We start from the raw sequence: 71,599 nt of genomic DNA on the forward strand, positions 1-71,599 counted from the left end.
AAACTACACAGTAATGAAAATTCCCAAATTTGTAGTTGATTAGGCAGAAATGTGAGTAGCCTGGGCACCCCACTTGCAACTGGCATCAGAGGTGATGATAGTCTTGTGTCACTGAACCTTGAACCTGTGGGGTCTGCATGCATTCTGGGTGCTTAGTGTGAGGCTGAATTGAATTGCAGGACACATCATTGGAGAATTGGTTATTGATGGAAGATAAAAACCCTTTATCTCATATGAGAAAACCTGGTTGGTGTGAAGCAGAATTAATTGAATGTATGCTACCTGCCTATCTTAGGTGGTTAGGAAATTTGAGAAAATTACGTTCACTTCCCTCTCTGCCTAAAGCCTCACATGCCTTAAGAAGCCACATTTACTGTTTTTCTTCTCTGTTTTCACAGAGCACAGCCTGAGGCAGTGTACCCCATCCCAGGAGCAGTGGAGGTACAGGCCTGTGAACCTACCCTAAGTGGGCTATTTGTCCGATGTCTAAAAAGCTAAAAAGAGTGACACCAGGTTGCAATGAAAGAAAAATATAAGCAAATATGAATATTTCAGGGGAAACATTAAAAGGAGGTGGGCAGCTAATGCTCTAAGACCAGAACTCCCTAGTGGCTTACATTCAAGGTGATTTAAAGAAAAGAAGTGAAAAAACAAGTCATGATTAGGGGTTTCAATGTTGGGCCATGAGAATTTCTCAGTTATTATATGTTTTTATGAACTTTTAAGTCTGATTTATTTCTCCCCTGGCATCATCCTGTTTGTAGGTTATTGGTTATTAGAGTCCAGGGTCTTCTAGCTTGCAGACAACACAAAGTTCCACAACCAGTTTTGGAATTGTGTTGATGGTGTCACTTTAAGAGCAGAAAACAGATTTATCCATCTTGTGTTTGGCACGCTACATCCTTCTCTTATCTTGAGCAATATATCTCCTGTAACCTGTTTTGCTGACAAGTTTCCACTTTTATAGTCACAACTACCAGGTTGTTTTTCTTCTTCATTTTATTCTTTAAAAAATGTTATTATATTAATTAATTAATTAATTTTATGGAAAGGGGAAGGGATGGAGAATGGGGGGGGAGACATTGATGTGAAAGAGAAACAATAGTTGGATGACTCTTGTGTGTACCTTGACAGGGGACCAAACCTGCAACGCAGGCATGTGCCCTGACCTTCCATCAAAGCAGCCATGGCTTTTTGCTCTGTGGGACAATGCCCAACCAACTGAGCCACACCAGTTACATTTACATTTATTTTTCAATTAGAAATTATGACATCCAGCAGTGAAAACAAAGAATATTTTTCTATCTTTTAGATGTCTCTAGCTCAGCTGATAATCAAATTAAGAAATGGATTAATGAGATAATCTACAAAGTCTATTATACTGATGAATATTCTGAAGTGATAAAACTAGAGGCCCAAAGAAGTATTGGGTAGTTAAAACTTATATGCTATTCTAAAGATAAAGAACAAAAAGCACTTCCGGTCAAGATGGAGGTGTAGGTAGACACGCTTTGCCTCCTTGCACGACCATAAGAAAGATCACAACTAACCTCAAAACAAAAAAATAGCCAGAACTGCCAGAAAAATTGAACTGCATGGAAGTCCAACAACCAAGGACTGAAAGAAGCTATATTGATCTAGATGGGTAGGAGGGGCAGAGATGGGGAGCCAGGGCAGAGAGGACACAGTGTGGCAGTGGCAGTGAAGCTTCAGCTGGGGGAAGGAGTAGTCTCACGTCCACATGTGATGGATGAAAACTGGGAGAGATATCTTGTGAGCTAGCAATCCTCAGCCCAGGCCCGACCTCACAGGCCTGGGTTCCATCGCATGGAACACTAAAGTCTCATTACTGCTGTCTGTAAAAACCAAAGAAGGCTGGGGTAGCAGAATGAACTGCTGGTTTACCACAAGAGTCTGGAAAGTATGCAAATGTACATGTAGGGGACCACTCCTTGTGGTTTTGGGAATTATAGCCCAAGCTGTGAGCCAGACCCACCCAGGAAGGCCTCTGAGTCTTAGTAGAAAACCAGAAGGCTGTGCAGCAGGTGGGACCAAAGGCCATTCAGACGGTTCCCATAGGAATTGGATTTAAAGAATGCAGTGTATGCTTTAGAGCTTGGTCTGCTTTTCTTATCTCGTAGTTAACTACAAACAATCTGTAGCTAAAAATGTATGAAGTCATGTACCTAATGTTCACATGGCATCAAGATTTTTAGCAGACCCTGACACAGATTGGTCACTGTGTTCTCTATATTGATATCTGTAATCCGCAACTGTCACTGTAACTCAAGCATCTGAAAGCTTATTGATGATTCCTAAATCTTCACCTTGTATCTCCTGAATCCCCTCCTCAATAAAAGGCATGGGAGACAGAAGTTCTGTTTTCTTCTCCTCTAAAGAGATTAGCCACCTCCCATCTCTCCAGACAAAATACAGTGTCCTGGATAAATTTGTTCTGCTGTGGTCATGAAACCTCTGCTGGACAGGAAGTTTCCAACTGATCCGGGGAGCTGGAGGCATCTCGGCCTCACCAAGCCACTCTGGGAACCGCGACCAGGGCGGCGGCAGGAGGGGCGACAGTAGGTGAAGTGACTGGAAAAGGGTGAATGCCAGGCAAGCCTCCAGAAGTCAGACAATAGCAACATGTCCCCTCTTTTACCCCTTACCCACACATAGAGTCACAAAGTATTGAAGAGGGTTGCCCCACCCTGGCAAATACCCAAGGCTCTGCTTCATACAACTATACAGGTGTGCTAAGGCAGCAAGTCAAGGCAGCTCCATGCAGTACACAGAAACAAACACAGGGAAGTTGCCAAATTAAGGACATATGAAATATGGCCCAAATGAAGGAACAGAACAGAACCCCAGAAAAAGAACTAAGTGAAGTGGACATAGTCAATCTAACAGATACAGAGTTCAAAACACTGCTGATTAGGATGCTCAGAGATCTCATTGAACATGGCAAAAGCATAAGGGAAGAAAAGAGGCTATATTAAGTGAAATAAAGAGAGTCCACAGGAAATAAACAATAAAGGTAAGGAAACCAGAATTCAAACCAATGATTTGGAACATAAAGAAGAAATAAACATTCAACCAGAACAAAATGAGGAAAGAATAAATTTAAAAACATGTGGAGGATTTAAGAAAGACTCTGGCACATCTCCAGAAAGAACAAGAAATTGAAAACTTATTTGAAAAAATAATTAAGAAAACTTGCCTAATTTGGTGAAGGAAATAGACATATAAGTCCAGGAAGCACAGAGAGTCCCAAACAAGTTGAACCCAAAGAGGACCACACAAAGACATAGTACAATTAAAATGCCACAGGTTAAAGATAAAAAGAGAATCTAAAAAGCGGCAAGAGAAAAATGGTTACTTACAATAGAGTTTCCATTAGGCTATCAGTTGATTTTTCAAAAGAAATGTTGCAGGCGAAAAGCGACTGGCAAGAAGTATTCAAAGTGATGGAAGCAAGGACCTACAACCAAGGTTACTCTAACCAACCAAGTTATCATTTGGAATTGAAGGGCAGATAAAGTGTTTCCCAGACAAGGCAAAGCTGAAGGAGATCAAACCACCACACCCTTATTATATGAAATGTTAGAGAGACTTATTTAAGAAAAGGAAGATGAAAACTGTGAACATTAAAATGACAACAAAACTACAACTATCAACAGGTTAATCTAAACAAACAAACTAATCAAACAATTAGAACAAAAATGAAATTACAGATATGGAGATCTCTTGGAGGGTTATCTACTGGAAAGGGAAAAGGGGAGAATAGTGGGAAATGGTAAGGGATTAAGAAACATAATTGGGAGATACAAAGTGGAGAAGTGGATGCTAAGAATAGTAAAGTAAGTGGAGAAGCCAGAGAATTTATATGCATGACCCATGGACATGAACTAAGGGGTGTGATTGCTGGAATAAAGAGGGGTACAGAGCAGAGCGAAGCAAAGGGGGAAAATTGGGACAACTCTAATAGCATAATCAATAAAAATACTTAAATAAGGAACAAAGAGCATTGTGGTTTGAGGCTTCAAAGTGCAAAAAACTCATTTCCATGGAGATTCCAAAGCAAATGAATGATAAATAAGTATTTGCTTGGCATTTACATGTGAATGATCCTACTTGAGCTTGTCCTCCACCTAAATATTTTCTAGGCAGTTAAGAGGAAAGTTCAAAGGGTTTCTTTCTGAGCCTTCTGTTTATAAATAACAAGATCAGAATCAATATCCTAAAAGGCAGGTCTTGGGCAGCAACTCTGTTTTCCTTCACAACAGAGCAAAGGCTCTCAGGCTGGTTTAACAAGTCTAAATGAAAGCTGAATTCTTCTCTACTTAGTCATTCAGTTTAAGTTATTGAGAACCTAAATTATTAGCAAACAATATAACATACTGAAATATTACTGTTCTGTCAATTGAAGTGTATCAACTTTTGACTTATTACAGAAAATTTAAAAGGTATATTTTAATCTGCTAATAAAAATGTCCCCTGCTTTAGTGTTCACAGCTTCCCTCTCATGGGGGGTCTTAGTTCCTTGAAAGTATGATATCATTCACAGCTACTCAGAAAAGACTAGGAGTCCTGTCACCCTGGATCATGTCTCAGATTAGTGTATATGCTACCATTATTTACTGCTTAATCAGTTCTTCCAAACTGTGTTTGGAAAGGAGAAACCTAGAAATGCCTCACCATTGCCTATGAAAGTACACTCCACGAGATCTGAGCGCCGTTGCTATTTTTCTAAAGCTCCTCTCGGCCACTTGCTGAGACACCGCACCGCGAAAATGCCTCGAATTGTGACTAAGGGGGGCATGTGGAGGAATACCGAGGATGAAATTCTGAAAGCAGCTGTTATGAAATATGGGAAAAATCAGTGGTCTAGGGTTGCTTCATTGCTGCCTAGGAAATCAGCAAAGCAGTGCAAAGCCAGATGGTGTGAGTGGCTGGATCCAAGCATCAAGAAAACAGAATGGTCCAGAGAAGAAGAGGAAAAACTCTTGCATTTGGCCAAGTTAATGTCAACGCAGTGGCGGACCATTGCTCCAATCATTGGAAGAACAGCTGCCCAGTGCTTAGAACGCTATGAATTTCTTCTGGATAAAGCATCCCAAAGAGACAACGAAGAGGAAACAGACGATCCACGGAAACTTAAACCTGGAGAAATAGCTTCAAATCCAGAAACAAAGCCAGCACGTCCTGATCCAATGGATATGGATGAGGATGAACTTGAGATGCTTTCTGAAGCTAGAGCCCAGCTGGCTAATACTCAGGGAAAGAAGGCCAAGAGGAAAGCGAGAGAGAAACAGTTGGAGGAGGCAAGGCGTCTTGCTGCCCTCCAAAAGAGAAGAGAACTTTGGGCAGCTGGCATAGAAATTCAGAAGAAAAGAAGAAAGAAGAGAGGGGTTGATTATAATGCTGAAATCCCATTTGAAAAAAAGCCTGCTCTTGGTTTCTATGATACGTCTGAGGAGAACTACCAGGCTCTTGATGCAGATTTCAGGAAGTTAAGACGACAGGATCTTGATGGCGAGCTAAGATCTGAGAAAGAAGGACGAGATCGGAAAAAAGACAAGCAGCGTTTGAAAAGGAAAGAAAGATCGGGTTTACCATCAGCTATTCTTCAAACTAGTGGTGTTTCTAAATTTACTAAAAAGAGAAGTAAACTAGTACTTCCTGCCCCTCAGATTTCAGATGCAGAACTGCAGGAAGTTGTGAAGGTAGGCAAAGCGAGTGAAATTGCACGTCAGACTGCTGAGGAGTCGGGCATAACCAATTCTGCTTCCAGTACTCTTCTGTCTGGAGAGGACTGGGAGGCAGCCTTGGGCCCGGGGAGAGTGTAAGGGCAATAAAATCCACCTTTCTGGTGTCCCCCCAGGAGTCAGACGATGTGAGGGAGCCCACACTGCACCTCCAACTTAGAACCCCACTGCCCTCTGGAGCTGTTCACTACCCATATCAATCAATCATTCTTTTCTCCAGCCTTTACCGAAAACCCTGGCTGGTTTGGCTCAGTGGATTGAGCGTCGGCCTGTGAGCTAAGTGTCGCTCGTTCAATCTTCCAGTCAGGGCACATCAGAGAAGGAAAACTCTGACTCCAAAAATCCTCCGCTGCCTTGCGGCATAACTCTTCAGGGGAAAGGCTAAGGGAGTAAACCCCGACAGAAAATCCGGAGCCGGAGTCCCTAAGGCGGTTTGACGTTGTAGTCAACACCGGCAACTCCTGCGGCGCACCTGAACCCAAGCTGTATTGACTCCGTCTTTCCCTTGGACCCTTCAGCTGCGAAGAGAGGGGGGGTCTGCTGCATGGGCAACAGCAGACCCTCCATATCACCCTGCCCAGGCTCTGTAGCTTCAGCTTCACTGGAGAGGACACTCCAGCGACATCGCAAGATGTCGATTCAACACGGGAGGAGACAGATACCGTGTCACTCCCGAGTCGGACTGCACAACCATTCTCGGCGGTGCAGATAGACTCTTAAGAAGCTACACCATCGTCTCTCGAGACGGACGGCTGCCGACGAATCAGTTCTTCATTGTATTTTTACATGTCCCTAATTTTAATTAGTATTTTCTGAGCTTGTTGTTGCCTGAAAGTCTCCAGTCCCATTCCTATTTTAGAGAAATTGGGACCAGGATGTCTGCTCAGTTTTGATATCATTCAAGTAATTTTATGTTTAACTTCATTTATTTTGAAAATGTGTACAGCATGAATGCTCAAGAAAGGTCCTCATGTCACTTACAACAACAACTGGATTTATAAGGGTCACTGCAATCAGGATAACTTTGTGGTATTGCTGTATTTTCTTTGTCAATAAGAAATATTGTGTATAGCTCTCCAGGAGACATTTTGATTGTTCATTATTCATGTGCAGATTCTGTAAATGTGCAATGAACTCAGACTATTGATATAAACCCACCAGGCTCTGTATGAGGCTCTGGGCAAACAGAAGTGGTGAATAAGACAAATTGGACATTATTTCTGATGTCCAAATATTTACCTGACAACTAATAGTTAAAAGGCACTTTAGGAAGCCTTAAGATTTTTAATCCCAGCCAAATTATTGACCTCAATGTGCTCCTTCAGAACTTTTCTAAATATCTTTCACTACTCTCTTTCTCCTTACTCCCCACATTAAATTCTTCAGAGAATTCTTGGACTCAGTGCTCAGAACAAATGCAGAAACTGACACTTTTTTCTCACCCATCCGACCATTCCCACCTGTCCCCTGGATGACTGCACTTGTGTTCTCACTGAACCCCCTGCCTGCAACCCAGCAGCCTCACAAGTCCTGGCTATGGTGGAGGCTATACACTAGTAATATTTTCCCTCCCACATTCTAAATTATTTTTGACTGGGCTAATCATCAACTGAACAGAGACATATTAGGAGAGAAACTAAAGTTTTTAATATATGATCATGGAGAATACACATAAGCATAAAAACTCCAATGACTGTGAGGCAACATTGGGTGTATAAAGCATTTTTGACAAAGAAGAAAAAAAACAAAAATTGGGTCTTATTTTTCAGAAGTCAGAATGAGCACTTTACAGGTATTTTATAAGAGTAGACTCTACATAGCAAGATAATTTTTTCTAGTTAACTCAGAATCAGTGGGACACAGGTGGTGTCTAGCCAACCAATACCTTCCGGAAGCCCTTTTATTTACCATATATAATCAAAGTAGCCTAAAGTGAACACCCTAATGTTTCTCTTAAAGTACATTTTCTGTCTGAAACTTTTGGTAAGCATGTGTGGAGAGTCAGTTATTTCTGAGTTTTGTTTCTGAATAAATGGCTTAACACTAAGTTTCTAAAACCAAAATGTCAGGGTGGCAAGATATAGGTTTCCTTCCACAAACAGATACTCACACCCCCCAGTGGCTCCCCAGTTCACTGAGAGGAAAGCCAAGGTTCTGGCCAATGGCTTCTTTATTTTGCCTCCATCTACTCTCACCTTCTGATCTCTTTGCTCCAATAAGTTCACATCCTCTTTGCTAAACCAACATTTTTGAATTGAAAAAAAAATCACCCCATGTATGCCTTATTTTATTCTAACATACTGTCACGCATTATAGTTGCTGCTGTTGTTTGGATTATAGCGTGACTCCCCCACCAGCATGTCAGGTCTCTGAGAACTGAGATTTTGTCTGTTTTTTTTTTTTTTTTCATTAGTGATTAGAAGAGTGTCAGGGAGATGGTGAGCACAGGGTGAGTCTTCCATGATAAATGTGTAAAAAGTTTGCGAATATGATAATGGTTTAAGGGGTAAAATATGGATGGAGCGTTATGATCTCACATAACTAGAATTCTGACTTAGATGAAGGACCAGATAAAACTTTATAAAGGGAAGCATCTAATAGAGAATGAGCCCAGGCAGACATGGAGCTCATGAGGGGGCAGGAAAGAGAGGTCCAGGCAGAGGACTCGGCATGTGCAAAGGCCAGGGGGCAGGGGAGTTGAGGGAAGTCAGTGAATTTTACTGACTCATTCTGGCGATTAAGTGAGCTAATATCCCTGAGGCACCCAGTGCACAGCCAGTGCTAATACATGACCAGTGTTGTCATTATTGACCCACGTGGGAGCCCATTGAGTGTCTTCCCCCTTGGAAACAGCAGTAGTAGAGAAACAATGTGCTCCCCTCCCGACCACACAAGCAATTCATGATATTAAGCCTTGATTACAGCCTGACTGATATATAAGTGACAGACAATAAAAAACATACAGTATAGAGAGTTTTAAATCTGATGAGTGTTGGCATGTGTACACACTGCATGTGAATCCATTTCACACAAAAGTTTCTCACCTGCGTTTGTAATTCCTTCCTCTGTTCCCCACCCAACCACCAGAGTATTCAGGCAATTACTCATTTTCTTTCTTTCTCGACAGGTAAGAGTGCATTTTCTGAAATTTTCTATAAATGAAATCATGTAATATATTCTCTCTTTAATCTGGCTTCTTTAATTCAGCATAATTATTTTATGAGGTAAAATTTACATAATAATATTAATCATTTTAAAGTGAACAATTCAGTGTTAGTGTAGTCACAATATTGTGCAGCCACCATGTCTACCTAGTAGTAAAATATTTTACTCACTAATAAAACACTGTACCCATTACCTCGTACAGTAGCTTAGGAAAGCACCAACCTTAATCTCTCTCCTCCTTGTTTGTGTCTCACACACCCTGTCTCATAGCCTCTACAAGCTTGTGCATCTTCTGCTACCACTTGTCCCAATGTCAGGAAAATAATCTGAGTTTTCAAAACATTATCTTTATTCCCAACCCTGTGTCTTACCCTCATGTCCATCCTATTCTGGGAGAATGGCTCCCCCACCTCACTACACGAGTTCCACTGTGTCCTCCCTCACCAAGTAGGTCAGACCCTCACTAATATTATTCAACTTCATTCTGAATCTCCAGAAATAAAAACCCTCCTGTATGGCAACTTTAGGTCCCCCTGAATCCATACAATGCCCAAAACCCTAACACCTCCCAGGCTTTGTAATTTCTCATCCTGACCCTGAGAAGACCCCATTCCTCCATGACTTCGCTCTGTGTTCACCTCTGCTTGCACACAATCCACCTGTGGCCAGGTCCCCAAGGATCTCAATCAAATATGCCAGAGGCCACAGGGAGCAGGAAAGGAATAGAACCAGAGAAGAGATTTAATTCCCATTCCCCAATTCTGGTTGCAGGCTCTCTAAAGACAGGCATGTGGAATTTGTAAAAACAATGAAGAGAACACTAAATGAGGACAGTGACGTCTGCCCTGAGCTGCAGGTCACAGAGGGCTTGAAAGAGGCTCCTTCAGTGCAGGCCTGCGGGTGGCTGACGTAACAGACCTGCATGATTACTAGAGGACTTGAGTTTTATGACAGAATATCTTTCATAATCTCCATGATCTTGTTCTTGAAGATGCAGCAACCATAGATGTGGAATGAGAACACTGTGGATGGTTAGGACACTGTGGAAATGTGACCTTTTGTGCTGGCATGTCTTTGCAGATTTGAGCCAAGTCTACTTAGAGGCAACCTGGGGCCCAGGAGGGTCTGGGAAGTCAGGTCATCTCCTGCTGTGGATGTTAGGTCAGAGAAGATACAAGAGAATACTAAATCTTAAAAAAAAAATTATCAAGATATGAAAAACTTGGAAGAATTATACAGATATTAAAGATGGACACTTTGAGTGTGATGGCATGATCAGCTAGTTACTGGAGGTTATGTAAAGTAAAGCACACATTACCAAATTTTAAATCCGAAAGTAAGACTTCATTAAAGGCTATGCAATAGGGCAGTGAGACAGAACTCATGAATCAAAAATGCTGGAGCGGTTTTAAGCACAGGAGGAGGAATTATAGGCAACGTCTTTGTTAATTGACTTTACGCAAAAGAACAGCAAAAGTTTCATAAAACCCAGATGGTAGATGTTTTTACATTTTGGCTGTAAAGTCCCCAGCCAAAGTACACTTTTCTACTCTTCCTCCTAGACTAGGACACAGGAACACCAGGAAGATTATAATTCAAAATAATGGGCCCTCTATCTGAGACAGGTAGTCTTTGTATCTAACGCTGGCAAGAAGCTTTCAAAAAGCCTTATGTATGTTTCAAAGACCAGATAAAGAAACTTCAATTACCAAATTGCAAATATATTTGTAATGGAATGGTCTAAAAAATAGATGTCAGAGTCCTATATGCAGAAAGAACCTGTCTAAAGATTTCTGACTCTGAGGGAACATGAAGGCCCCTACCTAGGTCATAACAAAACTGCTTCCTTTAAGGTGCAGGGAACCACAGCTAAATCTCTTTCAGCCACAACCCAGTTTGCATCTCCATCAGTTCCTGCTGACATTGACCACATAGTTGGCTCTCATGCAGGTTTTTCTATAAAATATAAGATGGGAGTTCTAACTACCTCTTGAGGTTAGGAAGCTTCACCCTCACACTTCACCTGTAGTCTCCCTTCTTTTGGGTGATGTCCTTTCCTCCAAGAAATACCAAGAAAACCATCAGATCAAACAGCTTCATAGAGGGACAGAATATCATTAATTCTTTAGGCATGAGTCTGAACTAAGACATTTGAACCAAAGCCTTGTTTGTATTGCCAATGATTCCAATTATATTCTATTGATAAAGGTAGCCAAGTCATGCTGAACTTATGCAAATAAGTGTACTGCCATGAAAATAAGAATACTCAAGAAAAGTTTATAATTTATGGAAAGAAGTCAAATGGAGATAAAGAGATCAGGGGTACTACCCACATAGGTTTCTTTAACTTATTCTCATTGTCAGCAACAGTGTCCAGGTGCCCTCCACATGACCTCTAAAAAAAGAACAGAATTTGATTTTCAGCCAGCTCATCACATACTCCCCCAGGTCATCACCTGCATCCACTAAGAGGGACTCGGTGTCCCTGCACTGTAAAGATCTGAGATCAACCAATGGTGGATTCTGGTGCAAAACGTAACCTTAGGTCAACAACAATGACAATATCAACTTTTATTATTGAGCGTCCATTGACTCAGTACAAATCTTCTAATGATTTTCCATTTTGAGAACAAATCTACTTAAAAAACGCAGAAGATTTATCCAGAGTTTAATAACAGATTAGAAAAGGAAGGTCATTTATATTTTACACCCAGATTGAGGGGCTCATTTTTACAGAAATTATAGGGTTGGTGACATCACACTGAGAATCCCCCCATCCTTTCTCCTGACAGGGTCTATGGTGAAGGTTCTGTAGCCACAGGACGGCTTCGCCTCTTTTTATTTTTATTTTTTTAAAGTATATTTTATTGATTATGTTGTTATAGTAGTTCCAATTTTTCCCCCTTTGCTCCCCTCTGCCCAGTACCCCCCTTCTCTCAATGGGTCGTGCATATAAGTTCTTCGGCTTCACACTTTCCTATATTATTCTTAACTTCCCCCTGTCTATTTTGTACCAACCAATTATGCTTCTTAATTCCTGCACCATTTCCCCATTTCTCCCCCTTCCCCTCCCGGCTGATAACCCTCCAAATGATCCCCATACCTATGATTCTGTTCCTATTCTGGTTTGTTTAGTTGGATTTTGTTTTTATTTTTTAGATTCAATTGTTCATAGTTGTGAGTTTGTTGTCATTTTAGTGTTCATAGTTTTGACCTTTTTTTTCTTTAGTAAGTCCCTTTGACATTTTATATAATAATGTCTTGGTGATGATGAACTCCCTTAGCTTCACCTTGTCTGGGAAGTGCTTAATCTGCCCTCCATTCCAAATGATAGCTTTGCTGGATAGAGTAATCCTGGTTGCAGGTTGCCTTTCATCACATTGAATACTGCTTGCCAGTCCCTTCCTGCCTGCAAAGCATCCTCTGAGAAATCAGCTGATAGTCCTATAGGCAGCCCCCTGTAGGCAACTCTCCGCCTCTCTCTCGCTGCCCCCAGGACTCTATCTTTATCTTTCACCTTTGGCGTCTCAATCATGATGCGTCCTGGTGTGGTCCCCTCTGGGTCCAGCTCTCATGGAACCCTCTGTGCTTCCTGGAACTGTATATCCATCTCCTCGCAATATTTGGAAAGTTTTCCTCATTTTTTTCAATTCTTGTTTCCTCATTCTGCACTGGTTGACTGCTTTTTTCTTCCTTATGTTCCAAATCATTGATTTGAACCCTGGTTTCCTTCCCTTCACCATTGGTTTTGTGCAGATTTTCCTTCGATTCACTTAGCATAGTCTTCACTTCTTCTCTTATGTGTTTGCCGTACTCACACCTATCTGTCAAGCCTGTGAACACCTTTATCACTAGTATTTTGAATTCTGCATCTGTTAGGTTGTCTGTCTCCTCATATGTGAGGCTGTCTACCTCCTTGTCACTTAGTTCTCCCACTGGAACCTTGATCTGTTCCCCCTTTTGGGCAATATTTTTCTGTCTCCTCATTTTGACAGGCTCCTGTGTTTGTTTGCCTCTGTGTCCCAGGTAGAGCTGTCGCTCCTGTTATGTTGTAAGGGGCGGAGCCTTAGTGATTTGTCAGTACAGGGTGACCTGTTTCACCACGTTTTGGCGCTGTATGTGGGGGAGGGGACTTAGAGAGAACAATGCTGCCTGCTCAGCACTTGCCCCTTTTCCAGGCACCTCTCCCACTTCCACACCAAACTGACACCTCTCCAGCTGCTGCCCTGGCCGTGGTTCCCAGAGTCGGTGGGTCTGCGGATGATCTAGGACTGTGGGGTCCCTTTAAACAAGTGGACTCTGCTGAGATAGGCAGTTTCTGCCTCCACCCCAAACCCCACTGGTCTGCACAGTCAGAAGCAATGAGGCTTGATTTTCCCTGGTGCTGGGACTGTGGGCTGCGTGGTCTGGTGAGGAGCTGGGAACGCTACCCAGGTGTCCCTCCTGACTTTTTAAAACATGTGACTGCGCTTTCTGCCAGCCTGCCGCTGCCACCCCTGCTGCTGCTGCTGCCACCACCACACCGCATATTCTCTGTCCCAGCTCCACTCTTCCTACCTGTCTGGATGAGTATTTCTTCTTTATATCTTTGTATGCGGGATTTCCATGCAGTTTAATTTTCTGGAACTTCTGGTTGTTTCTAGTTTTGAGGTAGTTGTACTTCTTAGTTGTGGAAGGAGACGCACCGTGTCTGTCTATGCTTCCATCTTGGCTGGAAGTCCCATATCTGGGAGAATGGCTCCCCTCCCTTTACCTCACCAGCTGCAGTGGCTCCTCCCTCAACCCTTAGGTCAGCCCCTGACTCAGACAGCTCAGCCCCACCCTGAGCTTTCTTAACAGCACCCTCCTGTGTGACCCTTGTAGGTTTTCTTTAATCCATACAGTGCCTGACAACCCAATCCCACGTCTTATACTTTCTCATCCTGACTCCGAGCAGACCTTACCTCTTTTTGCCCACCCTGCATGAGCACCTCTCTTATCCTCAATCCACAACAGAACAATTCTTCAAGGATTTCAGCCTAAAACCTCACAGGACCCAGGAGTATTTTTGAAAAATAGAACCAGAAAATACATTTACTTCCCATTTCCCAAGTTCTGGTTTAGCCTCTCTAAGGATAAGCATGTGGATTTAGTAAACACAACAGAGAAATCAAAGATCAGAGTAAATGATATCAGACCTGACTTCCAGGTCACAGGAGACACAAAACAGGGTCCCACAGTGCAGGCCTGTGGGGGCTTATGTGACAGGGACCTTCATGTTTACTAGAGTTTCTGAGTTTCATGACAGAATAGTTGTCAAATCCCTGTAAACCTGCTCCGTGACGGTGACTGAGGTGCAGTAGCAGGAGAGCACTGTTGACGGTGTGGCCGCTGCAGAGGGGCAGCGTCACAGCTGCACTTGCTACCAGACTCAGGACCAAGGCCACCTCCAGGCAACCTGGTCCCCAGAAAGATCTGGGCAGTCAAATGATCTCTTTCTGTGTATAAAAGTTCTGAAGGGGGCAGGAAACTGGAAACATTTATTTGGAAAATTTCAGACAGATTTTTAAAAAATGGTCAATTTGAAAATATGGTAAGGATGGACACAGTGAGGAAGATGACAGAGTCACCTAATTACAAGCAGGTGATGGCTGAATGAAACATGCATCACACACATTTAAAGAAGCCAAAAAGACTTTGTGAAAGACCACGCATTCATGCAGTGAGCCGGAACACAAAATCCCTGAAACAGAAGGCTGTGGAGATTTTAAGAATAGAAGAAAGAATGAAAGGCATCTCTGTTTCCTAATTGGCTTTACAGAAAAGTAAAACTTTTCATAAATCTTCACAGGAGGTCTTTCTATCTCATTGTATTAAAGGTCCTCACCCAAGTTCGGCTTCTACCCTCCCACAGAGACTGAGACACAGAGACACCAGGAAGGTTACAGTTTAAGGGATGGGCACAGGCCCTTGTGACAGATTCTCATTGAATCATATCACTGGCAAGAATATTTTATGGGGACTCACTTGCATTTCAAACTGGCAAAAACAAGAATCTGCAATTACATTTCTGAACAAAATGCTCTAAAACCATGGAGGTCGGAGGCATGTGGTCCGGAAGAAGCTGTCAACAGGTTAGTGACTCTGAGGGAACATTAAGGCCTCTGACTCATAACAAAACAGTTTTCTCCACAGTGGAAGGAAACACAACTACATCTCTTTCAGCCAAGACCCAGGTTGCATCTACATCTATTCCTGCCATTTATAAAGAGGTGCAAAATGACTGAGACTCCCTGAACACAGCCAGGATCTGATCTCCCAGAAGCCTATGCTTCTGGAGTTTTCCATTCAGACATTATATTTTCCTCCACGGTCACCTTTCCTTTCAGTAAATGTAATCCTTCAGGGAGGAGTGTATTCCTGATCCTACAAAATTGCTGGTGCCACCTGATTCAGCCTGATTAGTTACCTAAGTGCAGAGGAACAGACTTTCACCACATAGTTTGCTCTGGTGAAGGGTATCTATAAGACATAAGATGGAAGTTTGAATAGTCACCTGAGGTTAGAAAGCTTCACACTCACATGGCACCTGCAGTCTCTCTAACTTTGGTGATGTCCTCTCCTGCAAGAGGTACCCACACACCCTTCAAGGTCAGCTGTGCTTCATAAAAGTTGGGGTTATTTCTGATTTGATGGGCATGGCTCTGAACTAGGACATTTGAGCTGAGCCTTGGCTTTATTATCAGCGTTGAATTATATCTTATTAACAAAAGGAACAGAAATTTCCTAAACTTACAAAAATAATTTATTGGCATATAAGTAAGAATGCTCAAGAGACTTTAGAAATCTATTGAAAGACATAAGAGAGGAAGACAAGATCAGTGTTGCTACCCACATGGTGTCCTCCTGTCCATCACCCTTGTCTGCAACAGTGTCCAGGTCCCCTCACCATGTGTGTCTGAAGAAGGGACAGAGCTCACATTCTGTGCGCGCAACCACTGCTTGTCTGCTGAAGGACACAATGTCACTTCCACTGTAAACATGGTACACATGAGACCACACCAAGGTAAGGGTTGATCTGAAATGTGACCTTAAGTCATCAATAATGACAATGTCGGCTCATATTGTTGAGTATTTGTTGACTCAATGCATGTCTTTTAATAACTATTCACCTCCAGAACAAATCTATTATAATAATGCAAAAAAAATTTATTAAGTTTTAACAACACGGAGGCGGATATCCGCCTCAGTAAAATTCACCCGAAGCTCAAAGGGCCAACTATTAACCTTTTTGATGGGGTGGGAGCCCTGACACAGGTATATCCCAGTGTCTTCCCTCTTGACAGGGTCAATGGTGAGGCTTCTGTTGTTCTCAGACAGCTTCATTCTCCCCGTGAGTTTTAGATTCTTGCCATTGAAGAACCAATCCGTGGAGAGTGCATTTGTGTGGCAGTGAAAGATTACAGCATCTTTATTCCCTGTGACGGTGGTGTCCTTGGCTATGAGGCTGGCAAATACCAGAGGCTCTGTGGAGAAACAGAGGATGTGATTGATGGAGAATGGGCTTGAGACATAGAGCCATGCTGCTTCCTCAGAGATTCAGCCAATCACAGTCCACAGTGAACTCTGTAAATGTCACAGAGTATCACTGACATTTGCAGAAAAACAACTGCCTAAGTTCAGTTGACAATAAGTAAAGAGAGAGCTGCATCTCCTCTCTGTCCCCATATAATCACAGGTGATTCCATACTTGTTCCCTCAGACATCTCTGTAGTAGCAGCACACAAAACCCTTCGCAGTCCAAGTGTCCTATAAGCTGACCATCAGGTGGAATTTTTCTCTCATGAGCTATTACTGATCTTTTCCTAGAACTTGTTTTGATTTCACAGAACATCAAGTGCTTCTCCTTATGTAAACAGTTAAATATGTTGCAAAAAGCAGGCTTACCATCTTTGTCTATCTGTGGGGCCAAGGGCAGTTTGCAGTAAGTGGAAAAGCATTTACATTTTGTTAAATAATTTATTAGACAGTAAAGACAGCTGAGTCAAGTCTTCATGACTGTAGACCTGGAGGATCTCCAGCTAAATGAATTCTCAGTATGAACAAGACTATTTCCTGGCCTACTGATTCAGATCATGGTGAAATTAATCTCTAGAGAGAAGTAGTTATAGTTTTATCAAAGAACATTGACTGTAGGAATAGAAAATAATTAGTTGCCACAATAAAGGCCATACATAAAAGCCCAGAGCTAACACAATATTCTATAGAGAAACATGAAAATATGTACTCATATCATGAACAAAAACAGAACGCTGTTTTTCCACATATTCAACATAGTACTGGAAGTTTTGAACACAACGTTTATGCCAGAAGATGAAATAAGGTGTGTTCAAATTGGTAAAAAACAAAAAACTATCCTTTTTGAAAAGACAATATAATCTTATATACAGAAAACCCTAAAGTTACTGACACACACATAGAACTAATTAATAAGGCAAATTGCAGGAGATAAAATCAACACTTTTCATCACTTCCTTTTTTGCAACAAAAATAAATTATTTCAAAATGAGATTAAGAAAACAGTTCTATTTATAATATCACCAAAAGACAAGAATACATAAGAATAAATATAATTAATAAGGTGGAAAATGTGTACCCTGAAAACTACAAGACATTTTTGAGGAAATTAAAGTCGATGCCATTCAATGGAAAAACATACGTGTTCATTTATTAGAAGACCCCAAACTATCTACATCTTTGATACAATCACTATCAAAATCCTAAGATTTTTCTTGCAGAAACAGAAAAATGCGCCCTAGGTTTCATAAGGAATTTCAATAAACCCCAAATTTTTAAAATAGTCTTTAAAAATGATTGAAATTGGAGGTCTCACATTTCCTACTGTCAAAGCTTACTGCAGAGCTAAAGGAACCTGAATAGCGTGACACTGGCATGAAAAGTATTCATCCAAAGACACAATCAAATGGTTTCAACGAAGACACCAAACTGTTCTATGAAGAAAAGACAGTGTTTTCAATAAATGGTTTGAAGAGCAATGTGCAAATAAATGACATGATTCCTTTTCTTGTAATATACACAGAAATAAAGTCAAAATAAATCAAATTCTAAAGGATAGACCTCAAGCTATAAAATATTTGGAAACATTATAGGGAGAAGCATTATGACATTGATTTGGCAATGGTTTCATGAATATGATGCTAAGAACACAGGCAAAAAATTAGATAATTTGGATTTTGTGAAAATGAAAAATTTCTGTTCATCTAAAAACACAACAGTTTGAAAGGTGACCTATGAAATAGGACAAATTATATTGCAAATCACATGAAAAATAAACGGTTAATATCTAAACATACAAAAACTTCTACAACTCACAACAACAGTACCAAATAATCTGATTTAAAAATGGACAAAGAACTTGAATAGACATTTCTCCATAGAATATATGCAAATGGCCAATAAACACAGAAAAGGATGCTCAGCACCACTGCTATTTTAAGAAAATGAAAATTGAAACACTCGAGATCAAATCTATGACTTGTGTTGTTGGGTGTGGTTAACTCTGCTCTGCAGATAAGAGAAAAAAATCGCCCTGTGTGGTACCTTTGATTCGTCCAAAAGCTTCTTCAACCAGAATTGGCACCTCTGACCTCTCAGTCAACTTGAGTTTTGAAATAACACAAAGAAAATGCATGGGAATCAGAGTGCTCAGAGAATGTACAGCCTCCAACTAGTCTGTGGCGAGATTCTAAGGACTCTGCATCCAGGTTCCAGGCTCTGAAGAGATTTTCGATCATTCGTTCTTTCATTCATTCAATCATTGTTTATTTCTTCCTAATCCATCAAAAGCAACTGGGTGTTTATTACATGGTGGTCCCTGAGCTGGTTTCAGGGGTGAATGGGGAGTGAGAAGGCAAAGCCCTTTTCTTTATACCAGGGGGAGTGACTCCACCACAGGAAACAAATAAGTGAGTGATTCCAAGCCCAGGGCAGGGAGGTGTGTGGGGCCACCAGAGGCCTGGGCGATCCATGCACTGACTGATTGTTACTGCAGGTCATTTGGCTCTAGAGTAAAAAGAGATGATTTCTCCTTTTTTTTTTTTTTTTTTTTTTTATTCCACAGGTCCAAATGTATTTCTATGAGATGAGGACGCCTAAGAAAAAGGATCTGAACCAATTCGTTGGTTTGGGAATCCACGGACTTCATAAGGCCCATGAAGTAGAGAAATTAAGTCTATGGCTGCAGACAGACCTTAAGTGACCCTGATCAGCTGCTCATGGTCGGCATGACTGCTTTAGTGACTGCATCTGACCTAATTCTTGGGGTAGAAGAGCTGCTCAAATAAGAGGCAACTGTTATTGATCAACTCCAATTGAGAATGCCCTTGGTTGATCCCTGGTGAACGAACAATTACCATGAGGTCTTTTTTTCTCAATTTCCTTCTGGGGATGTTGACATTTTTCTGAACTTTTCTAAGTTCCCCCAAACAGTCTGTTACACCCAGGACATTATCTAACTGTGCTCTCCACACACACACACTGAGGTGATAGACAGAACTCCATTTCTGCCAAGATGTGGTTCTTGGGCCTGAGCCCTGACTAGTGACCAGCTCAGGATCCTTGTGACTTAGGCACCCATTAAACCATTACATACTCACCCCTTCCTGGGAGGCCAAACCCAACCTGGTCAGGCTCACTAGGGACCCTGGATCTAGATCTCTGGGACAAGGTTCTGGGGAGGGGTTTCTGAGCTGAGCTATGTAAAAATTTCAGGGGGCCTCTCAGACCATGCTCTGACAGTACAGCAGGGTCATTCTTAGGGTCAAGCTCCTTGGATAGGCAGGTGCTCAGGGGGCTGAACTGAAACTGGTCTCCCTCTGCTGAGCTAATCCCATCAGACTGGTCCTTTTGTTTGCAGGGAATGTCTCCAGGGCTGGAATTTGGGAAATTGACTGAGGCCTTAGGAAGTTTGTCTGTACCATGCGTATCCTGCATTATATGCCAAACCCAACCTGAAGTAGAATGCAGAGGGGGATAGAGGCAGAGTCGATGGCTGTCATTCCCATGTGTGAAGTAGAAGCCATTCCATCCAACACCCAGAAGCCAGAGAGCAATCACTCACCGTGTACAACAAGGTGTCCAAATCCTATTTCTTTTTTTGAATCAGGAAGGTAGGTCACTACGGTGTACATTCCTGCATCCATCTTGGTAACCTTCCTTATCCTCAAGGCACCTTCAGGTTGCATCATCTCTCGTCCGCTGAACAAAGGACCTCTTATATGCTTTGTAAAGTTTCTTGAAAGAATTCCAATTATACAATCGTTTTTTGATTCATGCCCCTTGTACCACACATAGGTTAAAACTTTGGGAGGCTTATTTTTGATCTTTAGAGTGACATCGTCCCCATCAGCAACAGTGGCCGTCTCAATAGCAAGTTGGTCTGTGGTGGGCAGGCACCAGGAGGTTAAGAGTGAGACTAGGAAATAAAAAAAATTAATATTTATACCTATATACTGGGACGGAAAAATGAAGCCCTGAGTCCAGAGCAAGTCTGTTTATATCTCAGCCTTGGTCTAGGTGTGAGTGTGTGTCTCCCATGGTCAAGGTCAGCAGCAGGGACACCATTACTTCAGCACCTCTGACCCTGTTACTTTTCCTGTTGCAAATACTTCTCTCTGGTGGTTGTCTTGCTCACTTTATCGCTGTGCTCAGAAGCCCACTGACAGGGGAACTTTTGAAAGACACATTTCCTGACCACATTCTCTAAAAATTCTCTATCTTCACTTTCTGACCTCACTTGCTCTGTCTTTTCATGGCACTTGTAGGTATCTGATATCACAGCTGGATGTGTTCTCATCCCACTTTTTTCCATAGCACATGGGCTTGTTGAAAAGGGGATCTTGTCTGATCTTGTCCCTCTGTCACTGCAACAGGCTGCAGATACATGGGGTTCACTGAACAGTGTGACTCCAGAGTCCTGTACCTCATAGTGTGTGTTTGCCCCTTTCTGAAGTTTGGTAAAGACAATATCTAGCCCGCCTGGTTAATTTTTTGTGATGTTTTCTAATATTAATTATTATTATTATTATTATTATCAGTGTTCATATTCAATACTCAATGATAAATAACAGGAAATGAACAGCAACAAATGTTTTCCTGCCTCTCTCCACTTCCAGGTTATGAGATCCTCCCCGTGCTGAGTCCCCTTCCCCATCCTCCTCTGCTCCTTTGTCCTCTACCCTCAGGTCCAAACAGAAGCCTTCCTTCTTTTCTCAGAGCCCTGCTCTCTTGGGGAGATCCCAGCCAGCCTCTGTGTCAGATCCTTTGTTACCCCAAGGGATTGTCTCCTACTTACCAACCAGCAGGAGCCCTTGCAAGAGGATAAGTCCTCTGCAGGTAGAGACTGAAAGGGATCCCATAGTGTCTGCCTCCTGCTCTGTGGCTCCCGCTTTGAGAAAAGCTTGAGGTTCAGTAAGGCTCCCAGGCACCTCTGTCCTGATGGTGCAATCTGCTGTGAGTTCTGCCTGTGTGCTGAGCTTTATTCTGTGGCAAGGTGACTGTTCTTGTCATGAGGGCTGGGGGCAGGGTCTGTGCCCAGGACCTTCCCACTCCTTGCCCTCATTTTGCCACCAGTATGCCTTCTTACCAGTTTATTGCCCTTTATTTATTTTTTCCTTGTTTGAAACTAGCCCACATGCTACAATGCTGTTAGGCCAGCTTCAGTATTACTTTTCCTCCTTTTACGATCACCAAGACCAGTGTTCAGATCTGATGGGAAAGGGAGCTGGAGGGTTAATTGACCTTTAATATATTGTTGTCCTGGGAACCGCTGGGGCCTCTAAACACCACACACACACCCGCGCGCACACACATACACTAGCCCACACTCACACACTGTGTTTGATAAGCACAAGTCTCTCATGTCCAGGCTCCAGGCATTCCCCACAGATCCCTGTCATGTGCACAGTAGCCTCTCCCACAGCCTCTCTCTTTCACATTTGACTTTTCCCTTCAGAGAGGAGTTCTTGAGCTACCTCAGAACATCCTGTCACAAGGATGTCACTACTGCTGTGTATTGAATCACCTGTGAAACTTTATAAACATTGCAGTGCCCAGGTTTCACCCCAAAAAGTGAAACTTCAGCAACTGTCCAGCTAATGGGCTGCCTATTCAAATCAAGATCCCTCCATGTGAAAATAGAAATGCTTCTGCTGCTCTCCTGTGAACAGGGGAAGTCTCCAGATCCTGTTAAACTGCAGATTCAGATCAGCAGGGGTGCAGTGGGTCAGAGACTCTGCATCTGCAAGGACTCAGGAGAGGCAGACCTTACTGGCCTGTTGGGTACATGTGCAATAGCAAGGCTGATGGGGTCACATGTATCCCTGAGAGAGTGACCCTCTCAAGCCAGCACTGGCCTCTGCTGTGTCTTGGTCTTTGGTCTCAGGTCCACATAGAGAGCCCCCGGTACTCACAAAAATGGGGATTGTTTCTGTTTCTGACACAGAAGGGGTCAAGCTGAGTGGCTGAGTGATCATTGCACAGAGGCCCTTCTTCTATCTCAAGTTGTCACCAGACCAATTTTTGCATCCAGGGACAAAGGCTCAAAACCAGAAGTCTCAGTAGGACCTGCAGTTTTGGGTGTGAAGGAGGAGGTGACCTGCATGTCCCAGGAATAAAGGACTGTGGTGAACGTCAGGTGCCTCTGGGCTTCCTGGTCCTTGAGGAACAGTTTCAAGTAGACCATCTCTCTTCATCTCTGTCAGGCTCCCTGGCTGTTGGGACATTCCCTAATTACTTCGTGGGAGGCTCTCTTTTGGTCACCAAGACTTTCCCATGGGTAGTACGAGTCATGGGGTAGAGAGCTGCACAGAGATCCCCTGAGAGAGGAGGTGCCCCCAGTCTCTGTCAAACTATAAATATTTAAACCTGTGGAGCAATTTAATGAGTTTATTTGAACCAAATTGACCTCATATGCCTGGGAGCAAGGTCTCAAGTCCTCCAACGAAAGGCAGTTTTGCAGCTTATTTTCTACATTATAATCGAAGTAGAAGATGAAATAAGTGGCATAAAATTCATTTGGATGTGTGAGAAAATATAGCATGGAAATATCTAGAATAGGGAAAATAAGTCAAAATAGAGAAACACATTTTTACATTGGTGTATATAGGATAATTGCATGTATAGCACACAGAGAAGGTATGCAGGGGACCAGATAATGTAAAGGTTCTGTGGTCTCATACACTTGTCCCAGATTCTCTGCCTTCATGTGGTCCGACAAAGAACATCCCTGTGAGGTTTCAGTTATGTTATCGAAGTTGGAGAAAATGGACCAGGGCTCTAAGGTAAGGACTGACCTCTGCTATGGAAACCATAGGCCTGGGACGTGACAACCTGCGGTCACCTGCCCAGTTAGAAATTTCTGATCAGAATATCCTGTGAGGCTTGGCAGGCCTGCCATGTGGCCCGCTGAGCTTGTCAGGTGACTGCACAGCCCCTCTTTTATAACAGTCTCTAAAGAACCAGGTGGGGCACAGCAGGCAGGAGGGAGCGCCCGAGAAAGGCCTGTTGAAGCAGAAGAGGAAAATCAGGCTCCTTCTCTATCTTCTCAGCCAAAGCCACGGCCACCGGACTCCTTCCTGTGTGTCTCACTGTTGCCCCCTGGGGGTCAGGAGTAGACCTGCAGCCAATGTCAGCAGCTGCACAGGGATGCTGACCAGTCAGTGCAAGGTAAGATCAGCGAAAAGGCCACATCGTCCCGAGTACTATGCGTCCAGTGTCAGGAGAACTGTCCCACCAGGGGGATGTGCTGTTTCAGACACAGCTCTCTGCTTTCAAGGGTTCAAAGGAAGGGCCTGCTGAAGGTTCTCCTAAGGCTTTAGGCAGAGGGTGCTCTTCTGGAGTCTTGGTCCCCAAAATGCCCTGAGTGTCTTCCATCGCTGCATTGGGGTGTTGCATGTAAGTCATTTATTGTCCCTGTCTGCAGACAGGCCCAGGGGCTGGAGCAGCTGAACATGACAAATCAACCAGGGGGAGAAACGTTCCTGTAGGACCCTCAGTGGCTCCGAGATGGAAGCAACCACAGGTTCTGGTTCTCCTGTCCCATCCTGCACAGGGAGAGTCCCTTGTTTCCCAGGACACCGTGAACTGGAGAGGTGTCTTCAGAAACAATAGGCGGGTGTCCCACCAACCAGAAACTCTGGGAATGGAAAGTCGTCGCTGATTCTTATAAGGTCAGGGTGAGTGTGCTCCTTCCCCCTATAGTAGTAAGTCTCAAGATTTATTTTTCTTCATTTGAAAATTTCTTTTTAATTATTATTTTCCCAACTGTTTCAGTATTCAAATACATTTTAACCTTCCAGGAAAAAAAATATGTGGATGCCATGAGTTTAAAAAAAGACTCCCTCTCAGATAAATTGAGGCTGATTAGACTATTAAAAACATATGTTGCATCATAACATTTTATACTTGGAATGGGACAGGTTATGGTTTAAACACAGTCAGTTGATTAGATATTGTACCATTTGTACTGAAGCTTTAATCTTAAACGGGTGTTGTCAAGTACGGATCAAGTAGTCCAGTAACTACAATGGCCTTAGTAATTTACTTTATTATTATAATTTTAATTTCTTTTTAACTATTAGCAAAGAGAACGGGAAACACCCTGATAGTCCTCCGAGTAACCATATGGTGGTTGTTGTTACTGTGTGACCCTCTACCAGCTTGTCAGGGCTCTGAGGACTGAGATTTTGTTTCTTTTTCACTCTAGGGATTAGAGGAGTGTGAAGGACATGGTGAGCACAGGGTTGGTCTTCTTTGATAAATGTGTAAAGAGTTTGCAAATATGATAATGGTTAAAGGGATAAAATGTGGAGCATTATGACCTCACATAACTAGAATTCTGACCTAGATGAAGGACCAGATAAAACTTTATAAAGAAAACTATCTAACAGAAAATGAGTTCAGGCAAGCATGGAGCTCATGAGGGTGCAGGAATGAGAGGTCCAGGCAGAGACTCAGCATGTGCAAAGGCCAGGAGGCAGGGGAGTTGAGGGAAGTAAGTGAATTTTACTGACTCATTCTGGTGATGAAGTGAGCTGACACACACCTGAGGCACCCAGTGCACAGCCAGTGCTAATCAATGACCAGTGTTGTCACTGTTTCTCTCCTGTGGGGGCCCACTGAGGACGTGCCCTCTTGAAAACAATACTCTCTCCCCCTGACCAACAAGCAATTCATGGCATTAAGCATCGATTTCAGCTTGACTGATATGTAAGTGACAGACAATAAACCACATATATGTCAAAGGTACAATCTGATGAGTGTTGCCATATGTACCTATTACATGAGTGGCCATCTCACCCAAAAGTCTCTCACCTGCCTCTGTAAACCCTTCCTCTGCTCCCCCAACCCCCAAAGTATTCATGCTATTACTCATTTTATTTCTTTCTTGATAGATAAATGCACATTTTGTGAAATTTTATATAAGTAAAATCAGTAGTATGTTCTCTTTTTAATCTGTCTTCTTTAATTCAGCATAATTATTTTATGAGGTAAGATTTGTGTAGTAAAAATGATCATTTTAAACTGCACAGTTCAGTGGCAATTAGTGTGGTCACATTGTTGTACACCCACCATATCTACGTAGTACTAAAATATTTAATAACTTATAGAATGTTGTACCCATCGGAAGAATGTTCTCCATTACGCCATACCCTAACTTTTGGAAAAGACCAATTTTAATTCTGCCTTCTCCTTGTTTTGTGCCACATACACCCTGTCTCATGACCCCTGTCAGCTTGTACATCTGCTGCTCCCACTTGTCCCAACATCAGGAAACTAACCTGAGTCCTCAAAATGTTATCCTTTCTCCCAACCCTGTGTCTCACCCTCATGTCCATCCTAGTCTGGGAGAAAGGCTCCCCCACCTCACCACACGAGCTCCAGTGGCTCTTCCCTCAGTACGCAAGTCAGACCCTCACTAACATTATCAACTTCATTCTGAGCCTCCAAAATAAACCCTCCTGCCTGGGACCTGTATTTCTCCCTTGAAACCACACAATGCCTAACACCCTAACACCTCCCAGGCTTTACGATTTCTCATCCTGACCCTGAGAAGACCCTATTCCTCAATGACTTCACCCTGCGTTCACCTCTGCTTGTACACAATCCACCTGTGGCCAGGTCCCCAAGGTTCTCAGTCAAATACAACAGAGACCCAGAGAGCAGCAAAGTGAAGGAACCAGAGAAGAGATTTAATTCCCATTCCTCAATTCTGGTTGCAGGCTCTCTAAGGACAGGCATGTGGAATTTGTAAGAACAACGAAGAGAACACTAAATGAGGACAGTGACGTCTGCCCTGAGCTGCAGGTCAGAGAGGCCTTGAAACAGGCTCCTTCAGTGCAGGCCTGCGGGTGGCTGACGTAACGGACCTGCATGTTTCCTAGAGGAGTTGAGTTTTATGATTCAATATCTTTTGCAATCTCTATGATCTTGTTCCTTGAAGGTGCAGTGACATGGATGTGGGATGAGAACATTGTGGATGGTTAGGCGGCTGCGGAAATGTGCCCTTTCATACTGGCATGACTTCGTGGACCTATGCCAAGGATGCTTTGAGACAGCCCGGGGCCCAGGAGGGTCTGGGAAGTCAGGTCATCTCCTGCTGCGGACATCAAGTCAGAAGAGAGACAAGGCAACTGCAAACCTTCTTTTTAAAAAATTAACAAGATAAGGAAAAATATAGAACATTTAAATTATATTAAGGATTGAAACTGAGTAAGATGACCTGAAGGTTATGTTAAAGTAAAACATGCATAAAACAAGTTTAAAAATAAAAGTAAGACTGTATTAAAGACCATGCAATATGGCAATGAAACAGAACTCAACACCCCTGATTCAAAGGTTGGAGAGATTTTAACAACAGAAATAACCATGGGCATTTGTGTTTGCTAATTGACAGAAGGAAAGCAAAACATTTCATAGAATCCTGATAGGAAGTCCTTGTATATTGTGGTTGTAAAGGTTCCTACACAAGGTGGGCTTCTGCCCTTCCTCAGAGACTGGGACACGGGAACACCAGGAAGATTAAAATAGAAAATAACAAACCCTGTTATCTGAGACAGGTAGTCTTTGGTTCCTAACACTGGCAAGACACTTTCAAAAGGGCTCGTGTGTGTTTCAAAAGACCAGATTAAAAATCAGCGATTACCAAATTGCAGTTACATTCTTAATGGCCTGGTCTAAAAAATAGATGTCTGAGGTCCATCGTCATAAAGAACCAGTCTAAAGGCTCCTGACTCTGAAGGAACATTAAGGCCTCTAGGTCATAACAAAACTGCTTTCTTCACAGTGGAGGGAACCACAGCTAAATCTCTTACAGCCACAACCCAGTTTGCATCTCCATCCGTTCCTGCAATTTATAAAGAGCTGTCAGTTCTGAGCAATGTAGGCACAGGTGGAAAACAGCTGAGAGTCCTTGAACAGAGCCAGGAGTTTATAACTCTCTGCGGTCACCTTTAATTTATGTTTTGCTCAATCCTCATATCAATCCAACGGGAGTGTTCTTGATTCCACAACATAGCTACTATAATTGGCTTTGTCCTGATTTGTTATGGAAGTGAAGAGAAATTGACATTCACCACATAGAGTGCTCTGATGTAGGTTTTCCTTTAAAATCTAAGATGAAAGTTTTAAATACCTTTTGAAGTTAGGAAGCTTCCTTCTCATACTTCCCCAGCATTCTCCCAAGTTTTGGGTTGTGCCCTCTTCTCAAATAAATAGTAAAATAACCATCAGCAGGTTAAACTTATCTTAAAAAAGAGTGAGGTTATTTCTAATTCTTTGGGCAGCAGTCTGAACTAGGATATTCGAACCAAAGCCTTGCTTGTATAACCAATGATTCCAATTATATTCTATTCATAAAAGCAACAAATTCATGCAAACTTATGCAAACAAGCCTATGGCTATGGAAATAAGAATATTCAAGAAGACTTTAAAATTTATGGAAAGAAATGAAAGAGAGAGAAAGAGATCAGTGTTACTACTCACATCGGTGTGTTTCAGTTGATTCTCGTCTACAACAGTGTCCAGGTGCCTTTCACCTGAACCCTGGAAAAATGATACAACTTAAATTTCTGCAAGGTCATCACATGTTCCCACTGGTCATCACATGACATCTCCACCTACTCTGGGGGACGCGGTGTCTCCTGCAGTGTAAAGATGGTACATCTGAGACCAACCGACTATGGGATCTGCTGTAAAATGTAAGCTGAAGTCAACAAGAAAGACATTGTCAGATTCTATTATTGAGTGTTTATTGACTCAATGCAAATGTTCCAACAATTTTCCACTTCATATCAAATGTATTTAAAAAGTGCAAATAACTCATTCAGAGGTTAATAACAGGTGAGGAAAGAAGGGTCACTCATATTTTACACCCAGTGTGAGGGGCTCACTTTCACAGGAACTATGGGGTAGGTGACATCACACGGAGAATCCCCCCATCCTCCATCCTGACAGGGTCTATGGAGAAGGTTCTGTAGCCACAGGACAGCTTCATCCTCTTAAAGAGCCACAGGCTCTTGCTGCTGTAAAACCACCGAGGGGAGAGCACACGTGTGTAGCAGCAGAACCACAGCGTCCTCATGCCCTGTGACTGTGGTGCTGCTGCCTAGAGAAGCTGGGCACTGTCACAGCTCTGTGGAGAGACAGAGACTGTGACAGATAGAGAGTGGGCTTGGGCTCTGGGCCCACTGCGCGCCTTCCGACATCTCAGCCACTCACACAGGCCACAGTTATGTTTGTATAGGTCACCTGAGGATGGTCCTTGACTCTGCAGATAAATGATTGCCTTTGTTGAGGTGACAATGTGTAAAGAGAGGGCTAGACTTCCTCTCTGACCCCAGATTACCCCAGAGTGAGCCTGAAATGCTCCCACGGGCATCTCTGTATTATCAGCAGAGAGAATCCTTTCCCAGCCCTTTAACCTCATCATCATGTGAAATTTTCCTTTCATGACTTTTCAATCATCTTTCCTTTTTTAAAAGTATATTTTATTGATTATGTTGTTACAGTAGTTCCAATTTTTGCCCCTTTGCTCCCCTCTGCCCGGTACCCCCCTTCCCTCCAACAATCCCACCCCCCTTAGTTCACGTCCATGGGTCGTGCATATAAGTTCTTTGGCTTCACACTTTCCTATATTATTTTAACTTCCCCCGGTCTATTTTGTACCAAGCAATTATGCTTCTTAATCTCTACACCATATTCCCATTTCTCCTCCTCCCCCCTCTCTCTCCCCCTCCCCTCCCCCAGTTGACAACCCTCCAAATGATCCCCATACCTATGATTCTGTTCCTGTTCTAGTTTGCTTAGTTGGATTTTGTTTTTATTTTTTAGATTCAGTAGTTGATAGTTGTGAGTTGGTTGTCATTTTAGTGTTTATAGTTTTGATCTTCTTTTTCCTAAGTAAGTCCCATTGACATTTCATATAATAATGGCTTGGTGATGATGAAATCCTTTATTTTCACCTTGTCTGGGAAGCACTTCATCTGCCCTTCCATTCCAAATGACAGTTTTGCTACATAGAGTATTCCTGGTTGCAGGTTGGCTTTCATCACATTGAATACTGCTTGCCAGTCCCTTCCTGCCTGCAAAGTGTCCTCTGAGAAATCAGTTGATAGTCCTATAGGCACCCCACTGTAGGCAACTCTCCGCCTCTCTCTTTCTGCCCCCTGGACTCTCTCTTTATCTTTCACCTTTGGCATCTCAGTCATGATGAATCCTGGTGTGGTTCCCTCTGAGTCCAGCTCACCTGGGACGCTCTGTGCTTCCCAGAGCTGTATGTCCATCTCCTTTGCAAAATTTGGGATGTTCTCCTTATTTTTTTCAATTCTTGCTTCCTCGTTCTGCACTGCTTGACTGTATTTTCTTCCTTATGTCCCAAGTCACTGATTTGAAGCCCAGTTTCCTTCCCTTCACCACTGGTTTTGTGTAGATTTTCCTTCGTTCCACTTAGCATAGTCTTCACTTCTTCTCTTATGCATTTGGTATACTCAAGCATATCTGTCAAGCCTGTGAGCATCTTTATCACCAGTGTTTTGAATTCTGCATATGTTAGGTTGTCTATCTCTTCATCTGTTAGGTTGACTATCTCCTTGTCATTTAGTTCTCCCACTGGAACCTTGATCTGTTTCCCCTTTTGGGCCATACTTCTCTGTCTTCTCATTCGGACAAGCTCCTGTGTTTTTTTGCCTCTGCCTCCCAGGAAGAGCTGTCGCTCCTGTTACGTTTAAGGGGCGGGGCCTTAGAGATTCCTTAGTGGAGGGTGACCTGTTTCACCACGTTGTGGTGCTGTGTGTGGGGGAGGGGTCTGAGAGGGAACAATGCCACCTGCCCAGCACTCGCCCCTTTTCCAGGTACCTCTCACACTTCCGCACTGGACTGATGCCTCATTAGCTGCTACCCTGGCCGTCGTTCTCAGAGTGGGTGGGTCTGCAGATGTTCTATGACTGTTGGGGCCCTTTAAACAAGCGGACTCTGCTGAGAAACTGGCAGTTTTTGCCTCCAGCTCAACCCCCACTGGTTTGCACAGTCAGAAGCAATGAGGCTTGATTTTCCCTGGTGCTGAGACCGTGAGCTGCGAGGTCTGGTGAGGAGCTGGAAACGCTCCCCAGGTGTCCCTTCTGACTTTTTAAAATGTGTGACTGTGCTTTCTGCTGGCCTGCCGCTTCCGCTGCTGCTGCCACCACCACACCACATCCTCTCTGACCCTCCTACGTGTCTGGATGAGTATTTCTTTATATCTTTGTTTGCTGGACTTCCATGCAGTTTGATATTCTGGAACTTGTGGCTGTTTCCAGTTTTGAGGTACTTGTATTCCTTCTTAGTTGTGGAGGGAGATGCAGTGTTTCCATCTATGCCTCCATCTTGGCCAGAAGTCCTCACGAACAAATCTTAATCAGTGTGTAAGACCCAGAGAGGTCACTCTTTCTTTTTTTCCGTCACCAACATACACACACACTTACACACAAACATCGTCTTGAAAGTCTGATGTTTTTCAAGAAAGAGGCCTGCATTCATTTGACAGTGACTTTTTCTGTTTTGGTTCCTGGGAGTGACCCCGTTTGCCAAAAAATAGTTTGACCCTGTTAGGAGGTGCAATTTTTAAAGTGACCACCAGAGGGAAGCACCAATAAACAATGACTAGGAGGAGCTGTGAAGGGATTGGAGTGTGAAACATTATCTACCCGATTTGTGTCATTACAAGTGTCTAATGATCAGAACGACTTCACCCTCACCTCTACAGCTCACAGAAGGAAGGTTCTTCATCTCTGATGTTATTCAGAGATTCAAATTTAAATAAATCTCTGTAGTTGGCTCAAATGTGAATAGCATTCGACACCATAAAGTCTACAGTAAATGATGTTCCTAGGAGACATACTAGAAAAAAAGATGGGCAGCTTGCCTAAAGGCAGACTATTAAACCTACCACCAGCTCTTCTTAGTGACTGCACAGATTGCGGGCCCATGAACCCAACCCTCCCCAGCAGGACCAGTGATTGTGTTCATCCTCCAAGACAATTTCACACCAAACTCGGGCCATAAAAGCTGTACTAGTGTCATCCTTAATGGTTTTAACTACAAGCTTTCTTACTAAAAATGAACAAAAGGGCAAGTTTTGAAAATGCTTTTGTAAGACACATGTGCCTTGGTGGGTGGAAGTGGATGCCTGCTCATGTTGATGCTCTAAGACAGTGACATCAGCGATGACAGTGACAGCAGAATAAAGATCAGCTCTAGTGAGGGAAGTTCAAGTAAAGCACGAGCTGTGGGGACATCCACACCTGTGACCACTCAGGGATCTGCCACATCTGTGGGCCTTTTATGGCTACAGTAGTCTGGGTCATGCCCAATCTACCCTACAGAGTAAAGGACATGATACTGTGTTTACCCCAGCATCTAATCAATGTTAGAAGAATAAAATGTGCTCTGTGAATCCTCTGGTGGGACCTAATAAGAGAATTAAATTAGAATTCTAGGCTTTGGGGCAAGGCAATGCCTTCTACAGCAATAGCTCCTGACAAGCTTCTAATCCTCAGGAGAGAGAGAGGCTGTGAATGTGGGCGGTAATGTGACCAAGTAGCCAGAACACCTCATCATGACCAGGGCTCCATTATAACACACGGTCAGGTGTGGAGATCAGCATCCATCACAGATGGAAGACATACATCCTAGGTTAGACAAGGACAGGTGACCCCAACCCTTGTCACCTACTATTAAGCACTGTGATCTGTCACATAGCTGTCACCATGGAATCACAGAAAGTTCACTGTGACTAGTCAACAAAGAAGTAAAAGTCTCCATTCTGAGTTCATCCCAGCCACCAAATCCCCCTCCCAACTACTTACACCATCAGCCACTTTTTTTCCTCTTCCCTGGTACATAGTCAGGCTTACTTACTGACACACCAACTCCCTGGCAGATGGCTAACTTGTTAGCTCAGCTGAGGAAGGTCTCATGGTATGGGAGTGAGTTGTAGCTGGTCACAGCTTCCCTACGGAGGCGGGGGCTGATGTGACAGGGATGTGCATGTTTACTAGAGTTTCTGAGTTTCATCACAGAATAGTTGTCAAATCTCTGTGAACCTGCTCCGTGAAGGTGACTGAGGTGCAGTAGCAGGAGAGCACTGTTGATGGTGGGGCCACTGTAGAGGGGCAGCGTCACAGCTGCACTTGCTACCAGACTCAGGACCAAGGCCACTACCAGGCAACCTGGTCCCCAGAAACGTGTGGACAGTCAGGTCATCTCTTTAATTGGATAAAATTTCCCAAGAAGGGTAGGAAACTGGAAACATTTATTTGGAAAATTTCAGACAGATTTTTTTTAAATGGTCAATTCGAAAATGTGGTAAGGATGGACACCGTGAGCAAGTTGACAGGGTCAGCTACCTACAAGCAGGTGATGGCTGAATAAAACATGCATCACACACATTTAAAGCAGCCAAAAAGCCTTTATGAATGACCACACATTTGTGCAGTGAGCCAGAACACAAAACCCCTGAACAGAAGGCTGTGGAGATTTTAAGAATAGAAGAAAGAATCAAAGGCATCTCTGTTTGCTAATTAGCTTTACAGAAAAGTAAAACTTTTCATAAATCTTCACAGGAGGTCTTTCTATCTCATTGTATTAAAGGTCCTCACCCAAGTTCGGCTTCTACCCTCCCACAGAGACTGAGACACAGAGACAACAGAAGGGTTAAGTTTTAAGGGATGGGCACAGGCCCTTGTGACAGATTTTCATTGAATCATAACACTGGCAAGAATATTTTATGGGGACTCACTTGCATTTCAAATGGGCAAAACAAGAATCTGCAATTACAAACTGCAATTACATTTCTGAACAAAATGCTCTAAAACCATGGAGGTCGGAGGCATGCGGTTCGGAAGAAGCTGTCTACAGGTTAGTGACTCTGAGGGAACATTAAGGCCTCTGAGTCATAACAAAACTGTTTTCTCCACAGTGGAAGGAAACACAACTACATCTCTTTCAGCCAAGACCCGGGTTGTATCTACATCTATTCCTGCCATTTATAGAGGTGCAAAATGACTGAGACTCCCTGAACACAGCCATGATCTGATCTCCCAGAGCCTATGCTTCTGGAGTTTTCCATTCAGACATTATATTTTCCTCCACGGTCACCTTCCCTTTCAGTAAATGTAATCCTTCAGGGAGGAGTGTATTCCTGATCCTACAAAATTGCTGGTGCCACCTGATTCAGCCTGATTAGTTACCTAAGTGCAGAGGAACAGACTTTCACCACATAGTTTGCTCTGGTGAAGGGTATCTATAAGATATAAGATGGAAGTTTGAATTGTCACCTGAGGTTAGAAAGCTTCACACTCACATGGCACCTGCAGTCTCTCTAGCTTTGGTGATGTCCTCTCCTGCAAGAGGAACCCACACACCCTTCAAGGTCAGCTGTGCTTCATAAAAGTTGGGGTTATTTCTGATTTGATGGGCATGGCTCTGAACTAGGACATTTGAGCTGAGCCTTGGCTTTATTATCAGCGTTGAATTATATCTTATTAACAAAAGGAACAGAAATTTCCTAAACTTACAAAAATAATTTATTGGCATATAAGTAAGAATGCTCAAGAGACTTTAGAAATCTATTGAAAGACATAAGAGAGGAAGACAAGATCAGTGTTGCTACCCACATGGTGTCCTCCTGTCCATCACCCTTGTCTGCAACAGTGTCCAGGTCCCCTCACCATGTGTGTCTGAAGAAGGGACAGAGCTCACATTCTGTGCGCGCAACCACTGCTTGTCTGCTGAAGGACACAATGTCACTTCCACTGTAAACATGGTACACATGAGACCACACCAAGGTAAGGGTTGATCTGAAATGTGACCTTAAGTCATCAATAATGACAATGTCGGCTCATATTGTTGAGTATTTGTTGACTCAATGCATGTCTTTTAATAACTATTCACCTCCAGAACAAATCTATTATAATAATGCAAAAAAATTTTATTTAGAGTTTAACAACATAGAGGGGGAAAGCCGCCTCATTTAAAATTCACCAGAAGCTCAAGGGGCCAACTATTAACCTTTTTGATGGGGTGTGAGCCCTGACACAGGTATATCCCAGTGTCTTCCCTCTTGACAGGGTCAATGGTGAGGCTTCTGTTGTTCTCAGACAGCTTCATTCTCCCCGTGAGTTTTAGATTCTTGCCATTGAAGAACCAATTCGTGGAGAATGCATTTGTGTAGCAGTGGAACATCACAGACTCTTTATTCTCTCTGACGGTGGTTTTGCTGGCTAAGAGGCTGGCATATACCAGAGGGTCTGTGGAGAAACAGAGGATGTGATTGATGGAGAATGGGCTTGAGACATAGAGCCATGCTGCTTCCTCAGAGATTCAGCCAATCACAGTCCACAGTGAACTCTGTAAATGTCACAGGGTATCACTACATTTGCAGAAAAACAACTGCCTAAGTTCAGTTGACAATAAGTAAAGAGAGAGCTGCATCTCCTCTCTGTCCCCATATAATCACAGGTGATTCCATACTTGTTCCCTCAGACATCTCTGTAGTAGCAGCACACAAAACCCTTCGCAGTCCAAGTGTCCTATAAGCTGACCATCGGGTAGAATTTTTCTCTCATGAGCTATTACTGATCTTTTCCTAGAACTTGTTTTGATTTCACAGAACATCAAGTGCTTCTCCTTATGTAAACAGTTAAATATGTTGCAAAAAGCAGGCTTACCATCTTTGTCTATCTGTGGGGCCAAGGGCAGTTTGCAGTAAGTGGAAAAGCATTTACATTTTGTTAAATAATTTATTAGGCAGTAAAGACAGCTGAGTCAAGTCTTCATGACTGTAGACCTGGAGGATCTCCAGCTAAATGAATTCTCAGTATGAACAAGACTATTTCCGGGCCTACTGATTCAGATCATGGTGAAATTAATCTCTAGAGAGAAGTAGTTATAGTTTTATCAAAGAACATTGACTGTAGGAATAGAAAATAATTAGTTGCCACAATAAAGGCCATACATAAAAGCCCAGAGCTAACACAATATTCTATAGAGAAACATGAAAATATGTACTCATATCATGAACAAAAACAGAACGCTGTTTTTCCACATATTCAACATAGTACTGGAAGTTTTGAACACAACATTTATGCCAGAAGATGAAATAAGGTGTGTTCAAATTGGTAAAAAACAAAAAACTATCCTTTTTGAAAAGACAATATAATCTTATATACAGAAAACCCTAAAGTTACTGACACACACATAGAACTAATTAATAAGGCAAATTGCAGGAGATAAAATCAACACTTTTCATCACTTCCTTTTTTGCAACAAAAATAAATTATTTCAAAATGAGATTAAGAAAACAGTTCTATTTATAATATCACCAAAAGACAAGAATACATAAGAATAAATATAATTAATAAGGTGGAAGATGTGTACCCTGAAAACTACAAGACATTTTTGAGGAAATTAAAGTCGATGCCATTCAATGGAAAAACATACGTGTTCATTTATTAGAAGACCCCAAACTATCTACATCTTTGATACAATCACTATCAAAATCCTAAGATTTTTCTTGCAGAAACAGAAAAATGCGCCCTAGGTTTCATAAGGAATTTCAATGAACCCCAAATTTTTAAAATAGTCTTTAAAAATGATTGAAATTGGAGGCCTCACATTTCCTACTGTCAAGGCTTACTGCAGAGCTAAAGGAACCTGAATAGCGTGACACTGGCATGAAAAGTATTCATCCAAAGACACAATCAAATGGTTTCAACGAAGACACCAAACTGTTCTATGAAGAAAAGACAGTGTTTTCAATAAATGGTTTGAAGAGCAATGTGCAAATAAATGACATGATTCCTTTTCTTGTAATATACACAGAAATAAAGTCAAAATAAATCAAATTCTAAAGGATAGACCTCAAGCTATAAAATATTTGGAAACATTATAGGGAGAAGCATTATGACATTGATTTGGCAATGGTTTCATGAATATGATGCTAAGAACACAGGCAAAAAATTAGATAATTTGGATTTTGTGAAAATGAAAAATTTCTGTTCATCTAAAAACACAACAGTTTGAAAGGTGACCTATGAAATAGGACAAATTATATTGCAAATCACATGAAAAATAAACGGTTAATATCTAAACATACAAAAACTTCTACAACTCACAACAACAGTACCAAATAATCTGATTTAAAAATGGACAAAGAACTTGAATAGACATTTCTCCATAGAATATATGCAAATGGCCAATAAACACAGAAAAGGATGCTCAGCACCACTACTATTTTAAGAAAATGAAAATTGAAACACTCGAGATCAAATCTATGACTTGTGTTGTTGGGTGTGGTTAACTCTGCTCTGCAGATAAGAGAAAAAAATCGCCCTGTGTGGTACCTTTGATTCGTCCAAAAGCTTCTTCAACCAGAATTGGCACCTCTGACCTCTCAGTCAACTTGAGTTTTGAAATAACACAAAGAAAATGCATGGGAATCAGAGTGCTCAGAGAATGTACAGCCTCCAACTAGTCTGTGGCGAGATTCTAAGGACTCTGCATCCAAGTTCCAGGCTCTGAAGAGATTTTCGATCATTCGTTCTTTCATTCATTCAATCATTGTTTATTTCTTCCTAATCCATCAAAAGCAACTGGGTGTTTATTACATGGTGGTCCCTGAGCTGGTTTCAGGGGTGAATGGGGAGTGAGAAGGCAAAGCCCTTTTCTTTATACCAGGGGGAGTGACTCCACCACAGGAAACAAATAAGTGAGTGATTCCAAGCCCAGGGCAGGGAGGTGTGTGGGGCCACCAGAGGCCTGGGCGATCCATGCACTGACTGATTGTTACTGCAGGTCATTTGGCTCTAGAGTAAAAAGAGATGATTTCTCCTTTTTTTTTTTTTTTTTTTTTTTTTTATTCCACAGGTCCAAATGTATTTCTATGAGATGAGGATGCCTAAGAAAAAGGATCTGAACCAATTCGTTGGTTTGGGAATCCACGGACTTCATAAGGCCCATGAAGTAGAGAAATTAAGTCTATGGCTGCAGACAGACCTCAAGTGACCCTGATCAGCTGCTCATGGTCGGCATGACTGCTTTAGTGACTGCATCTGACCTAATTCTTGGGGTAGAAGAGCTGCTCAAATAAGAGGCAACTGTTATTGATCAACTCCAATTGAGAATGCCCTTGGTTGATCCCTGGTGAACGAACAATTACCATGAGGTCTTTTTTTCTCAATTTCCTTCTGGGGATGTTGACATTTTTCTGAACTTTTCTAAGTTCCCCCAAACAGTCTGTTACACCCAGGACATTATCTAACTGTGCTCTCCACACACACACACTGAGGTGATAGACTGAACTCCATTTCTGCCAAGATGTGGTTCTTGGGCCTGAGCCCTGACTAGTGACCAGCTCAGGATCCTTGTGACTTAGGCACCCATTAAACCATTACATACTCACCCCTTCCTGGGAGGCCAAACCCAACCTGGTCAGACTCACTAGGGACCCTGGATCTAGATCTCTGGGACAAGGTTCTGGGGAGGGGTTTCTGAGCTGAGCTCTGTAAAAATTTCAGGGGGCCTCTCAGACCATGCTCTGACTTAGTACAGCAGGATTATTCTCAGGGTCAAGCTCATTGGATAGGCAGGTGCTCAGGGGGCTGAACTGAGACTGGTCTCCCTCTGCTGAGCTACTCCCATCAGACTGGTCCTTTTGTTTGCAGGGAATGTCTCCAGGGCTGGAATTTGAGAAATGGACTGAGGCCTTAGGAAGTTTGTCTGTACCATGCGTATCCTGCATTATATGCCAAACCCAACCTGAAGTAGAATGCAGAGGGGGATAGAGGCAGAGTCGATGGCTGTCATTCCCATGTGTGAAGTAGAAGCCATTCCACCCAACACCCAGAAGCCAGAGAGCAGTCACTCACCGTGTACAACAAGGTGTCCAAATCCTATTTCTTTTTTTGAATCAGGAAGGTAGGTCACTACGGTGTACATTCCTTCATCCATCTTGGTAACCCTCCTTATCTTCAAGGAACCTTCAGGTTTCATCATCTGTCGTCCGGTGAATAAAGGACCTCTTATATGCTTTGTAAAGTTTCTTAAAAGAATTCCAATTATACGATCTTGTTTTAATCCGTGCCCCTTGTACCACACGTAGGCTAAAACTTTGGGAGGCTTATTTTTGATCTTTAGAGTGACATCGTCCCCATCAGCAACAGTGGCCGTCTCAATAGCAAGTTGGTCTGTGGTGGGCAGGCACCAGGAGGTTAAGAGGGAGACTAGGAAATAAAAAAAATTAATATTTATACCTATATACTGGGACGGAAAATTGAAGCCCTGAGTCCAGAGCAAGTCTGTTTATATCTCAGCCTTGGTCTGGGTGTGAGTGTGTGTCTCCCATGGTCAAGGTCAGCAGCAGGGACACCATTACTTCAGCACCTCTGACCCTGTTACTTTTCCTGTTGCAAATACTTCTCTCTGGTGGTTGTCTTGCTCACTTTATTGCTGTGCTCAGAAGTCCCCTGACAGGGGAACTTTTGAAAGACACATCTCCTGACCACATTCTCTAAAAATTCTCTATCTTCAATTTCTGACCTCGCTTGCTCTGTCTTTTCATGGCACTTGTAGGTATCTGATATCACAGCTGGATGTGTTCTCATCCCATTTTTCTCCATGGCACATGGGCTTGTTGAAAAGGGGATCTTGTCTGATCTTGTCCCTCTGTCACTGCAACAGGCTGCAGATACATGGGGTGGAATGAACAAGTGTGACCCCAGAGTCCTGTACCTCACAGCATGTGTTTGCCCCTTTCTGAAGTTTGGTAAAGACAATATCTAGTCCACCTGGTTAATTTTTTGTGATGTTTTCTAATGTTAATTATTATTATTATTATTATTATTATTATTATCAGTGTTCATATTCAATACTCAATGATAAATAACAGGAAATGAACAGCAACAAATATTTTCCTGCCTCTCTCCACTTCCAGGTTATGAGATCCTCCCCGTGCTGAGTCCCCTTCCCCATCCTACCCTGCTCCTCTGTCCTCTACCCTCAGGTCCAAACAGAAGCCTTCCCTCTTTTCTCAGAGCCCTGCTCTCTTCGGGAGATCCCAGCCAGCCTCTGTATCAGATCCTTTGTTACCCCAAGGGATTGTCTCCTACTTACCAACCAGCAGGAGCCCTTGCAAGAGGACAAGTCCTCTGCAGGTAGAGACTGAAAGGGATCCCATGGTGTCTGCCACCCGCTCTGTGGCTTCCTCTTTGAGAAAAAGCTTGAGGTTCAGTAAGGCTCCCAGGCACCTCTGTCCTGATGGTGCAATCTGCTGTGAGTTCTACCTGTGTGCTGGGCTTTATTCTGTGGCAAGGTGACCGTTCTTGTCATGTGGGCTGGGGGCAGGGTCTGTGCCCAGGACCTTCCCACTCCTTGCCCTCATTTTGCCACCAGTATGCCTTCTTACCAGTTTATCGTCCTTTATTTTTTTTTTTCCTTGTTTGAAACTAGCCCACATGCTACAGTGCTGTTAGGCCAGCTTCAGTATTACTTTTCCTCCTTTTACGATCACCAAGACCAGTGTTCAGATCCGATGGGAAAGGGAGCTGGAGGGTTAATTAACCTTTAATATATTGTTGTCCTGGGAACCGCTGGGGCCTCTAAACACCACACACACACGCGCGCGCACACACACACACTAGCCCACACTCACACAGTGTGTTTGAGAAACACAAGTCTCTCACGTCCAGGCTCCAGGCATTCCCCACAGCTCCCTGTCAGGTGCACAGTAGCCTCTCCCACAGCCTCTCTCTTTCACATTTGACTTTTCCCTTCAGAGAGGAGTTCTTGAGCTACCTCAGAACAGCCTGTCACAAGGATGTCACTTCTGCTGTGTATCGAATCACCTGTGAAACTTTATAAACATTGCAATGCCCAGGTTACACCCCAAAAGGTGAACCTTCAGCAACTGTCCAGCTAATGGGCTGCCTATTCAAATCAAGATCCCTCCATGTGAAAATAGAAATGCTTCTGCTGCTCTCCTGTGCACAGGGGAAGTCTCCAGATCCTGTTAAACTGCAGATTCAGATCAGCAGGGGTGCAGTGGGTCAGAGACTCTGCATCTGCAAGGACTCAGGAGAGGCTGACCTTACTGGCCTGTTGGGTACATGTGCAATAGCAAGGCTGATGGGGTCACATGTATCCCTGAGAGAGTGACCCTCTCAAGCCAGCACTGGCCTCTGCTGTGTCTTGGTCTTTGGTCTCAGGTCCACATAGAGAGCCCCCAGTACTCACAAAAATGGGGATTGTCTCTGTTTCTGACACAGAAGGGGTCAAGCTGAGTGATCATTGCACAGAGGCCCTTCTTCTATCTCAAGTTGTCACCAGACCATTTTTGCTTCCAGGGACAAAGGCTCAAAACCAGAAGTCTCAGTAGGACCTGCAGTTTTGGGTGTGAAGGAGGAGGTGACCTGCATGTCCCAGGAATAAAGGACTGTGGTGAACGTCAGGTGCCTCTGGGCTTCCTGGTCCTTGAGGAACAGTTTCAAGTAGACCATCTCTCTTCATCTCTGTCAGGCTCCCTGGCTGTTGGGACATTCCCTAATTACTTCGTGGGAGGCTCTCTTTTGGTCACCAAGACTTTCCCATGGGTAGTACGAGTCATGGGGTAGAGAGCTGCACAGAGATCCCCTGAGAGAGGAGGTGCCCCCAGTCTCTGTCAAACTATAAATATTTAAACCTGTGGAGCAATTTAATGAGTTTATTTGAACCAAATTGACCTCATATGCCTGGGAGCAAGGTCTCAAGTCCTCCAACGAAAGGCAGTTTTGCAGCTTATTTTCTACATTATAATCAAAGTAGAATGTGAAATAAGTGGCATAAAATTCATTTGGATGTGTGAGAAAATATAGCATGGAAATATCTAGAATAGGGAAAATAAGTCAAAATAGAGAAACACATTTTTACATTGGTGTATATAGGATAATTGCATGTACAGGACACAGAGAAGGTATGCAGGGGACCAGATAATGTAAAGGTTCTGTGGTCTCATACACTTGTCCCAGATTCTCTGCCTTCATGTGGTCCGACAAAGAACATCCCTGTGAGGTTTCAGTTATGTTATCGAAGTTGGAGAAAATGGACCAGGGCTCTAAGGTAAGGACTGACCTCTGCTATGGAAACCATAGGCCTGGGACGTGACAACCTGCAGTCACCTGCCCAGTTAGAAATTTCTGATCAGAATATCCTGTGAGGCTTGGCAGGCCTGCCATGTGGCCCGCTGAGCTTGTCAGGTGACTGCACAGCCCCTCTTTTATAACAGTCTCTAAAGAACCAGGTGGGGCACAGCAGGCAGGAGGGAGCGCCCGAGAAAGGCCTGTTGAAGCCGAAGAGGAAAATCAGGCTCCTTCTCTATCTTCTCAGCCAAAGCCACGGCCACCGGACTCCTTCCTGTGTGTCTCACTGTTGCCCCCTGGGGGTCAGGAGTAGACCTGCAGCCAATGTCAGCAGCTGCACAGGGATGCTGACCAGTCAGTGCAAGGTAAGATCAGCGAAAAGGCCACATCGTCCCGGGTACTATGCGTCCAGTGTCAGGAGAACTGTCCCACCAGGGGGATGTGCTGTTTCAGACACAGCTCTCTGCTTTCAAGGGTTCAAAGGAAGGGCCTGCTGAAGGTTCTCCAGAGGCTTTACGCAGAGGGTGCTCTTCTGTATGCTTGTCCCAAAAATGCCCTGAGTGTCTTCCATCGCTGCATTGGGGTGTTGCATGTAAGTCATTTATTGTCCCTGTCTGCCCACAGGGCCCAGGGGCTGGAGCAGCTCCACGTGACAAATCAACCAGAGGCAGAAACGTTCCTGTAAGACCCTCAGTGGCTCCGAGATGGAAGCAACCACAGGTTCTGGTTCTCCTGTCCCATCCTGCACAGGGAGAGTCCCTTGTTTCCCAGGACACCATGAACTGGGAGGTGTCTTCAGAAACAATAGGCGGGTGTCCCACCAACCAGAAACTCTGGGAATAGAAAGTCGTCGCTGATTCTTATAAGGTCAGGGTGAGTGTGCTCCTTCCTCCTATAGTAGTAAGTCTCAAGATTTATTTTTCTTCATTTGAAAATTTCTTTTTAATTATTATTTTCCCAACTGTTTCAGTATTCAAATACATTTTAACCTTCCAGGAAAAAAAATATGTGGATGCCATGAGTTTAAAAAAAGACTCCCTCTCAGATAAATTGAGGCTGATTAGACTATTAAAAACATATGTTGCATCATAACATTTTATACTTGGAATGGGACAGGTTATGATTTAAACACAGTCAGTTGATTAGATATTGTACCATTTGTACTGAAGCTTTAATCTTAAATGGGTGTTGTCAAGTACGGATCAAGTAGTCCAGTAACTACAAGGGCCTTAGTAATTTACTTTATTATAATTTTAATTTCTTTTTAACTATTAGCAAAGAGAACGGGAAACACCCTGATAGTCCTCCGAGTAACCATATGGTGGTTGTTGTTACTGTGTGACCCTCCACCAGCTTGTCAGGGCTCTGAGGACTGAGATTTTGTTTCTTTTTCACTCTAGGGATTAGAGGAGTGTCAAGGAGATGGTGAGCACAGGGTTGCTCTTCTTTGATAAATGTGTAAAGAGTTTGCAAATATGATAATGGTTAAAGGGATAAAATGTGGAGCATTATGACCTCACATAACTAGAATTCTGACCTAGATGAAGGACCAGATAAAACTTTATAAAGAAAACTATCTAACAGAAAATGAGTTCAGGCAAGCATGGAGCTCATGAGGGTGCAGGAATGAGAGGTCCAGGCAGAGGACTCAGCATGTGCAAAGGCCAGGAGGCAGGGGAGTTGAGGGAAGTAAGTGAATTTTACTGACTCATTCTGGTGATGAAGTGAGCTGACACACACCTGAGGCACCCAGTGCACAGCCAGTGCTAATCAATGACCAGTGTTGTCACTGTTTCTCTCCTGTGGGGGCCCACTGAGGACGTGCCCTCTTGAAAACAATACTCTCTCCCCCTGACCAACAAGCAATTCATGGCATTAAGCATCGATTACAGCCTGACTGATGTGTAAGTGACAGACAATAAACCACATATATGTCAAAGGTACAATCTGATGAGTGTTGCCATATGTACCTATTACATGAGTGGCCATTTCACCCAAAAGTCTCTCACCTACCTCTGTAAACCCTTCCTCTGCTCCCCCAACCCCCAAAGTTTTCATGCTATTACTCATTTTATTTCTTTCTTGATAGATAAATGCACATTTTGTGAAATTTTATATAAGTAAAATCAGTAGTATGTTCTCTTTTTAATCTGTCTTCTTTAATTCAGCATAATTATTTTATGAGGTAAGATTTGTGTAGTAAAAATAATCATTTAAAGTGCACAGTTCAGTGGCAATTAGTGTGGTCACATTGTTGTACACCCACCATATCTACGTAGTACTAAAATATTTAATAACTTATAGAATACTGTACCCATCAGAAGAATGTTCTCCATTACGCCATACCCTAACTTTTGGAAAAGACCAATTTTAATTCTGCCTTCTCCTCCTTGTTTTGTGCCACATACACCCTGTCTCATGACCCCTGTCAGCTTGTACATCTGCTGCTCCCACTTGTCCCAACATCAGGAAACTAACCTGAGTCCTCAAAATGTTATCCTTTCTCCCAACCCTGTGTCTCACCCTCATGTCCATCCTAGTCTGGGAGAAAGGCTCCCCCACCTCACCACACGAGCTCCAGTGGCTCTTCCCTCAGTACGCAAGTCAGACCCTCACTAACATTATCAACTTCATTCTGAGCCTCCAAAATAAACCCTCCTGCCTGGGACCTGTATTTCTCCCTTGAAACCATACAATGCCTAACACCCTAACACCTCCCAGGCTTTACAATTTCTCATCCTGACCATGAGCAGACCCCATTTCTCCATGACTTTGCTCTGAGTTCACCTCTGCTTGTACACAATCCACCTGTGGCCAGGTCCCCAAGGTTCTCAGTCAAATATACCAGAGACCCAGAGAGCAGCAAAGTGAAGGAACCAGAGAAGAGATTTAATTCCCATTCCTCAATTCTGGTTGCAGGCTCTCTAAGGACAGGCATGTGGAATTTGTAAAAACAACAAAGAGAACACTAAATGAGGACAGTGACGTCTGCCCTGAGCTGCAGGTCAGAGAGGCCTTGAAACAGGCTCCTTCAGTGCAGGCCTGCGGGTGGCTGACGTAACGGACCTGCATGTTTCCTAGAGGAGTTGAGTTTTATGATTCAATATCTTTTGCAATCTCTATGATCTTGTTCCTTGAAGGTGCAGTGTCATGGATGTGGGATGAGAACATTGTGGATGGTTAGGCGGCTGCGGAAATGTGCCCTTTCATACTGGCATGACTTCGTGGACCTATGCCAAGGATGCTTTGAGACAGCCCGGGGCCCAGGAGGGTCTGGGAAGTCAGGTCATCTCCTGCTGTGGACATCAAGTCAGAAGAGATACAAGGCAATTGCAAACCTTCTTTTTAAAAAATTAATAAGATAAGGAAAAAAATAGAACATTTAAATTATATTAAGGATTGACACTGAGTAAGATGACCTGAAGGTTATGTTAAAGTAAAACATGCATAAAACAAGTTTAAAAATAAAAGTAAGACTGTATTAAAGACCATGCAATATGGCAATGAAACAGAACTCAACACCCCTGATTCAAAGGTTGGAGAGATTTTAACAACAGAAATAACCATGGGCATTTGTGTTTGCTAATTGACAGAAGTAAGGCAAAACATTTCATAGAATCCTGATAGGAAGTCCTTGTATATTGTGGTTGTAAAGGTTCCTACACAAGGTAGGCTTCTGCCCTTCCTCAGAGACTGGGACACGGGAACACCAGGAAGATTAAAATAGAAAATAACAAACCCTGTTATCTGAGACAGGTAGTCTTTGGTTCCTAACACTGGCAAGACACTTTCAAAAGGGCTCGTGTGTGTTTCAAAAGACCAGATTAAAAATCAGCGATTACCAAATTGCAGTTACATTCTTAATGGCCTGGTCTAAAAAATAGATGTCTGAGGTCCATCGTCATAAAGAACCAGTCTAAAGGTTCCTGACTCTGAAAGAACATTAAGGCCTCTAGGTCATAACAAAACTGCTTTCTTCACAGCGGAGGGAACCACAGCTAAATCTCTTACAGCCACAACCCAGTTTGCATCTCCATCCGTTCCTGCAATTTAGAAAGAGCTGTCAGTTCTGAGCAATGTAGGCACAGGTGGAAAACAGCTGAGAGTCCTTGAACAGAGCCAGGAGTTTATAACTCTCTGCGGTCACCTTTAATTTATGTTTTGCTCAATCCTCATATCAATCCAACAGGAGTGTTCTTGATCCCACAACATAGCTACTATAATTGGCTTTGTCCTGATTTGTTATGGAAGTGAAGAGAAATTGACATTCACCACATAGAGTGCTCTGATGTAGGTTTTCCTTTAAAACCTAAGATGGGAGTTAAACACCTTTTGAAGTTAGGAAGCTTCCTTCTCATACTTCCCCAGCATTCTCCCAAGTTTTGGGTTGTGCCCTCTTCTCAAATAAATAGTAAAATAACCATCAGCAGGTTAAACTTATCTTAAAAAAGAGTGAGGTTATTTCTAATTCTTTGGGCAGCAGTCTGAACTAGGATATTCGAACCAAAGCCTTGCTTGTATAACCAATGATTCCAATTATATTCTATTCATAAAAGCAACAAATTCATGCAAACTTATGCAAACAAGCCTATGGCTATGGAAATAAGAATATTCAAGAAGACTTTAAAATTTATGGAAAGAAATCAAAGAGAGAGAAAGAGATCAGTGTTATTACTCACATCGGTGTGTTTCAGTTGATTCTCATCTACAACAGTGTCCAGGTGCCTTTCACCTGAACCCTGGAAAAATAATACAACTTAAATTTATGCAAGGTCATCACATGTTCCCACTGGTCATCACATGACCTCTCCACCTACTCTGGGGGACGTGGTGTCTCCTGCAGTGTAAAGATGGTACATCTGAGACCAACCGACTATGGGATCTGCTGTAAAATGTAAGCTGAAGTCAACAAGAAAGACATTGTCAGATTCTATTATTGAGTGTTTATTGACTCAATGCAAATGTTCCAACAATTTTCCACTTCATATTAAATGTATTTAAAAAGTGCAAATAACTCATTCAGAGGTTAATAACAGGTGAGGAAAGAAGGGTCACTCATATTTTACACCCAGTGTGAGGGGCTCACTTTCACAGGAACTATGGGGTAGGTGACATCACACGGAGAATCCCCCCATCCTCCATCCTGACAGGGTCTATGGAGAAGGTTCTGTAGCCACAGGACAGCTTCATCCTCTTAAAGAGCCACAGGCCCTTGCTGCTGTAAAACCACCGAGGGGAGAGCACACGTGTGTAGCAGCAGAACCACAGCGTCCTCATGCCCTGTGACTGTGGTGCTGCTGCCTAGGGAAGCTGGGCACTGTCACAGCTCTGTGGAGAGACAGAGACTGTGACAGATAGAGAGTGGGCTTGGACTCTGGGCCCACCGTGCGCCTTCCCACATCTCAGCCACTCACACAGGCCACAGATAAGTTTGTACAGGTCACCTAAGGATGGTCCTCACTTCTGCCAACAAATGATTGCCTTTGTTGAGGTGACAATGTGTAAAGAGAGGGCTAGACCTCCTCTCTGACCCCAGATTACCCCAGAGTGAGCCTGAAATGCTCCCACGGGCATCTCTGTACTATCAGCAGAGAGAATCCTTTCCCAGCCCTTTAACCTCATCATCATGTGAAATTTTCCTTTCATGACTTTTCAATCATCTTTCCTTTTTTAAAGTATATTTTATTGATTATGTTGTTACAGTAGTTCCAATTTTTCCCCCTTTGCTCCCCTCTGCCCGGTACTCCCCTTCCCTCCAACAATCCCACCCCCCTTAGTTCATGTCCATGGGTCATGCATATAAGTTCTTTGGCTTCACACTTTCCTATATTATTTTAACTTCCCCCGGTCTATTTTGTACCAAGCAATTATGCTTCTTAATCTCTACACCATATTCCCATTTCTCCTCCTCCCCGCTCTCCCCCACCCCTCCCTCAGTTGACAACCCTCCAAATGATCCCCATACCTATGATTCTGTTCCTGTTCTAGTTTGCTTAGTTGGATTTTGTTTTTATTTTTTAGATTCAGTAGTTGATAGTTGTGAGTTGGTTGTCATTTTAGTGTTTATAGTTTTGATCTTCTTTTTCCTAAGTAAGTCCCATTGACATTTCATATAATAATGGCTTGGTGATGATGAAATCCTTTATTTTCACCTTGTCTGGGAAGCACTTCATCTGCCCTTCCATTCCAAATGACAGTTTTGCTACATAGAGTATTCCTGGTTGCAGGTTGGCTTTCATCACATTGAATACTGCTTGCCAGTCCCTTCCTGCCTGCAAAGTGTCCTCTGAGAAATCAGCTGATAGTGCTATAGGCACCCCACTGTAGGCAACTCTCCGCCTCTCTCTTTCTGCCCCCTGGACTCTCTCTTTATCTTTCACCTTTGGCATCTCAGTCATGATGAATCCTGGTGTGGTTCCCTCTGAGTCCAGCTCACCCGGGATGCTCTGTGCTTCCCAGAGCTGTATGTCCATCTCCTTTGCACAATTTGGGATGTTCTCCTTATTTTTTTCAATTCTAGCTTCCTCGTTCTGCACTGGTTGACTGTATTTTCTTCCTTATGTTCCAAATCATTGATTTGAAGCCCAGTTTCCTTCCCTTCACCACTGGTTTTGTGTGGATTTTCCTTCGTTCCACTTAGCATAGTCTTCACTTCTTCTCTTATGCATTTGGTATACTCAAGCATATCTGTCAAGCCTGTGAGCATCTTTATCACCAGTGTTTTGAATTCTGCATATGTTAGGTTGTCTATCTCTTCATCTGTTAGGTTGGCTATCTCCTTGTCATTTAGTTCTCCCACTGGAACCTTGATCCATTTCCCCTTTTGGGCCATACTTCTCTGTCTTCTCATTCGGACAGGCTCCTGTGTTTTTTTGCCTCTGCCTCCCAGGTAGAGCTGTCGCTCCTGTTACGTTGTAAGGGGTGGATCCTTAGGGATTCTTTAGTGGAGGGTGACCTGTTTCACCATGTTGTGGCGCTGTGTGTGGGGGAGGGGTCTGAGAGGGAACAATGCCACCTGCCCAGCACTCGCCCCTTTTCCAGGCACTTCTCCCACTTCCGAACTGGACTGGTGCCTCACTAGCTGCTACCCTGGCCATCGTTGTCAGAATGGGTGGGTCTGCGGACGTTCTATGACTTTTGGGGCCCTTTAAACAAGCGGATTCTGCTGAGAAACTGGCAGTTTTTGCCTCCACCTCAACCCCCACTGGTTTGCACAGTCAGAAGCAATGAGGCTTGGTTTTCCCTGGTGCTGAGACAGTGAGCTTCGAGGTCTGGTGAGGAGCTGGAAACGCTCCCCAGATGTCCCTTCTGACTTTTTAAAATGTGTGACTGTGCTTTCTGCTGGCCTGCCGCTTCCGCTGCTGCTGCCACCACCACACCGCATCCTCTCTGCCCATCCTACTTGTCTGGATGAGTATTTCTTTATATCTTTTTTTGCTGGACTTCCATGCAGTTTTGATTTTTTGGAACTTCTGGTTGTTTCTAGTTTTGAGGTAGTTGTATTCCTTCTTAGTTGTGGAGGGAGATGCAGTGTTTCCATCTATGCCTCCATCTTGGCCAGAAGTCCTCACGAACAAATCTTAATCAGTGTGTAAGACCCAGAGAGGTCACTCTTTTTTTTTTCCATCACCAACATACACACACACTTACACACAAACATCATCTTGGAAGTCTGATGTTTTTCAAGAAAGAGGCCTGCATTCATTTGACAGAGACTTTTTCTGTTTTGGTTCCTGGGAGTGACCCCGTTTGCCAAAAAATAGTTTGACCCTGTTAGGAGGTGCAATTTTTAAAGTGACCACCAGAGGGAAGCACCAATAAACAATGACTAGGAGGAGCTGTGAAGGGATTGGAGTGTGAAACATTATCTACCCGATTTGTGTCATTACAAGTGTCTAATGATCAGAACGACTTCACCCTCACCTCTACAGCTCACAGAAGGAAGGTTCTTCATCTCTGATGTTATTCAGAGATTCAAATTTAAATAAATCTCTGTAGTTGGCTCAAATGTGAATAGCATTCGACACCATAAAGTCTACAGTAAATGATGTTCCTAGGAGACATACTAGAAAAAAAGATGGGCAGCTTGCCTAAAGGCAGACTATTAAACCTACCACCAGCTCTTCTTAGTGACTGCACAGATTGCGGGCCCATGAACCCAACCCTCCCCAGCAGGACCAGTGATTGTGTTCATCCTCCAAGACAATTTCACACCAAACTCGGGCCATAAAAGCTGTACTAGTGTCATCCTTAATGGTTTTAACTACAAGCTTTCTTACTAAAAATGAACAAAAGGGCAAGTTTTGAAAATGCTTTTGTAAGACACATGTGCCTTGGTGGGTGGAAGTGGATGCCTGCTCATGTTGATGCTCTAAGACAATGACATCAGCAATGACAGTGACACCAGAATAAAGATCAGCTCTAGCGAGGGAAGTTCAAGTAAAGCACGAGCTGTGGGGACATCCACACCTGTGACCACTCAGGGATCTGCCACATCTGTGAGCCTTTTATGGCTACAGTAGTCTGGGCCATGCCCAATCTACCCTACAGAGTAAAGGACATGATACTGTGTTTACCCCAGCATCTAATCAATGTTAGAAGAATAAAATGTGCTCTGTGAATCCTCTGGTGGGACCTAATAAGAGAATTAAATTAGAATTCTAGGCTTTGGGGCAAGGCAATGCCTTCTACAGCAATAGCTCCTGACAAGCTTCTAATCCTCAGGAGAGAGAGAGGCTGTGAATGTGGGCGGTAATGTGACCAAGTAGCCAGAACACCTCATCATGACCAGGGCTCCATTATAACACACGGTCAGGTGTGGAGATCAGCATCCATCACAGATGGAAGACATACATCCTAGGTTAGACAAGGACAGGTGACCCCAACCCTTGTCACCTACTATTAAGCACTGTGATCTGTCACATAGCTGTCACCATGGAATCACAGAAAGTTCACTGTGACTAGTCAACAAAGAAGTAAAAGTCTCCATTCTGAGTTCATCCCAGCCACCAAATCCCCCTCCCAACTACTTACACCATCAGCCATTTTCTTTCCTCTCCCCTGGTACATAGTCAGGCTTACTTACTGACACACCAACTCCCTGGCAGATGGCTAACTTCTTAGCTCAGCTGAAGCAGGTCTCATGGTATGGGAGTGAGTTGTAGCTGGTCACAGCTTCCCTACGGAGGCGGGGGCTGATGTGACAGGGACGTGCATGGTTACTAGAGTTTCTGAGTTTCATCACAGAATAGTTGTCAAATCCCTGTGAACCTGCTCTGTGACGGTGACTGAGGTGCAGTAGCAGGAGAGCACTGTTGATGGTGAGGCCGCTGCAGAGGGGCAGCGTCACAGCTGCACTTGCTACCAGACTCAGGACCAAGGCCACCTCCAGGCAACCTGGTCCCCAGAAAGATCTGGGCAGTCAGGTCATCTCTGTTCATGGATAAAATTTCCCAAGAAGGGTAGGAAAATGGAAACATTTATCTGGAAAATTTCAGACAGATTTTTTTTTAAATGGTCAATTTGAAAATGTGGTAAGGATGGACACAGTGAGCAAGTTGACAGGGTCAGCTACCTACAAGCAGGTGATGGCTGAATAAAACATGCATCACACACATTTAAAGCAGCCAAAAAGCCTTTATGAATGACCACACATTTGTGCAGTGAGCCAGAACACAAAACCCCTGAACAGAAGGCTGTGGGGATTTTAAGAATAGAAGAAAGAATCAAAGGCATCTCTGTTTGCTAATTAGCTTTACAGAAAAGTAAAACTTTTCATAAATCTTCACAGGAGGTCTTTCTATCTCATTGTATTAAAGGTCCTCACCCAAGTTAGGCTTCTACCCTCCCACAGAGACTGAGACACAGAGACAACAGAAGGGTTAAGTTTTAAGGGATGGGCACAGGCCCTTGTGACAGATATTCTCTGAATCATATCACTGGCAAGAATATTTTATGGGGACTCACTTGCATTTCAAATGGGCAAAACAAGAATCTGCAATTACAAACTGCAATTACATTTCTGAACAAAATGCTCTAAAACCATGGAGGTCGGAGGCCTGCAGTCAGGAGGAAGCTGTCTACAGGTTAGTGACTCTGAGGGAACATTAAGGCCTCTGACTCATAACGAAACAGTTTTCTCCACAGTGGAAGGAAACACAACTACATCTCTTTCAGCCAAGACCCAGGTTGCATCTACATCTATTCCTGCCATTTATAAAGAGGTGCAAAATGACTGAGACTCCCTGAACACAGCCAGGATCTGATCTCCCAGAAGGCTGTGCTTCTGGAGTTTTCCATTCAGACATTATATTTTCCTCTATAGTCACCTTCTCTTTCAGTAAATGTAATCCTTAAGGGAGAGGTGTATTCTTGATCTTAAACATGGCTGGTATCACCTGATTCAGCCTGATTAGTTACCTAAGTGCAGAGGAACTGACTATCACCACATAGTTTGTTCTGGTTAAAGTTTTTCTATAAAACATAAGATGGAAATTTTAACAGTCAATTGAGGTTAGGAAGCCTCACCATCACACTTCACCTGCAGTCTCTTTAGATCTGGGTGATGTCCTCTTCTTCAAGAGATACAAAAAACCCATAGGTCAAAGTTAGCCTCATAAAATGTGAGGTCATTTCTAGTTTGACCTCACTCTGAACTAGGACATTTGAGCTAAAACCTTTGTTTCATTACCAAAGTTTCCAATTGTATCCTATTAACAAAAAGAATAGAAATCTTCTGAAAATATGAAAATAATTTTATTGAAATATAGATAAAATAAGAGACTAGAAATCTTCTGAAATGCATCAATGAGAATAACAAAGATCAGTGTTGCTACTTACAAGGGTGTCCTCTTCTTCATTTCCATAGTCTGCAACGTGTCCAGGTGCCCTCCACATTTTTACCTGCTGAAGGGACAGAGCTCAGATTCTGTGAGCTCATCACCTGTTCTCACTGGTTATTGACCAACCACTGCTCGTCCTCCGAGGGACACAATGTCACCTCCACTGTGAACATAGTACAAATAAGGGCAAACTGAGGTGGGGGTTGGTCTGAAATGAGAACTTAAATCAACAGTAATGACAATGTCAGCTCACATTTTGAGTGTTTGTTGACTTAATTCAAATATTTTAAGAACTATTCACTTTCAGAACAAATCAATTATAATAATGCAAAAAATTTATTTAGAGTTTAACAACATAGAGGAGGAAAGAAGGGTCAGTCAAATTTCACATGCAGCTCCACGGGCCAACTATCAACCGAACTGATAGGGTTGGAGGCTTCACACCAGTATATCCCAGCATCTTCCCTCTTGACGGAGTTTATGGTAAGGCTTCTCTGGTCCTCGGACAGCTTCATTCTCTCCTTGAGCTGTAGATTCCAGCCATTGAAGAACCACTGGATGGAAACTGCATTTGTGTCGCAGGTCAAGACCACAGCATCTTTATTCTCTGTGACGGTGGTGTTGCTGACTAGGAGGTTGGCAAATACCACAGGCTCTGTGGAGAAACAGAGGATACGACTGATTGAGAACAGTCTTGAGACACGGAGCCATGCTGCTTCCTCAGACATCTCAGCCCCTCACAGTCCACAGAGAGCTCTGTATAGGTCACGAGTATGTTCCTGACATTTGCAGAAGACAGTTGTCTAAGTTTAGGTGACAATATGTAAGGAGATAGCTGCATCTTTTCTGTGACTCCATATAACCCCAGAGTTATTCCATACCAGTTCCCTCAGACATCTCTGTAGTAGCAGCACACAAAACCTCTTCACAGCTCATATGTCCTATAACCTTATTGTCATGTAGAGTTTTTCTCTCATGAGCTTTCATTGATTTTTTCCTAGGACTTTTTTTTACTTCACAAAACATTATGTCCCACTCCTTATGTAAACTTTTATTTATGTTGGGGAAGGCAGGCTTGCCACATTTGTCCATCTTTGGGGCCAAGGCAAGGTTATAGTAAGTGAAAAAGCATTTACATTTTGTTAGATAATTATTAGGCAGTAAAGATGGCCCAATCCAGTCTTCACAACTATAGACATGGAGGATCTCCATCTAAAAGAATTCTCAGTCTGAACAAGACTTTGTTTCCTGGCCTACTGATTCAGATCATGGTGAAATAATCTAGAGTGAAGTAGCTATGTTTTTAACAAAAGACATTGACTATAGAAATAGAAGAAAACTATTTGCTACAATAAAGGCCATACACAAAAGCCCAGAGATAACACAATATTCCATGGAGAAACACCAAAATATTTACTAATATCATGAACAAGTAAAGGATGCTGTTTTTCCACGTATTAAACAGTACAGGAAGTTTTGACCACAACATTTATGCAAGAAGATAAAATAAGTTGTATCCAAATTGGTAAAAGAGAAAAAACTCTCTTTTTGAAAAGGAAAAAGTATAAAATTTTTATATATAGAAAACCCTAAAGCTACTGACACACAAATAAAACTAATAAAGTTTCAGGAGATAAAAACCAACATTTGGCATCACTTTCTTTTTTACAACAATAAGGAAGAATTTCAAAATTAAATTAAGAAAAAAGTTTCATTTACAATAGCATCAAAAGACTAGAATGAACAGGAATAAACTTAATTAATAAGGTGAAGAACACATACATTGAAAACTACCAAACATTTTTGAATGAAAGTAAAATAGACACCAGTCACTGAAAAAATATACATGTTCACTTATTGGTAGAGCCCACACTAACTGCATATTTGATACAATCACTATCAAAACCCAAAGGTCTTTCTTGCAGTGATAGAAAAATCTATCCTAGATTTCATAAGGAATTTCATTGAACCCCAAATTTTTAAAATGGTCTTTAAAAAAGAATGTAATTAGAGGTCTCACATTTGCTAATGTCAAAGCTTACTGCAGAGCAAAAGTAACCTGAATGTGTGATACTGGCATAAAATCTTCTATTTATCAAAAGACACAATCATATTTTCAGTGAAGAGACCAAACTCTTCAAGGGAGAAAAGACAGTGTTTTCTACAGATGATTTTGAAAAGCAATATCCAAATGCAAACAAATAACATGGATCATTGTCTCATACTCTACTCAGAAATTAAGTCAAAATAGACCAAATTCTAATGAATAGACTTAAAACTATAAAATGCTTAGAAAAAGTATAGGAAGAAGCAGTATGATTTTGGATTTGGCAATGACTTCATGAATACAACACTAAGCATACAGGCAAAAAAACTGACAATCTGGATTTTGTCAAAATGAAATATTTCTGTTCATCAAAAAACACAACAGTTTAAAGATTACCTATGAGGTGAGAAATTATTTTGCAATATGTGAAAAATAAAAGGTGTTTAACATCTATATTATACAAAAAAAACTTCTACAACTCAACAACAAGATCAAATAATCAAATAAAATGGACAAACCACCTGAAATAGACATTTCTCCAAAGAATGTATATAAATGGACAATAGGCACAGAAAAAGATGCTCAACACCATGACTATTTTAAGAAAATGAAGATCAAACCTCTCAAGATAAAATTTGTTGCTTGCATTGTTGGGTTTGGTTAACTTTTCTCTGTAGGTAAGAGAAAAAAATCACCCTGTGTGGTACCCTTGATTTCTCCAAAAGCTTCTTCTCCCAGAGTTGGCACCTCTGACTTCTCAGTCAACTTGAGTCTTTGAAATAACAAGGCAGGTCTGTATATTACAAGAAAATGCATGAGAATCTGAGAGCCTCCAACTATATGTCTGGGCAAAAATACAGACTTTCTCAGGTGTCATGTAAGTATCAGGGTTTGATCATGAAAAGACATAAGCCTGGGAGTCAGAGACACCCCTGCACTTCTGGTTCTTCCACCTGACCATCTGACTGCTTGGTTGACCAGAATCCTTTCCTTCCAGCTGCAGACTTCTACCACCCAGCTGTAGTGTGTTTTTATGAGACACCATCCTATAGACTGCGGTTTGAGCAGAAATAACACACAAAGACCAGAATCAAGCCAGTGGTAACTTGGCCACTCAGGATTCGGGTCCACGGGGTTGGTCAGGTCTTCCTAAGTGAGTGTTGTCAGGTAGATTTGCTCTGAGAAAGCACCCAGGGACCACTGTAGAATTAGGCAATGGGTTTATTGAGGGAAAAGGGGGAAGGGAGTTGAAGGGGAGAGGAATCTCCTGGGCAGACTCAAGGGCCTGTAGGAGGAAGGGGAAGGGGGAAAAGAAAAGGGGAAAGGGGAGTGGAGGCTCCAGGTCTGCCTTGTGGATCCATAAGAATTGCCTCCTTGGACTTCTGCAAGCACCTTTTTATATACTTGTCAAACACACATTTTGGTGAGGGTGAGTTTGCTTATCAACATATTCAGTAGGTCATTTACATATTTTTGCTTTCCCCCCCCACCAGGTTAACATATCAGGCTAGGTCTATTAACATTTCCTCTGGGAACCGGCTAGGACCAGGTTGATTTGCATATGGTTGATATTCATATGTCAAAAGTCCAGGTGTGCATTCTGGCTGCCTCCATGTTGTGACAAGTGTGACTTGAATGAGCTAATGAGCCAGTAAATAAAAGAGCAAAGTCCAAGAAATGATTTAGGAAAGAGTAAAAAGGACAGCTGGAAGCTGACTATGGCAGCAGGATCATGTGCTCTGCCCTTGATCATTAAAGCCATTCTCTCTCCCCTGAGGGCAGGTGAGGACGTGTGGGAATGCAAAATGGTGACTTATAGCAAGTGGGGAGCATGGACTTGCTGAAGTTCTGGAGCTTGTGGGCGATTTGTGTTAGGTAGCCATGAGATAGAAATTTGGAGAGAAACTTCTATATGTGAAACTTATTATTAATACTCCAGGGCCTAAGACCATTTGAAAGAAGGACTATTTTATTAGAGGAAAGAAGAGGATCTGAGATGTGGGTCGTAGTTCTTGGAGGCACAGAGAGCCTGTCCACTGTGGCCAGATTCCAAGGACTCTGCATCCAGGTTCTAGGCTCTGAAGAGATGTTGGATCATTTGTTCATTCATTCATTCAATCGCCATATATTTCTTCCTATCCATCAAAATGAAATGAGTGTTTTTTTACATATTGTTCCCTGAGCTAGTTTCAGGGGTAGAGTAGAGTGTGAGAAGGCAAAATCCTCTCCTTTATGTCTGGTGGTAGTGACTTAACTACAACAGGAAACATATAAGTGATTCCAAGTCCAGAGCAAGGAGGTTTGGATTGGCAACCCGAGAAAGAGCCCTGTGTGTTCTATGCCCTGACTCTGATTGTTACTGCAGGTGATTTGACTCTAGAGTAAAAATAGATTGTTTCTCCATTTTTTTTATTCCATCACCAAAATGAATTTCTATGAGCTGAGGACACTTAAGAAAAAAGGATCTGAACCAATTCATTGGTTTTGGAATCCAAAGACTCATTATATGGCCCCTGAAGTAGAAAAATTAAATATATGGCTGCAGACAGACCTCAAGTGACTGTGATGAGCGGCTCATGGTCTGTGTGACTGCTTTAGTGATTGTGTCTCCCTGTGCCTCAGTTTATTCTCAGTGAAGGAGGATGAATATTTATCTGGCAAGTTGTCAGTGTATTAATCATAAATATGCAGAGTATCTGACCTAAATCTTAGGATAGGGGAACTGCTCAAATAATAAACATCTATTATTGATCAACTCCCAGAGACAATTACCTCAGCTGATCCCTGGTGAACAAGGCGCTGCCAAGAGCATCTTTTCTCCTCTGTTTCCCCTGAAAATGCTGACCTTCCTCTGGACTCTCTTTCCTAAGTCCCCCAGAAGAATTGACTAGTGATACAGAATCCTTGTCCACTTGTGCTCCCTACCCACAATGTCAGGTGAAGGACCAGGTTCCATTCCTATTCAAATGTGACTCTTGGGGCTGAGTCCTGGCTGATGACCAGCTTAGGAGACTTGTGACCTGGGCACCCTGGAAACTGTTGCTCCCTCTCAGTTCTTTTGAGTAAGCCAAACTCAACCTGACACACGTTCACCAGGGTCTCCAGAATCGAGAGCTCTGGAACAGGGGTCTAAAGAGTGGCTGACTGTGCTGAGCTGCTCTGTGAGAACTTCAGAGGGCTCCTCAGCCCAGTTTATGATCCTGCAGGGTCATTCTCAGGGTCATTGTCATGGGAAGGGCTCCAAGGGGCTGAACTGAAACTGCTCTCTCTCTGTTGAGTTACTCTCATCAGACTGGTTCTCTGTCTGCAGTGAATGTCTGCAGGGCTGGAATCTGGGACTGGAACTGAGATCTTAGGAAGTTTGTCTTTACTGTGTGTGTCCTGCATTAAATGCCCAAACCCAACCTGGGATGTGAGGCAGAGTCCAGGGCTGTCAGTCCTGTGTGTGAAGTAGAGTTCCCCCTACCTGACACCCAGAGGTCAAAGAGAAATCACTCACCATACACATGGAGGCGTCCGAATCCTATTTCTTTTATTCCACTTTGCAGGTAGACTACTACTGTGTAATATCCTGTGTCCTTCAAGGTGACCTTTTTTATCAGCAAGGATCCGTCATTGTTTATTGTTTCTCGACCACTAAATTCTGGGCCTCTTCCAATTACTCTTGGGTCCACTGCGATAGCTACAATATAACGATTTCGGGTCGCGCCTTCTCCCTTGTACCAAACGAAGCCTCTAACATCAGGAGGCTTATTGCGCACACGTAGAAGCACGTCACTCCCTTCAGCAGCGCTGGTAGACACGATAGCGAGTTGGGCAGTGGTGGGCAGGCTCCAGGAGGCTAAAAGTGAAACTAGGAAAAAAGAAGGAAAGTGATCGATATTTGGATCTATGTATTGGGATTACAAATGAAGCTCTAAATCCTGAGTCTCTTCAACTCTCAGCCTTGGTCTGCACGTGAGTGCATATGCACACGGGTGTCTCCGATTGTCAAGGTCAGTGGCATGGCCGCCGTTACTTCAGCTTCTCTAAACCTGTTATTTTTTTGTTTCAAACGTTCTTCTCTCTCTGCTTGGCTCACCCCTTCACTGCCCTCAGACCTTTGCTGACACTCAGGGGTGTCCTTGGGACACACTTCCTTTTACTAACTTTTATAAAGACCTTTCTGTGCTCTGCTGCTTTCCTGGCACTTGTGGTACCCAACATCACATCTAGAGCTTTTCTTGCCTCTCTCCTCATCATAGAACATGAGCTCAATGAGGGCAGGGGCTTGTCTGATCTTTTTGTACTCCCAGATCCTGCAACAGGCTGCAAGTACCTGTGAATAAATGAATGAGTGTTCCCAGGGTGCTTCATTCTCTGCAGTATTTGCTCATTCTTAAGGTTGTTGGTAAGAACAATGTTTAGCATTCTTGATTTAAAAAATTTTGGTGTTGTCTGACATAAATTGTTATTATCACCATTAGTTTTTAAAATTCAATACTCAGTGATGAAGAACTTAGAAAATGAGCAGCCATTGAGATTTTCCTGTTCCTCACCATGTCCCAATCATGAGATTTGTCTGCTGCTGACCTCCTCCTTCATCCTAATCTTCTTTTCTGTCCTGTCCCCTCAGGTGCTCAAAAAGCCCCCTGTCCCCTCTGAGTTCTGTGTTCCCCAAGAGATTTCAACAACTTTTGGTCTCCCATCCTCCATTCCACCCCCAGGAATTGCCCCCTTTTTACCGATCAGCAGCAGCCCATGCCAGAGAACAAATTCTCTGCAAGTAGGGGCTGAGGGGGATCCCATGGTGTCCGCTGACTGCTCTGTCCCTTCCTCTGTGAGAAGAGCTTGAGGTCCAGTAAGGTTTATGGACACTTCTGTTCACATTGGTTGGATCCTCTGTCCCTTCTCCCTGTGTGTTAAGTGTGTTAAGCCTTTTTTGGGGGCAAGATCACTTCCCTGGTCATATGATCCAGGGGCGGGGCCTGTTCCCAGGACTCTCCCTCTCCCTTTCCTTATTTCTGCCACAGCTGTCCTTTCATTCTTGTTTACCATTGGTCTACATTTCTGTTCTATGAAAACTGCTAAAGACTCTGAACACATACATGCACACACTCTCCACCTGCATTACAAACGTCAGGTGCCCAATAATCTCCCCCACAACCCTTGTTTTTTACATTTGACATTTTCCTTCAGGTGAGAGAGTTCTGGAAATATCTCAGGAAAACTTGTCACAGGGATTTTATCACTCCCACTGTGCATCAGATTAGCTGTGAAACTGTAAAGATAGTGATGCTTGGGTTACATTTCTAAAATGCTTTTTCAGAAGCTGTCTCTCTAACATGGATGCCCATCAATAATGAGACCCACGATTCGAATTTGGCAAAGCCCCTCCCTGTCCCTGTGCACAGGGAGCACTCTAGATCCTGTAAAATGGCAGATTCTGACTTGGCAGGTGTGCAGTGGATAAGAGACTCTGCATCTAACAGTTCTCAAAACAGGATGGTCTTACTAGCCTGCAATAGCAAGGTTGATGGGGGCACATGTATTCCTGAGAGGATGACCCACCCACCAGGACTGGCCTCTGCCGTGTCTTGGTCTTGGGTCTGTCAGAACCACACGCAGAGTCCCAGGTGTCCTCAAACCTGGATAATATTTCTGTATGTGACACAGAAACCCAGCTGAGAGCCACATCTTCCTCATGTTTTCAAGTGCTCTGAGAAGATTTTATTCCCTCCCAACAGAAAGGTCACAGATATGATCCTGGAAGAAGAAGGGATCAAACTGAGTGATAATTGAAGAGGAGATCCTTCTCCTGTCTCAGGTTGTCACTAAACTGTCTTCCAGGGACACAGACTGAAAACTGGAAGTCTCAGTAGGACCTGCAGTTTTGGGTATGAAGGGGGATGTGTGCTGTGTGTCCCATGAAGAAAGGACTGAAGTGAAAGTCAGGTGTCTGTGGGCTTCCTGGTCCTTGAGGAACAGTTTCAGGGTGAGCATCCCTCTCCATGTCTGTTTCTGAGGTCTGTCCTTGGGCTTCATGACTGTTGGGACAACCTCTGATTTATTCCTCAAAGGCTTACCTGTGGTTACTCTGCCTAGACCATTGGTAATGCCAGGCATGGGGTAGAGAGCTGCAGAGAAAACCCTGAGAGAGGAGGTTCCCCTAGGCTCTGTCAAGTAAGAAAAGTCCAAACCTGTGGAGCATTTTATGTGAGTGTATTTATCTGAAAAAAACTGACCTCATCTGACTGGGAGCAAGGTCTCAAATCCTGTGAATACAGGCATTTTGCAGCTTATTTTATACATTATAATCAAAGTAGAAGGTGAAATAAATGGCATAAAATTCATTCAGACGTGTGAGTAAACATAGCAGAGAAATACCTAGAATAGAAAAAAAGGCAAAATGGAGAAACATATTTTTACATTGGTAGGTACAGGATAATTACATTTACAGGCCACAGAGATGGTATGCACAGGACCAGATAAGGTAAAGGTTCTGTGGTCTCATACACTTGTCCCAGATTCCGCGTCTTCAAATGGTCCAATAAAAAACATCCCTCTGATGTGTCAATATTATGCTATCCAAGATGAAAAGAAAAAACAAAAAATGAACCAGGGCCCACTTAAGGTAGCGACCAACCTTCACTAAGGAAAATTTAGGCCTGGGATGTGACCACCTGCATTCTCCTGCCCAGTTAGAAATTTCTGATCAGAGTATCCTGTGAGGCTTCTCAGGCCTGCCGTGTGGCCTGCTGAGCTTGTCTTGTGATTGCACAGCCTCTTTTAGTTAACAGTCTCTAGAAGTAGCAGGTGGGACAGAGCAGAAAGGAAGGAGGACCTGATAAAGGTCTGCTGAAGAAGGGGATGAAAACCAAGCTCCTTCTCCATCTTCTCAGCTAAAGCCTGGACCATCAGTCTATTTCCTGTGTGTCTCACTGTTGCCCCCTGGGGGTCAGGAGTAGACCTGCAGCCAATGTCAGCAGCTGCTCAGGGATGCTGACCAGTCAGTGCAAGGTAAGATCAGCGAAAAGGCCACATCGTCCCGAGTACTATGCGTCCACTGTCAGGAGAACTGTCCCACCAGGGGGATGTGCTGTTTCAGACACAGCTCTCTGCTTTCAAGGGTTCAAAGGAAGGGCCTGGTAGACGTTCTCCTGAGGCTTTTGGGAGAAAGTGCTATTCTGGAGGGTTGGTCCCCAAAATGCCCTGTATATCTTCCATCAGTGCAATGGGGTGTTGCATATAAGTTATTATTTGCCCATGTCTTCACACAAGGCCCAGGAGCTAGATCAGCTCCACGTGAAGAATTAACCAGGGGGCCTGTGGGTTCTCCCATTAGGGGAAGAGAGGTTCTCGTAGAACCCTCAGTTGTTCTGAGATGGAAGTAACCACAGATTCTGGGTTCCCTTGTCCCCTTGTGAACAGAAAATGTCCCTTGTTGCCCAGGTCACCATGAACTAGAAACATGTCTTCAGAAACAACAGGCAGGTGTCCCACCAACCAGAAACTCTGGGAATGAAAAATAATCCCTGATTCTTATAAGGTCAGGGTGAGTGTGCTCCTTCCCCCCCTATGGTAGTAACTCTACCAGGGTTTGAGGATCCAGTTTGTGTCTGGTCAAGTATCACTGAGAAGAGAAAAAACACAGACGGGGGCTGATGAAACATAACTCACAGGTGGGGCTGTGGAAGGCTGTGGTTTGGGGGGTAATAAAGGGTGATCCAACCCCTCACTATTAGGAGGTTCCTTTCTTCTTTCCTGACTGTATGAGAAGTAAACACCTGACCCTGGCCTGTCCCCAAGCATGCGGTGGCCTCTGCTCATGCTGACACCAATGCCTTTGCGTCCATAAGAAACATAATTTGACCGCAAGTGTCACACAGAGTGACAAGATTCCACTGTGTGGTTTCCTTATCGATTTAATGAGTGTGTACGGGGCATCTGCAATGTGTCAGACTCTTGGCTGGTCTCTGGAAACTGCAAAGAGAATGAGACATGTGTGGGCCTCTGCTTATTGAGTTCACCTTGTAACAGAGACAGGCTCTCAGATGAACCACGGCTCTAGGGAGTTAGTTATAATCCAGTGAAGGGCCGTGGAGGAAACTTCTGGTGTGTCCACACCATGTACATTGTCTCTGTGGTCTGAGGATCACCGAGAGCACTTCTGAGAAAGTGACCTCTTGGCTGAGACCTCAAGGGTGAGTGGCCATTTTCTGCTTGAAGAACAGGGGGTGTTAAAAAAACAAACAAAAGCAGCCTGCAGAGGACTGCGCTTTGGTGGGCTGGCCTTTGGCTGGATGGAGGAGCAGACGGAGTCCAGTGTGGGGAGCCGGAGAGTGAGGAAGACTGCGTGATGATTGGTGCTGGTGAGGCTGGACCCTGCTGAGCTGTGGGTGCTGTGGGCGGGGTAAGTGGTGCCCCAGAAAGGCTCCAGCCTGCAGAGTCATTCTGTCGCCTCCTGGTGGACAAGCAGAAAAATGGGCAAGAAAATGTCAGGTTACAGTTAGTTAGGATTTTTGTTTTATTTTAATTTTGTACTTTCTATTCAACCCATACTTTAGGCAAAACTTTATTTATGTATATTTAATTTTAAATATAGTTTTGAATTTTAGTTAAATATAATAAGCTTAACATATTGAAAGTATAGAATTTATGAAGTTGTTCAAGATGCATGCACCAGAGAAATTGTTACAATGAAAATAAGCATGTCTCTTACTGTTAAAGTTTTTTTAGGACCCTTTGTAATCTCTTTACTCTTCACCTCATTTTTCTGGTGTAAAGGAATCTCTCATCAGCTTTTTTTTTTCATTTGCAATTTCTGGAATTTTTAAATCTTTTATCATAAAGTATGTAATTTTAGGCCGAGGTCTGATTCTTGACTCAACATGGTTATTTTGACATGTTATTTCTTTTTATTTTCTAGTTATATCTCATTACAGAGATGCATTGACTTTTTTAATCCATTCAGCCTATAGTGAACATTTGTGTTATTTCCCATTTTGAGCTACTACAGGTAAACCTGCCATGAACATTTGTGCAGAAAAAGCATTATCACAAAGAATTAGTACTTGTAAAACAACTGAATAGCTAGAGAAATGGAAACAGGGGAGTTGTCACTGTAAGTCTTGTCTCAACTTCTCATTGCCACAGCCCCCACCCAGAGGTAGAGAAACATCTTCGTCACATAGAGCTGTGTCTGCCACAGCCCACCCATCAGTCAACACAGTAGCAGAAATAATGGCCCCACCTCACTTCCAGCTTCTAAATTATGAACAAGTACACCTCAGAAACTGCATTTCATTCACATTGGATTCTCAATGACTAGGAGTTGGGGAGAGTGAGTGTTTAACATTTCAAGCCCTGTGATATAAGAGGAAACCTAAAAAAGTAAAACATAGGTGCTAAGTGCCCATACACAATATATGGCACGTCTGAGTCCACTTGCAGGCGGTGTGGCTCTAGGTGAGTGATCCCACCTCCAGAAGCATCAGTTCCCTCATGTGACATCATAAAAATATATTTGATCTTCTTTCTTGGAATTTAGAAAAGAGCAGATTAAACTTTTAGAATTTTCTAAGTGATGAGGATGATAAGAGTGTCTTTGTTGTGATGAGGCAACTCCTGGCAGGCCTCTGGGTAGCTGCAGAGTGAGGGCAGGTCACCAGGAAGAGCAGGTTTTGATCAGAAGCTCTAAATGTTCAGTTGTGAACATAAAAAATGCTTAAACCTGAATAAAGTTTTTACGACTACTTGAGCCAAACATGACGATAATTGCCAGGAAGCAAAGTCTCAACGGATTGAGAAAGTGTTCAGAAGAGTGGCAATTTTGCACCTAATTTTATACAGTACAGTCAAAGCTGGAGGCCTAAGGGGTCACATAATATTCACTGGCAATAGATTAGGGAGGTGGGAGAAAGTAAAGTATAGAAATCTCTGAGATTAGGTAAAAAGTAAAACAAATAGACACATATAATTGTTACATTGGTTGGTACAGGAGAGTTAGCAGTTAATGATTAACACAATAACAATAGTAATGAAAAGTTATGTGGTCTCTGTTCTGGTGCAATGAAGGGTCTGGGAAAACAATATTACCCTGACACTTTAAAGGTATGCTATGGTAGAGGCATAAAGACAATAAACATTCACAGTTAAGGTAAAGATTGACCTTTGTCAGGAAGATACTGGCCTAGGACATGACTACCCACCATGAGGTCCAGGCAGCAGACACAGCATGTGCAAAAGTCAGGAGGCAGGAGAGTTGAAGAAAGTAAATAAAGTTTACTGACCCATTGTGGTGATTAAGTGAGCTAATATACCTGAGGTACCAAGTACACAGTCAATGCTAAACAATGGCCAGTGTTCTCATTACTGCACTCCTGTGGGGCACATTCAGGGTCTGCCCACTTAGAAACAGCAGTAATAGAGAAACAATGTGCTCCCCTCCTGGCTGCTCAAGCAATTCATGACATTAAGCATTGATTACAGCTGTGTGATATGTAAGTGACAAATAACAAACCACATATATTTAGAGTTTAACATCGGATGAGTGTTAACATGTGTACGCACTCCGTTTGTGTCCATTTCACCCAATACTTTCTCACGTGCCTTTGAAAACTCTTCCTCTGCTCCCCACCCTACCCTCAGAGTTTTCAGGCAATTACTTATTTTCTTTCTTTCTTGAATATAAGTTTGCACTTTCTGAAAATTTATATAAACAAAATCAGTAGTATGTTCTCTTTTTAATCTGGCTTCTTTAATTCAACATAATTATTTTATTGGGTAAAACTTACATAATAAAATTATTCATTGTAAATTAAACAATTCAGTGGCATTTAGAGTAGTCACAATGTCATGCAGCCACCATGTCTACCTGTTTAAAATGTTTTAATCACTCTTATAAAACACTGTACCCATTACCTCATACCCTAACTTTTGGAAAGCACCAACCATAATCTTTCTTCTCCTCCTCATTGTTTTCTGTCCCATACACCCTGTCCCATGACCCCTGCCAGCTTATACATATGGTGCTTCCACTTGTCCCAATGTTAGGAATCTAATCTGAGTCTTCAAAACATTACCTTTTGTCCCAACCCTGTGTGTTACCCTTATACCCATCCTACTCTGGGAGAATGGTTCCCCCACCTCACGACATGACCCCCAGTGGCTCCTCCCTCAACAAGCATGTCAGACCCTCACTAATATTATTCAACTTCATTCTGAGCCTCCAAAATAAACCCTCCTGCATGGAACCTTTAGGTCCGCTTGAAACCATGTAATGCCTAACACTCTAACACCTCCCAGGCATTACAATTTCTTACTCTGACCCTGAGCAGACCCCATTCCTCCATGACTTTGTTCTGCGTTCACCTATGATTGCAAACAATTAACCTTTGGCCAGGTCCCTAGGATCTCAGTCAAATACCAGAGGTCACAGGGAGTGGCAAAGTAATAGAACAAGAGAAGAGGTTTATTTCCCTTTTCCCAATTCTGGTTGCGTGCTCTCTAAAGGCAATCACGTGGAATGTGTAGAAACAACAAAGAAAACAAATAATGCAGACAGTGACGTCTGCCCCGAGCTGCAGGTCAGAGAAGGTTTGAAAGAAGCTCCTTCAGTGCAGGCCTGCGGGTGGCTGACGTAACAGACCTGCATGTTTACTAGAGGAGTTGAGTTTTATGACAGAATATCTTTCATAATCTCTGTGATCTTGTTCCTTGAAGGATGTGGAATGAGTACACTGTGGATGGTTAGGGCACTGTGGAAATGTGCCCTTTCATGCTGGTGCATCTTCATGGATATGAGCCAGGGCTGCTTTGAGACAATCTGGATCCAGGGGGATCTAGAAAGTCATATCATCTCCTGTGTGAACATCAAGTCAGTAGCGAGACAAGACAATTGCAAACGTTTTACTAAAATATTAGCAAGATGAGGAAAAAGTTGGAAGATTAAAGATATATGAAGGATTGACACTTTGAGTAAGATGGCATGATTAGCTAGTTATAGGGAGGTTATGTTAAAGTAAAACACGCATCAAACAAGTTTAAAAATAAAAGTAAGACTTTATTAAAGACCACACAATAGGGCAGTGAGACAGAACACAACATTCCTGATTCAAAGGGTGGAGAAATTTTAAGGGGATATTTTGGAGGATTGGCAACAAACTTCAAGATACTGTACTTCTTTCTCATGGCCTCAGAGCTATTTCCACTGTTTTCTTTCTTCACATGTTACAGGCTCTGTCTATAGTGTAATCTGTTCAAAACACAAATTCAAACGTATTCATTTATTGCATAATTTTGCTCCCACAGTAAGTTCAGGAATTGTGTATGAACTCATCGTGCCCCCAAGAATCCAGTTTTAAAGACTTTTCACCCTCAGGAGCAGGTAGCCCACTGTTCTTAAAGCCACAATGAGGTGCTGACATTTCTGGAGCAGAGGCTCCAAGAAAACAAAAGGAAACCAGGACAAGATCCTCCTGTTGTGTATAAAGTGGCACAGATTCTTACTGTTGCGTTAGAGGTTAATATTTACTCTCTTCATTTTGAACGAAGAGGCACATTTCTGGGTCAGCCCTAGGAGGTGTCCCCAGTGAATAGTTACTGCCTCTCTTGGTCCATGCAGAGGGTTTTCCTCTGTGACTTCAGGAATCTGTCACCCCCCTACATTCTGCACACAGGTACCTGGAAGGGCAGCCCCTGTGGGTTTGGGCACTCAGACCACTGATAGGTGGTGATGCTGGAGTTTAGTGAGCCACAGGCTGCAGAGATTCCAAGAATAGCAAAGGTCATCTCAATATGCCCAGGAAAGTGTGACCAGCATGAGAGAGCTGGGCCGGGGCTATGATTCAGGTTCAGAAACTTTTGTAAGAAATCATGTCTCTTAGGGAAATTCTAAACAAAAAAATAATGAGAGATCTCAAAAATTTAAAAATAGGACTACCACATGACCCCCAATTCAACTATGGTAATTCATCTGAAGAAAATGAAAACACTAATTCAAAAATTTATATATACCTCTACTCATTACTTCCTTATACCTTATTAATAATAGCCAAAATATGAAAACAACCGAGGTGTTCATCAATAGATGACTGAATAAAATAAATGTAATATAGATGCCTTATATAGGTAGATACTCATTTATATTTGAAATATTGCTCAGCCATGAAAATGTGTGAAATCTTGTCATCTGTGACCAAATATTATAGATGGTCCTGAAGGGCATTATATTAAGTAAAGTAAGTCTCTCAGACAAAGACAAATACTGTATGATGTTATTTTATGTAGAATCAAAAAATCTAGACAAATGAGCAAACCAAACAAAATAAAAACAGGCTCATAGTTTCAAAGAACATACTGGTACCACAGTTTTTTGATCCACTCAACTACTGATGGACACTCCTAACACAGGAAACTAATGAGCAACACAAACAAATGAGAAAAATAGAACCAGAGGCATGTAAACAAGGAACAGACTGACAGTGACCAGAGGGGAGGGGGAGGAGGAAATGGAGGAAAGAAGGGGAAGGGTCTAGTCAATTACCCATGGACATGGACAACGGGATGGGGACTGACTGTGGGAAAAGAGCTGGACAGGGTACAGGGAAGCAATGGAGGAAAAGTAGGACAACTGTAATAGAAAAACGAATAAATTTTTTTAAATGAAAAAAAGAAAAAACTGGTAGATTCCAGAAATACGTAAGTAGAAGGAAGGTAAAAATAGGTGAAAAGGATTCAAAGGTACAAACTTCCAGTTATAAAATAAATATGTCAGGAACATGTGCCAAACAGTATAGAGAATGTAGTCAATAATGACTTTGCAATGTACTGACTTTGTATTGTAATGATTTTGAACAGTGACAGCGGGTAACTAGACCTGTTGTGGTGATCACCTTGTCACTCCCATGATTATGAGTCACTATTGCCCACCTGAAACTAACAGAATATGGTGAGTCAATTATACTTCTATTAGAAAAATACTTAAAAATGCAATAAAATTCATTCTCACACCCACTAAAATAGCCATTCTCAAAAAAGGAGAAAATAGCAAGTGTTGGTGATATTGTGGGTGGGTCAGAATGCTTGATCATGGTTGATGGGAATGCAAAATGATCAAGTATAATGATGGTTACACAACAATGTGAATGTAGTTAATACTATTGAACTGCATCTTAAAAGGGTTAACAGTGTAAATTTATGTTGTGTGTATTTTACTATCATAAAATATTTTTAAATTATATCTCTGAGTGTGAATGCCAATGGTACATTTGAATACAGGATAAAGACAGTCCTAAGTGCACCATTTGACTCTACAGGTGGTAAGGATAATTGATTTTCAAAAAAGAAAAAAGCAAACAAAAAATAGTACTTATTTCCTGGATTTAGTTCTGTGACTTCACAGCTCTCAGATGTTCTTGAGAGTTCATTGCTGCCCTAATAATGGGAGAAGTTAATTATGGAGGAAATTGTTTGTGCCCCTTAAAATTGTTTCCTTTACCTTAAAAAGCAGTTAATGCCCTGGGTATCTCTCATTCTTCTTCCTCTTTGGCCATAGAGTTCATGCTGTATAATTAGGGCACTAACTGAGCTTAATACCTTCAGAAGAGGCAAAAGCTTATTATAAACACAAATAGAGTTTCAATGACCCCAAAGGGAAAATGACTTGGGAAGATCCCAACACAGCTCACCTAAGATGTTTTCATGCTCATCATCCCTGACCTTATTGGTTCATTATTTTATACCGTAAAATCTTCAGTCCCTGAATTTTTATCAGTACACCCCTCCAGACTTGATCTTTTTGACCAGTCTTTCAACATCTCCCAGACCCTTCCCCTCCCACCTGGGCCCTTCAGGAACTGAGAGTCATTGGATCTTTGAGCCTCCTTTGTCATCTCAGGCACTTGAGGGTCTCAGAGACTCAAAAACCAATGAAAATTAAACAAAATGTTTGAAGCAGAAAATGAGCCCCAAAACCACACCTATTTTTTATTTATTAGGCCCAGAATTTCTTCTATTGAGATAGAAATTTCTCAAAAGTGTCAGGGTTCTTAACTCCAAATTTTTTCCTTATAATATTCTTATTTAGTTGTATTAAAAAAACATAAAACATTAACTTCATCATCATAAACCAATAAATCGTGTGCAGTTCAGTAGTAGTATATGTATTCTTCTTGAAGCAAAGAGATCTTTAGCAATTTTTCAACAGTAAAATTGAAAATCTACAATCATTAAAGGACAACACCTCTTTTTCCTTCCCCGAGTACCCTACAATGACCAATCTTCCTTGTTTCTTCAAATTTTGAATATGTGAAATTCTTTATACAAGTGCAACATATTATTTCTGTCTTCTTGTGACATATTTGTTTCACCTAGCATAATAACCATATTTACCTTTGCTTCCTAAAGCTGAATAATATTTTGTTGTTCCATTTCTCTGTCTATAGACAATTGTGTTGCTTCCACCTCTTGGCTATTGTGATTAATGCTCCAATGATATTGGATGTGCTAATAATTTTTTCAAAATCCTGCTTTCAATTTCTTTAGATATTAAAACAAAAGTGAGATTGCTGGATGTATGTAGTATAAGATTATTTTACATATGCATATCTAGTTTTTTCAACACCTTTTCTTGAAGTTATCTTTTTCTCATTGAGTGTTCTTGGCACTCAATGATCATTTGGCCATATACAGGAGAATTTATTTATAGGCTCTCTATTCAGTTCTATTGATCTGTATGTCTGTCTTTATACCAATACCACTTTATTTTTACATCAGTTTTATAACTTGTTTTGAAATCAGGAAAAGCAAACCACTAACTCTGAGTTTTTAAAGATTGTTTTGGGTCCTCAGGGTATCTTTAAATATATGAACTGAGAATGAAAATGCCATTGGGATTACAATGTGCTACATTGAATCTGTAGATCGCTTTGAGTAGTATGGACAGTTTAACCATCCTAATCTTGCAAACTATGGTTTTGTTGGGAAAGAGGATGGATTCTCACAGAAACAGTTGCTGTGTTTTTTCCTCCTGTGATACAGTCATACTCAACACTCTGAGGGGATTCATACTACTTCCACACCCCACTCCAAACTCCCTGAGGTGAGGACAGGACAGGGCTTTTCAGATGTTGAATCCGGGAACTGTGAGAGGAGATCAAGAAAACAAGACCCTGCCCCAGCCATTGTTTTGTTCTGGTTTCACTATGTGTGTATGGCAGTGGTGACTGTTCTGTAGCCCACCCCTTTCCTTCCCTGCCAACTCTAGCTCAAATAAAACAAAATAATTTGTCAAGAAATAAGAAATTGATTCAATAGAAAATGTCTGTTTTAAAAAACTTTGTGACTTGTCATTGAACATGTCACTAATGTCTCATAAATACTTAAAAGTCATTCATGAGAAATGTAGTCAAATTGTCCATTACAAATTCTAAGGCTTTGTCTTTCATAAATGAAAAAAGTGTATGTTTGGAAGGTATTGTGAGTGTATGTTAGCTTCAGCTCCAGGAATGACTTCAGACCCAAAGGCTTAGCTAATTACAGAGTTACGAATCTGACTCGAGCAAATTTTACACCCTCAGAAATTGCTCCTGTCTGAGGAGAGTGTGCGTGGTGCCCAGTCCCATTTTCATTGCAATGTTCCCACCCTGAAATCAGAGTGTCTGGATGGATATCTGACAACACAAATGTGCAAAAGAAAGGGAAACAATGGGACCCTTATTCAGCACTGGATCAATGAGGAGATACAACTGTGAGGAAAACATTATCTTGTTCAAGTGCACAAGAATGCAGCAGAGTAGATGTAGAAAGCTTTTAAAATATCACAATAAGGCATTTGACATTTTGAAGTTCTTTGAATACTGTGGTAGAGACAATCATCAGCCACTGAAAATATCCTGCATTTTATCCCTGGATTCTGTGGTTGCTGTATTCTGCAGAAGACACTTTGCATGTGTGATGATGTGACAGGTGGTGAGATGGAAACACTACTTTGGTTTTTCTGGGTGATCCCTCCATCTAATTTCTTCTGTTTTTATAACTTAGAGAAACAGTTAGCAAAAGGTCAAATGACAGAAGGAAAAGAAAGAAAAAAAAAGTGAC

At 42.5% G+C, this 71,599-nt stretch overlaps 3 protein-coding genes and 2 non-coding genes across 5 annotated transcripts; all 5 read right to left on the reverse strand.

Annotated features, from left to right (window-relative positions):
* Nucleotides 1–16,121: 16,121 nt before the first annotated feature.
* LOC149995095 (cell adhesion molecule CEACAM21-like) lies at nt 16,122–22,671 on the reverse strand. Its single transcript, XM_090259118.1, has 3 exons — nt 22,503–22,671; nt 20,050–20,367; nt 16,122–16,435 (listed from the first exon to the last, which is right to left on the reverse strand). The coding sequence occupies exons 1-3, from the start codon at nt 22,669–22,671 to the stop codon at nt 16,122–16,124; spliced, it is 801 nt and encodes a 266-aa protein (XP_090115244.1).
* Nucleotides 21,601–21,720, reverse strand: LOC149995096 (small nucleolar RNA SNORA61). The gene has a single exon (XR_016507940.1). It is a non-coding gene; the product is annotated as a small nucleolar RNA SNORA61 (small nucleolar RNA).
* An 11,819-nt stretch (nt 22,672–34,490) lies between the features above and the next one.
* LOC149995097 (cell adhesion molecule CEACAM21-like) lies at nt 34,491–38,471 on the reverse strand. The gene is made up of 2 exons (XM_090259119.1): nt 38,390–38,471; nt 34,491–34,771 (listed from the first exon to the last, which is right to left on the reverse strand). The coding sequence occupies exons 1-2, from the start codon at nt 38,469–38,471 to the stop codon at nt 34,491–34,493; spliced, it is 363 nt and encodes a 120-aa protein (XP_090115245.1).
* A 1,481-nt stretch (nt 38,472–39,952) lies between these two features.
* LOC149995098 (small nucleolar RNA SNORA61) lies at nt 39,953–40,072 on the reverse strand. The gene has a single exon (XR_016507942.1). It is a non-coding gene; the product is annotated as a small nucleolar RNA SNORA61 (small nucleolar RNA).
* Nucleotides 40,073–52,847: 12,775 nt separating this feature from the next.
* LOC149995099 (cell adhesion molecule CEACAM21-like) lies at nt 52,848–59,308 on the reverse strand. Its single transcript, XM_090260758.1, has 3 exons — nt 59,245–59,308; nt 58,020–58,373; nt 52,848–53,128 (listed from the first exon to the last, which is right to left on the reverse strand). The coding sequence occupies exons 1-3, from the start codon at nt 59,306–59,308 to the stop codon at nt 52,848–52,850; spliced, it is 699 nt and encodes a 232-aa protein (XP_090116884.1).
* Nucleotides 59,309–71,599: the final 12,291 nt, after the last annotated feature.

This window comes from Furipterus horrens, unplaced genomic scaffold (genome assembly GCF_987537825.1).
Source record: "Furipterus horrens unplaced genomic scaffold, mFurHor1.1.pri manual_scaffold_13, whole genome shotgun sequence".
Lineage (NCBI taxonomy): Eukaryota > Metazoa > Chordata > Mammalia > Chiroptera > Furipteridae > Furipterus > Furipterus horrens.

Bases quoted from the DNA above. Each gene is read 5' to 3' on its own strand.
- LOC149995095 (XM_090259118.1), bottom strand. From the start codon at position 22,671: ATGGTCTACTTGAAACTGTTCCTCAAGGACCAGGAAGCCCAGAGGCAC. The intron at 20,368-22,502 runs GTCTGGTGACAA...TGCCCACCACAG, and splicing joins GTCCCTGGATGCAAAAATTG to ACCAACTTGCTATTGAGACG. The intron at 16,436-20,049 runs GTGAGTGATTGC...GTTTCTCCACAG, and splicing joins TGGACACCTTGTTGTACACG to AGCCTCTGGTATTTGCCAGC.
- LOC149995097 (XM_090259119.1), bottom strand. From the start codon at position 38,471: ATGGATGAAGGAATGTACACCGTAGTGACCTACCTTCCTGATTCAAAA. The intron at 34,772-38,389 runs GTGAGTGACTGC...GTTTCTCCACAG, and splicing joins TGGACACCTTGTTGTACACG to ACCCTCTGGTATATGCCAGC.
- LOC149995099 (XM_090260758.1), bottom strand. From the start codon at position 59,308: ATGGGATCCCCCTCAGCCCCTACTTGCAGAGAATTTGTTCTCTGGCAT. The intron at 58,374-59,244 runs GTAAAAAGGGGG...CTTTTTTCCTAG, and splicing joins GCATGGGCTGCTGCTGATCG to TTTCACTTTTAGCCTCCTGG. The intron at 53,129-58,019 runs GTGAGTGATTTC...GTTTCTCCACAG, and splicing joins CGGACGCCTCCATGTGTATG to AGCCTGTGGTATTTGCCAAC.